At 45.8% G+C, this 71,821-nt stretch overlaps 3 protein-coding genes and 1 pseudogene across 3 annotated transcripts; 2 read left to right on the plus strand and 2 right to left on the minus strand.

The window, feature by feature from the left end:
- The first annotated feature begins 2,436 nt into the window (after window positions 1–2,436).
- Window positions 2,437–3,911, plus strand: LOC109753422 (disease resistance protein RGA2-like; annotated as a pseudogene).
- Window positions 3,912–28,624: 24,713 nt separating this feature from the next.
- On the minus strand, window positions 28,625–50,150 carry LOC109753430 (ABC transporter G family member 43). Its single transcript, XM_020312329.4, has 20 exons — window positions 49,898–50,150; window positions 49,628–49,748; window positions 43,863–43,945; window positions 43,507–43,591; window positions 43,137–43,427; window positions 42,768–42,858; window positions 41,170–42,070; window positions 40,901–41,061; window positions 40,657–40,760; window positions 40,262–40,427; window positions 40,083–40,181; window positions 39,653–39,759; window positions 34,114–34,446; window positions 33,111–33,401; window positions 32,931–33,014; window positions 30,951–31,084; window positions 30,572–30,799; window positions 30,263–30,434; window positions 29,237–29,491; window positions 28,625–29,131 (listed from the first exon to the last, which is right to left on the minus strand). The coding sequence occupies exons 1-20, from the start codon at window positions 50,119–50,121 to the stop codon at window positions 28,859–28,861; spliced, it is 4,203 nt and encodes a 1,400-aa protein (XP_020167918.3). The 5' UTR covers window positions 50,122–50,150; the 3' UTR covers window positions 28,625–28,858.
- A 12,159-nt stretch (window positions 50,151–62,309) lies between these two features.
- LOC109753428 (costunolide synthase-like) lies at window positions 62,310–67,281 on the plus strand. The gene is made up of 3 exons (XM_073506768.1): window positions 62,310–62,459; window positions 65,438–65,637; window positions 67,053–67,281. The coding sequence occupies exons 1-3, from the start codon at window positions 62,310–62,312 to the stop codon at window positions 67,279–67,281; spliced, it is 579 nt and encodes a 192-aa protein (XP_073362869.1).
- Window positions 67,282–67,986: 705 nt separating this feature from the next.
- Window positions 67,987–71,417, minus strand: LOC109753429 (probable ubiquitin-conjugating enzyme E2 23). The gene is made up of 5 exons (XM_073509501.1): window positions 70,971–71,417; window positions 69,918–70,652; window positions 69,656–69,796; window positions 68,944–69,423; window positions 67,987–68,811 (listed from the first exon to the last, which is right to left on the minus strand). Exons 1-5 carry the CDS (start codon window positions 71,415–71,417, stop codon window positions 67,987–67,989), a joined length of 2,628 nt encoding a protein of 875 aa, XP_073365602.1.
- Between the last annotated feature and the right edge of the window lie 404 nt (window positions 71,418–71,821).

Below are 71,821 nucleotides of genomic sequence, written 5' to 3' on the forward strand. Positions count from 1 at the left end.
AGATATAGTTTCAGCTCAAGAAAACTGTTAACTATCTTGCAGGCAGAGTGCTGCAGGGACTTGCAAAACTCATATTTATACGCTGTTATAAGTTTCAGAGGTGTGGGGCTAAAAATGTAGCCCCTTTATCAGGTCTGTTTTTGTCCCAGCAACAGGAATTCCAGGCCATAATAAAGCAATGAGCTCGTATAGCATAACTTGCTGAAGAGAAACATTGTGAAACCAGTTGACTGGAATATTCCTGGAAAAATGGAACTGTTTATCATCAACATTTTTGGTTGTGTAGTGGCTACCAGGTTATGGAATCAATTGTCTGATACACTTTGTTAATGTCACACGTGTGCTAGATATGGGACACTACAGTAGCAGGCTTTTTGTTGAGTTAGGAAAGCCTTTCAGCCATGCTGAACGGTAACAAAACCTAATAAAAAGTTACAAATACAAATTTTTTGATACTAGTGAACGTAACCCCTTAGAAAAAATATAATCCTTGTATCAAAGTGAAAATGTACATAATTGCACACTGTGTTCTTGTTCTTGGTAAAGGTAAATGTTTAGAAAACATGCAGCTGTAGAAAGAAAAGATGTTCAATTCAAAAATCCTTTTGTGTGCCCGGGCTCATCTGCACCCATGTTGAATAAAAAATCAGAACAATTACTAAACAAATTCAATAAATTCCTATTTTTTTCCAATGGTAGACAATTTGATGTGTGAGGTCCGCCCAAATTTTCAAATCATTTGGACAAGTGAGAAACTCTCGGCAAAAAAGACAAATTTGGGGTCTGTAAAACATTTTACTGTTCATATACTATTTTGACCCGATTTGTCTTTTTTGCTGAGAGCTACTCAGATGTCCAAATGAGCTAATATTTGGAGCGAACCTCACCCAATACATTGTCTACCATGGGGAAAAAATGGATTTTTTTGAATTTTGCTAGTATTTGTTTTGGATTTTTTCTGACCGGGTGCAGATGAGCCTGGGCACCGAATCGCTGCACTCTGTTCAATTGTGTTTTTAGTTAAAAAAAAGTGCAATCCGTGGTGGCCTAAATTACATTTTTTTTTTACAAAGATAAGAAGGAATATTCTCATTCTGCTGCCCCCATAACAAACTAGATCGATGCTAAGCACAAATCTCTATGAAATTTCACATGCTTGCAGAGTTGCACATGCACTAGCTAGCCATTGGATGCTACACAGCTAGTTGAACATTTTAGAATTAACAAATCGTTGTCATGGAACAGCTCCCTTGTTAAAGGTAGCTACTAATAGCGTCATTACTTCTTCCATATACTCGTGCTGATCCCTCAAGCATGCAGATGCATCATGCATGGAACATTCATTAGCTAGCTCGTTGTAGATGCATTTTGAGTATGCGACTAGTTAAATTGCATATGCGATATCTGATCATGTATATCATGTCAATTTCAGCACAGGAGTTCATTAATTGTGCGACCAGATATAGAAGAACCAGGATGGGCAAATTACTGGATGGCGCAGTTGCTGAACTAGGTAAACATTTTAAGCAGATAAATTGAAGGAACTCTAGAAGATTCCCTAAAAAGGGAGCCCTTTAGAACCATTATAAAAGTTTTGAGTATTAGATAAGGAGTACTAGTGCACCAAAAGGAGTGAGATATAAGGACTTCTGGATATTAGATAAACTGAATCATTTTCTGTCTACATCTATTGTATCAGTACAGAATCCTAGCCTCATCCTAGGCTCTGTTTTCTCAATCTAAGGACACCTATAGCTGCTTGGTTGTAAACTGTGTCTGCTCAATAAAAGGTGCATTCGACGCCACCCTTGTGTTTAAAATTAAAAGAAAAATATGAACTTGTGCACAAGGATTCAAAGTATGCAGTTGTAATTACCATCATCACAGACCAAGATAAAAAGGGCGCATACTCCCTGCCAAGGAGTATTGCCATGCTTTCTCTAATGAAGTTCATCTAGAAAAACTCAAACAAGACCCACCATAAAACTTTGCTAGAGTAGAGCACACATATAGTGGATGCCATGTAAAATGTGAAACCAGTTTAATGAAAAACAATTCCAAAGATAATTAAAATATGCATGTTGGTGTCAAACAATATTAATTGGGATCTACCTACTATGAACATAAAAAATATAAGTCAATGTTTTCATGACGCTTGGACAATTGGCATGTCGTTCTCACGTATTTTTGCAAGGAACAACTTGTGTATTCCATGGGGCACTAGGCCAATAATATACAATACAAGTACATGGAGTTTACAGCGATACATGTTAGCAGCCGTGTGTCATCCACCCTTGAACTCGTCGCAGTCAATAGTTTGGTGAATTTTCTATTTTGTGAATAACCTTTGTATGACTTGACAGAGGTTAGCCAATTTGTCTAGACTCCAGATAAACAGGCCAGCAGCTTCCCTCATTGATCTTCTTCTTGCTTGCCATGGAGGTTGCCATATCTGCAGTCACAGGTGAACTAGTGAGTCGTTTCATCTCCTTCCTGAAAAACAAGTATCACTCCTTGAGCCATGCACAATCAGAGAAGATGGTGGAGAGATTGCAGCACCTCCTGATGAGAGTCAGCATCGTCGTCGAGGAAGCGGACGGACGGTACATAACCAACTCCGGGATGCTGTTGCAGCTCAAGATGCTCTCAGGGGCCATGTATAATGGATACCGCGTGTTGGACACCTTGAGGTACCAAAACCTCCAGGACATTGCAGGCTATGAGAAGGTTAGCATCAATGACTCATCTAGCAGCAGCTCGTATTTAGCCATTCCTTTCAAGCGTTCTCGAACAAAAACTGAGAAGGATGACAAGGCCATGCGCCTTGATACGGATGGTTCTTTGGAAAGCTTAGAAATTGTTGTGGCTAACATGGTAGAATTTGTTGTGCTTCTGGGTGGATGCGAGCGCATGTCTCGTAGGCCATATGATGTTTATCTTTACACCAACAACTTCCTATTCAGCAGACATCATGAAAAACAAAGGCTCTTGAACTTCTTGTTGGGGCACAATGACTCTCCTGGTGATCATGCGCACTGGCAGTTCTCCCAATCATAGGTGGTGTTGGAGTTGGGAAGAAAACATTGGTTGCTCATGTGTGTAGCGATGATAGGGTCCGCTCACGCTTCTCCTCTATTTTGCACTTGAATGGAGATAGCCTATTGACAATACTTGACCATAGAAGGACCATGTTTTGGATGACATTGGTAGTTATTGAGTTTGCTTGTGATGTAAGTGACGATGACTGGAAAAAGTTTCACTCATTTCCAATAAGAATCAGCAGAGGAAGCAAGATCATCATTATAAGTAAACTTAAAACATTAGGCCGGTTTGGATCAGTGCAGCCTATTTTCCTAAGTGTTCTGTCTTATGACGAGTTGAGATACCTTTTCAAGACACTGGCATTCGGGAGCGTAGACTTTGTAGAGCATCCACGACTAGTACAAATAGCAGATGAGTTTGCCAAGGAGTTGCACAGTATGCAAGACACACTTGTTGCAACAAATATGTATGCAGATGTGTTGAGAAGGAACCTCGATGTCCAGTTCTGGCTTTGCATATTGGACAAGGGAAGAAGATTTATTAAAAGAAAGCTCTCCATATATGGTGTGCACCCAACCACACTTCTAGAACAAGGGCATCCAGTGGACATAACGGATGTTGCTTTACATCCACTTAGCATGAGACGTTATACAATTAATGTTGCAATCAAGGAGGAACTACCAAGTGTGACAATGGGAGAACTTCTAACAGATCCTAATGTTAGACCCAAAGAAGATTTCATTCTAATTTCATGGGAATCAAGGATACCCCCTTATAACTCATTTGCTCGTCTTGTTACAAATAATGCTCAGGGCACACGTGAAGATAATGCCTTGCAAGGGAGGAAGCGACGAGGAGTGCCAATGTAATTATGATCCAAAACCCATGTAATGTAACGCATGTATATCTTTTTTGTGTTCATATGTGGCCATGTACAAACGGCTTTAAGGATTATATATAGCATCCAGTTCATACTGAGCTTGCAGTTTTTTATGAAGAATACCTCAGAGCAGAAAGCACCCATTGACATGCTAGCTAGCCATGTTATGCACCAAATTCAAGTATAAAGATAGAGGCTAACTTCTGACGAGCGAGCGGTGCGAGGGCCGTCGCCAGTAGGCTTGGGCCGAAGCGGAGTGTAGTGAAGTCTGAAGTTAGCCCATGTAGGCTGCCCCCGTCAGAGACGCCTCCCCACGGTACGGATCAATATTGACCTAGGTCACTTGTGAAATATATACCTCGTGCACTACCAGAATAACTGGCGATGCCGACGGCCGAACCTATGCCGACGGCCCCCGTCGGCATAGATTGGCCTATCCCGACGGCCCAGCCCAAGCCGTCGGCATAGAAAAGCCGTCGGCGTATATCCATCTATGCCGACGGCCCCCGTCGGCAAAGCTCAGCCGTCGGCGTTGCGAGAAATATGCCTACGGCGGCCGGCGGCATAGATAAGCCCGTCGGCATAGAACGTGGGCCCGGCTACCCGGGCGGAAACGGCCTTTTGACGGCGTCAGTCTACGCCGACGGGCTAACAGCGGCCGTCGGCATAGCCCCCACGTCATCGATCCGCGTCGCCCGCCACGTCATCGATCCGCGTCGCTCGCCGGTCCGTGGTGTGGCAAATCTATGCCGACGGCCTGGCCGTCGGCATAGGCCTGGCCCATGGATGTTGCCACGTCATCGATCCCCGCCCTTTGCCATGTCATCGATCCGTGGCCGTGTGCGCAGGTATGCCGATGGCCTTGCCGTCGGCATACCTCTATTTTTTATTTTTTATTTATATTATTTACTTTTTCATGTTTTTTTCACAACATAAATGTGCCTTATCTAACAAAAAAATACCCCGATGGTATATTGATTGCCCCCCTCACGGACGTTGCTGCCGCCGTGCCCCACAGTGACGCCGGTGAGGGGGGGCACACCCCGGAGCTGCGTGTCGGGTGCCTGCGCCAGCCACCACGCTTCCACAACCGTAGGAGGGCCCAAAGCAACACCTAGCGGCATTGCTACCCCCCCAGGTACACCGTCCCGTCTAACCGGGCCCTCATAGATGCGGGGCGGTGTGGTGCCATGTCTGAAGAGGCGGGACGGGGGCGCTGGGGGGATAGCAATACCACCGGAGCGTCGCATCGGGCCCTCATACATGCGGGGTGGTGTGGTGCCATGTCCAAAGAGGCGGCGCGCATCTCCGGGGTGTGCCCCCCCTCACGGACGGCGGCGCCGCCGGCACCTGGAGGGGGGAAACGGACGCGTCGGGTCTACACGGAGGGGATCTTGCTGTGGGTCTGGCCCGGATGTTGCTCCAAAGTGTTCCTATGGGCTGACCTAACACAACCGGCTGGAGAGTTCCACTGGTCAAAGCCCGTCCGTGTAAAGTCAAAGGGCTAGATCCGTGGTCTAACGCTACATGGTTAGGCGGGATGGGGGCCCTGGGGGGATAGCAATGCCACCGGAGCGTCGCACCGGGCCCTCATATATACATGCAGGGTGGTGTCGTGGCATGTCCGAAGAGGCGGCACGCGTCTCCGGGGTGTGGCCCCCCTCACGGACGACGCCGCCGCCGGCACCTGGAGGGGTGAAACCGACGCGTAGGGTCTCCACGGAGGGGATCTTGCTGTGGGTATGGCCCGGATGTTGCTCCAAAGTGTTCCTATGGGCTGACCTAACACAACCGGGGGGAGAGTTCCACTGGTCAAAGCCCATCCGTGTAAAGTCAAAGGGCTAGATCTCATGGTCTAACGCTACAGGGTTAGGCGGGACGGGGGCCCTGGGGGGTAGCAATGCTACCGGAGCGTCGCACCGGGCCCTCATACATGCGGGGTGGTGTGGTGGCATGTCCGAAGAGGCGGCACGCGTCTTCGGGGTGTGCCCCCCTTACGGACGGCGCCGCCGCCGGCACCTGGAGGGGTGAAACAGACTCGTCGGGTCTACACGGAGGGGATCTTGCTGTGGGTTTGGCCCGGATGTTGCTCCAAAGTGTTCCTATGGGCTGACCTAACACAACCGGGGGGGCGAGTTCCAAGCCCGTCTGTGTAAAGTCAAAGGGCTAGATCTCGTGGTCTAACGCTACAGGGTTAGGCGGGACGGGTGCCCTGGGGATAGCAATGCCACCGGAGCGTCGCACCGGGCCCTCATACATGTGGGGTGGTGTGGTGGCATGTCCGGAGAGGCGGCACGCGTCTCCGGGCTGTGGCCCCCCTCACGGACGGCGCCACCGCCGGCACCTGGAGGGGTGAAATAGATGCGTCGGGTCTACATGAAGGGGATCTTGCTGTGGGTTTGGCCCAAATGTTGCTCCAAAGTGTTCCTATGGGCTGACCTAGCACAACCGGGGGGAGAGTTCCACTGGTCAAAGCCTGTCTGTGTAAAGTCAAAGGGCTAGATCTCGTGGTCTAATGCTACAGGGTTAGGCGGGACGGGGCCCTGGGGGGTAGCAATGCCACCGGAGCGTCGCACCGGGCCCTCATACATGCGGGGTGGTGTGGTGGCATGTACGAAGAGGCGGCACGCGTCTCCGGGGTGTGGCCCCCTCACGGACGGCATTGCTACCCCCCCCCCCCCCGCCCACACGTACCCCGTCCTGTCTAACCCTGACACAGACGACCACCGGGGCTAGCCCTTTGACTTTCGCCGGACGTGGCATGTCCATCTATGCCGACGGCTAAGCTCCAGTGGCATTGCTACCCCCCACGGCCCCCGTACCGCCTAACCCGCAGGGTCCCGGTGTCACAGGCGTTGCACCGGGTACCGGGTCCCATACAGACGGTAAACTAAGAATCTAAAAATGTAATAATTGAATTGATTAAAAACTCCGGTATTCATCATTGAAAATGTACTATCACTGTGAAACCTTTAGTGCTCGGGCACCGGGCCGGCTGCCCGGGCACTGAAAATTTCACAGTAATTGTCCATTTTCTTCATATAAGTCTAATGAATACCGGAGCTTATAACGTATGGATTAGTGAACTATTTAAACAGGTCAAATTGCTTTTCCCTCGGCAAGGTGGGACTATTTTTTCAAAAAAAAGTAGTTGCCATCTATGCCTACGGCATAGCCGTCGGCATAGGCCTCCTATCTATGTCGACGGCCTGGCCGTCGGCATAGAGCCACCCTTATCCACTCGATGGCCCTCTCCCTGTCAGGTGGGACCACTCCTATGCCGACGGCCAGATCCACCCTTATCCACTCGGGCCACGCCGTGGCCACTCGTTCAACTGCCCCTCCGACCCACGCCGCGCCGCCGCCCGACCCCGACCCCCACCCGCGCCGCCGCGGCCACCGGATCCCGACCCGCCGCGCCGCCGTCCACCCCCTCCACCCGCTGCCGCCGTCCGCCCCCTTCCAAGCACCCCAGTCCCCCTCCACCCGCCGCCCCGGCCGCCCCCTCCACCCGCCCCCACTCCACCCGCCGCCCCATCCGCCGCTTCTACCCGCCGCCGCGCTCCATCGTTGCCGCCGTCCGCCCACCTCCACCCAAGGCCAGGCCGCCCCCTCCACCCGCCGCCCCCTCAACCTCCTGCTGCTGCTGGTGAGCTGGCCGCGGCCATGGCTCCGGCGAACTCCGGCGCCCTCCCGGCCCTCCTCTGCTGCTGGTGAGCACCGGGGAGGCCTCGGCCGCCCACGCTCCGCCGCCCGTCGCCGGCCCCTCAAACACCACCTCCGCCACCACGTCCCCCGCCGCTCCCCTACCGCCCCCTCGGTGAGCTCCCCCGCCACCGTGCCGCTCCCCCCGCTGCTGCCTTGCTCCCCTACCGCTGCTGCCTTGCTCCCCTGCCGCTATTGTGTTGCTAGATGAATGGATGGATAGATAGTTAGATAAATAAAAAAATTGTATGTTTTTTGTTCTTCTTGCTACTGTTTTTAGGTGGATGGATGTATGGATTATTTTTTGTTAGATGGATGCATGGATGTTGTTAGAATCATAGATGGTGGATGGGATGGAATGTCGGTGAATTTTTTTAGAAACTTTGTTTATCATAAATTTAATGTTAGGTCATGTTGATAAATGGATGTTGGTCAAGTTAATGATATATGAATGGATGGATGGATGTTGGACAAAATTTTGACACTTGACTGAGATGCGATGATCTTGCAATTTTTTTTATACTCATAATGATCTTGATAAAATAATTGAAGACAAAATATTGAAACTTACTAAGATGTGATGATCTTGCTAAAAAATGATAGTCATGATGATCTTGCTAAAAGAATAGAAGACAAAAGTTTGACACTTGACTGAGATGTGATGATCTAAATTGTTTTTTCGGTGGAATTTGCAGGCTTTGTGGTGTCACATTTCACCGGAGTGGCCGTTGTCCGACGCGTTGGTCCCTGAGCATCCCTCTGCTGTTCGACTACTTCCTCTACAGCGGAGGGTGAGCTACAAATCCATCACCTCCTTTTTCATGTGACTAGATTTCATTCTCAAGTCAACTGGCGTAACCTAGGCGTTTCCTGTCCGAAAGGGTTGCATCGATAAATATGCATTCAATTGCATATTTTTCACCGCAGCTCTTTCGGATTGTCCAACGTTTTCCACGGACAGCCCGAGGATGTGTAGATTGGGTATGTTCTCCATGTTCTACCCCGTACCGAGACAGGATTTCGGCGGCGCCTCCCCATTGTTCTCCGGAGCACATTCTCTCGGCTATTTGCTGAGACGTGTATCTGGAGAACTGCGGGGAGGTGCTGCCGAAATTTTTTCTCGGAACGGGGTAGAATGGAGAACGTACTCAATCTACACATCCTCGGGTGGGATTAGGACCCATCTTTACCTATTAGAAATGTAGGTGGAGTAAACGCGGTAGAAACTGAAAATTTGATGTGATTAATTTAAATGAAACCTTAATTATGTTGTGTGGCTTGCAAAAAAGCAGAGGATGGCAGATAATCAGTGGATGTACAGTGGTTTTATCCGTCGGAATCGAGTAACATCAGAGTGGATCGCGAAAACCTATGTGTATTTGAAGGAGATATTCCGTCGTCCAATGAGAATTATCCCACCATGCCCCTGTGCGAGATGTGCCAGACGTCATCGAAGAAATCAGACGGACATGAGTGAGCACCTTCGCACGCACGGATATATGCCAAACTTTGACATGCCGCCAATAAACATAGCCGAGCAGGACCGTGGTAGAGAGGAGGTGATGCGACAACGCATCGATGGATATGAGGACGACAGGGTCAGGGACATGCTAGATGATGTCATTGTTGCAGAAACGGGAAATGCGACACCTTCAGAGAATGAACCAGAGGAGCCGGAGGCAACCGCAAAGGCCTTCTTGGAGGTCTTGGCCTTGTCGAAGAAACCTCTTTATGCGGGTGCGAAAATATCTCAGCTGGATGCCATCTCGCAACTGATTGCAGTCAAGGCTGAGTACAGTTGTAGCCAGAAATGCTTCGAAGCATTCTTGGGAGTATGGGCTAACAGCTTCCCTGAGGGTCATGAATTGCCGAAAAGCATGTACGATACAAAGAAAATCATGAAGGCACTCTCTATGGATTATGAGAAAATAGATGTTTGCCCAAAGAATTGCCTTTTATTTAGGCACGAGTATGCGGATGACAAGTACTGTAGGCAGTGCGGTTCGTCTCGGTACATTGAGGTGGTCGGTGAGGATGGTGAGAAAAAGCAGTTAACCATCCCCATTAAGGTTCTTCGGTATCTTGATTTTGTAAAAAGACTACAGCGCCTTTTCATCACGAAGGAGTCTGCCAAAATGGTGAAGTGGCACAAGGAAGGTATAAGGTACAATCCAAAAAAAATCGTACATCCATCGGAAGGGAAGCATGGAAGTCGTTCGATGAAGAATACCCCGAGGAAGCAGCCGAGGCTGGGAATGTCAGAATAGCCATATCAGGTGATGGGTTGAATCCATATGGTATGTCGTCCAATCCATACAGCTGCTGGCCCGTGTTTGTAATTCCACTCAATCTTCCTCCCGGTGCCCTAATGCAACGCAAGACCATGTTCTTGTCGCTCATCATTCCGGGGCCTGATTATCCGGGGAAGCAATTGGGTGTGTTTATGCAGCCGCTGGTGGATGCTTTGCACCATTCTTGGTACTTTCCGACGTTGACATACGACTGGGATCTGCAGAGAAATTTCTTGATGAAAGTTTGGTTGCACTATTGCATGCATGACTTTCCCGGCTATGCTCTATTCTGCGGACGGTGTACAAGTGGGAAGATGCCATGCCCAGTGTGCATGTAGGCTCTGCGAATGATTTGGCTGAGTAAGGGTGGCAAGTATGTAGCCTTTGACCTGCATCGACAGTTCCTCCCTCCAGACCATCCAGACAGGGAAGACAAGAAGAACTTCACGAAAGGCCGGGTTGTTCATGAAGTAACCGAGATTCCAACATTTTTGGGGGCAGATGTTCTTGCTCAGCTAAAAGCTCTCCAGCCTAAAGTCAAAGGCAAAGGCAAAGCCAAAGCCAAAGGCTTCGAGGGATATGGTGAGACGCACAACTGGACTCACATTACCCCCTTCTCGCAGCTTCCCTATTTCAAGGACCTCAAACTTCCTTACAATATCGATGTGATGCACACCGAAAAGAATGTGGCAGAGTCCCTTTTCCACACGATCCTCAGTATTCCTGATAACACGAAGGATAACTTTAAAGATAGAGCCGATCAACAGAGAATTTGTGATAGACCACGTCTGAACATGAAGCCTCCCACAGGCGGTCGAAAAAACTGGTTCAAGCCAGATGCTGACTTTGTCCTTAAACCGCCAGAAAAAAAGGAAGTACTTATCTGGCTGAAACACATTTTGAAGTTCACCGATGGTTATGCATCGAATATAAGTAAGGGAGTCAATCTTTCAACGGGCAAAGTGACCGGCCTGAAGAGTCATGACTACCATGTATGGATTGAGCGGATAATGCCGGTGATGGTTCGAGGCTATGTCCCCGAGCATGTCTGGCGAGTGCTTGCCGAGCTAAGCCATTTCTTCCGCACGCTCTGTGCTAAAGAAGTAAGTAAAGACGTGATTGAAAAATTGCATAAGAAGGCACCGGAGTTGACAGTCAAGCTAGAGAAGATCTTTCCGCCAGGCTTGTTTACACCGATGACACATCTCATTCTGCACCTCGCGAACGAGGTATTGTTGGGGGGGCCTGTGCAGAATCACTGGCAGTACGACCCTGAGAGACAGAACAAGCATCTCCGACAGAAATGTGGAAACAAAGCTAAGATTGAAGCTTCCATAGCTGAGGCAGTTATCCTAGAGGAGGTGTCAGACCTCAGGACATCATACTATCCAGACCACGTTCCCCATCTGCATAACAAGGTGCCTCGATACAATATAGGAGAGCCGAAGGATCAACCCAGGCTCCATCTATTCAACGCGCAGGGTGGGAGGGCTAGGGCCTCGAAACCTTATAACATGCCACGACAAGAGTGGGAGGACCTCATGTTCTATATCTTGCACAACATCAGGGAAGTTGAGGAAGTGTGGATGAGGTAATACCACTACACCATTCCTTTATGTCTTCCACATCATCATGTTTTATGTTCACTTAGTCCCGGTCTAACACCGCTTTTCTTTTTTTTAGTGATTTCGTTCAAGAGGAATGGACGGGAATGAATCCTCCTACTGAGGCGGAGGCACTTACTCTTCTCTGGCATGGAAACCCTGGACGTAAAAATTTTGTTGCTTGGTTCATGGAGAAAGTAATTTTCCACACTCCCTTATTAAATACCTAGTTCAACATTTATTAGTTAACTAATGCACGCAACAATTTCAATTATACTTGTAGGGAAAAGATCCGGACATATCTAAGGATGATGAATTGAGATGGGTTTCCATGGGTTTTGACCCTGCCGTCATGACATGTAAAAAGTATGATGTGAATGGGTATCGCTTCCATACAGAGGAGCACCAGAACAGCCGGCCTGATCCCAAAACTATAAATACCGGAGTGTACACCCCGGTCAAAATTCAGTAGACTACTACGGAAGGGTACAAAATATATACGAGATTAAATTCCACCAGGGGCGCGAGACCATGAGTCTGCCTGTGTTCAAATGTCGATGGTTCGATCCGCAGGAGGGGGTAAAACATACGCCTTCCATTGGTTTGGTCGAAGTTAAACCATCAACCGTCTATGCCGGAGCCGATCTCTTCATTGCGGCTACCCAAGCTACACAAGTATATTATCTGCCTTACCCATGCCAGAAAGAGTACCTAAAGGGTTGGGAAGTTGTGTTCCAGGTGTCGCCACATGGTAAGCTACCGAACCCGAATGAAGACGATTACTACAACATTAACCCCATCACATACGAGGGAGTGTTCTATCAAGACCAACCTGATGATGATGATGTGGTTAGAAACGATGACGCTAGACCATTGGGTGATGATGATGTGGATCCAAACGACGACGATGCACGGAATGATGGTGAGACCATTGTCAATGAAAATGACATACTTATGCTAGAAAAGTTAAACGAAGACACTGACGACGAGGAAGAGCCTCCACCTCCGTCAGACAACGAAGATGATATGATTGATAGTGATGATGAGACGGACCGAGAAAGAGGTTACAACAGTGATGATTCATATGGTTTCTAGCAGATGTATGTGTCAAGTATTTTTTTTCTATAGTTTAGGAATATGCCTTTTATGCATTTTATTAATGTGTTTATTATCATGCCTTTTCCTTCATTTCATTAATTTACTAATTGATTATTCTCTTTTCAATGCAGGTTCGTGGAACATGGGCAAGGGGAAGGCCGACGGCGTGGGTTTCCTACGCAAGGTCGTTGGCCTGCCTAGTCGGAGTGGTCGAGCACGTAATCCTCCCCCCCCCCCCCCGGCTACTTGACGATGACTCCTCACAGGGAGGTCGAGGGAGAGGTGCCCTAGAGGAGGAGGGGGTGGGGGGAGAGCCCCTAGAGGGCGAGGTGGTGGGGGGAGAGCTACTACAGGGGGTCGCGGCCAGAAAGAGCGCACCCTCACCGACTTAGGGGTGTTGTCTTCAAGGCCATCCTCTAGTGAGGTACCCTCCTCTGGTGAGGAGGAGGAGGACGACGAGGCAGGCGGGGAGGAGGACGACAAAGCAGGCGAGGAGGAGGAGGTTCGGGATGGGGCCGAGGAGGAGGTGGAGGAGGAGGACGAGGAGGAGAAGGATGAGGAGGAGGTTGGGGAGGGGGAGGCGGGTGAGGAGGAGGGTGGTGGCGGGGATGATGGTGGTGGCGGGGAGGGGGTTGACAACAAGGGCTGGCTGCATGGTAACGCAAAGCTACCAAAGCAGGTTCCTGCTACTGAGGAGCAGAAGTGGCTCATTGAGCCCACGGGGAAAGAGTAAGTGCCACTTTATAATAATTTCATTATTTTGCTTGTCACATGCTCATTCCGGTTGTTATTTATTTTTATTGTCACATGCTAATAGTTCATTCTTTTGCAGCAACTGGATATATTCTAAAGGGGTCCGTATTCCCAACGGCCTCATCACCGTCTTGCTGAAGTTACACTGGCCGGGGTTGTACTGTCGGGATCCAGTCAGGCACCCGAACCATCGGGTCTTGGCCACGAGCTGGGAGCACTGGGAAGCGGCCCTCCACGCGGACCATGGGACCCATGCCAAGGTCGTGATCACCACTTTCTGGGTGAGTTCTCTTCAGAAGCACAAGTCCATTCTAGTTTCATGAATGATTTAACTCATGGCTTCTTCCATTCTTGTTACGTGCATGATTATAGAAATTCTATCGAGTTCTCCCGGAGCACAGGGCCAGAGCGGACCAGATCGTGCTGCGCCAATCCAAGAAGAAGGCCCGCCAGATGCAGTACGAGGTGCGCTATGTGGCCATCTCGACATACCATCACGACTATCTTGGTGTGAAGATGACCAAGGAAGACGCGCGGAGGATGGGCATTACCTTGGAGAGGGACGAGTTCTTGAAGGTAAGTATAAAAGATTTTTCATTATGCTTTCATTACCTTGTGGTACATTTCACCGTTTCGTGTTGACATGCCATTATGCTTTCATTATGTAGGTGTTACCAAATTGGTGTTATGGAAAAGACGAGTCCTGGGCGGCATTGGTGGATCTTTGGTGTGATGAGGCTGGAGCCTGGGCGGCTATGAGAGTCAAAAACAAGGCTAACCGAGGGAAGGAGGGAGTACATGCTCAAGGAAACCGAAACCACTATCTCCACAAGGCAGTTAATGTATGACTAACCCCATTAAACATTCTTCTTCTTCTATTTACCATTACTTTCTTATGTATGACTAACCTCTGTTTGGTGGTGCAGGAGGAGAAACTGAAGCGGCCGCTCTCACACATGCAGGCGTGGGAGATCGCCCATACGTGGAAGGACCCCAAGCCTGGCGAGCCCAAGTACTACAGCAAGAAGACCGCGCATAGAAGAAGGCCTACTCCGATGGGTATCTGGCGTTACATCCTGACACACCTGACCCCATTGCGGCGGATCTGGACGAAAGGGTGGTGGGGGGAATGGGGCCGAAGGAGCACGGCGGCAGGCGGTTCTCGATGCTGTTATCACTCCTACTATCTCCTACACACAACTCCATCGGATCGACCCGACCCTGAGCCAGCGCACGAGCATGCCCATGAGTAGTGCACTGTCACTGTCCCTCTTTCAGGAGCAGCAAACTGTAAGTATTTTCCCTTTTATCTTCATTGCTCACTTTATTTTCCGCATTTAGTAGTTTTATGAGTTTTATCATGTCATATTGTAGGCCTACATGGAGTACACACGCCAGGAGACCATGGCGTGGCACGACCGCCTTCATGCATACCATCAGCAGAGGGATCGCCAGATGCAGCACGCTTTTCAGGAAATGGCGGCCGGCAGGTGCCCTCAATGGCCATCAGCAGAGGGTCCTCCAGCACAACCAACGTTGCTGACCTTTGAGGAGTTTGTGGCACAGAACGCTGGCCCATCGCCGGTTAGTTCATCCCCAATCTATTCACTCAAAGCATATCATGCCTTTCAACACAGTCATATATCCCGTTAATATGTCTTTTCAACATCGAGGGAACCGGTGGATCAACCATTGGCGGTGGTCTTCGCAGCACTCCCGAGTAACGGAGCCCGACCACTCCGATCCATGGAGGCGGAGGCAGAGGTGGAGGCGGTCTTGGCGGTACCGCTGCCGCTAGCAGTGACGACCTGGGCTTCAGCGGTCTTGGCGGTGACGACCTCCGCGGTGCTCGACGTCCTGGCGCTTAAGCCTTTTGGTTACTTGTGTGCTTATGCTTATGTATCTTTAGATGACTTGTGTGTGGTGATGATGATAAACTTGTGGTCTTTGATGGTCCTTTAGATGACTTGTGTGCTTCTTTATATGCTTATGCTTATCTTTATGTTGATTATGATGATGCTTATGCATATATTGTCGTGATGGTGACGGATGATACTTAGATGTGTTCTATATGTCTATTTCCATCATATATATCTGCTGATATGTGCTGTATATATGAATTGAATTGATTTGAAAACAAACAGAAAAAAGAAAAAAATCAAATACAAACTATGCCGACGGCTAGGCCGTCGGCATAGGGCTGGCCTGAGCGCCCAGTTGCTGACGCGTGGCATCTATGCCGACGGCCTAGCCGTCGGCATAGATATAAACTAAGCCGACGGCCAGGCCGTCGGCATAGATGCCACGTGTCAGCAACTGGGCGCTCCTTGGGTAAGCCTATGCCGACGGCCTCGCCGTCGGCATAGATTTAAACTAAGCCGACGGCTAGGCCGTCGGCATAGGCTTGCCCCAGGAGCGCCCAGTTGCTGACACGTGGCATCTATGCCGACGGCCTAGCCGTCGGCATAGATGAGCCACGTGGCGAGTAGCGGGTGGTCGTCACTTGACGGCGGCCGCCATTAGACGGGAACGTTGCCGACGGCCAGGGCCGTCGGCATAGATGTACGGACACCGTCGGGATAGATCCTATGTCGACGGCCTCCCGGGCTGCGCCGACGGATATGTTGCCGACGGCCCTATGCCGACGGGGGCCGTCGGCATAGGCATGTCCCGACGGCATATCAGGGCTATGCCGTCGGCATAGGGTGCGATTCCGGTAGTGGTGTAAGCCACCGCACGGGATAAGTTGATCAGTTGTAAATCCCTGGCATTTGTAACCTCCCCTAATATAGTGAAGATTTACTAGCTGGCACCTGTGGTTTTTTCTCCTTCATGTTGGAGGGGTTTTCCATGTTAAAACCACATGTCTACTGTGTTGATTTTGTTGTTCGTTAATTTGCCTATCATATCTCTAACAAAAGTGACTCATGCCCAGTTGGTGTTGTGTGAAGTAGGTTCTGGCGGAGTTCCTCTACTTACTGCGATGGGGAGGATCTTCAGTTCCAGACAATGCATAGGAGTTCAGCGATGACATCGGCTATATACACTACTAGGAAAAAGCCTAGCAGTAGCGCTGGTTGGAGGCGTAGTAGTGGCGCGGGGGAGCGCGCTACTGATACGGTGCTACAGGTAATGTTCAGCAGTAGCGCGGGTGGGGCGCACTACTACTATCCTGCATAGCAGTAGCATGCTTTGGACGCCCGACTCTACTACTACACCTTCCTAGAAGTAGCGTGTTTGTTCCACCCAGTGCTACTACTACACCATCCTAGCAGTGTAGGCTACCCGCGCTACTGGTAAAGTTTGCTATTTTTTTCTACTGCATATTGCCACTGTATTTGTATTGGTTTTATATAGTGGTCTCATCATATGATTTTATGACCATGATGAATTATTATTTCAGTGGGCGAAAGAGACATGGATTAGATTCAAGTGGAGGCAACATGGTGCATATCCAAAGTACTACTAATCCAAACTTGATCACTTTAGTTTGGATTAGTATGATCAAATTTGGATTAGTAGTATTTTCGATCTGCACCATGTGTTGCCTCCACTTGAATCTAATCCATGTTTATTTCACCCAATGATATATATAATAATTGATCATGTTCATCATGATATAACAACTAAGCATCATCATCATTAATAATAACTCATCATCATTGTCATAATAAAAAGTCATACTCATCATAATCATAGTCATCTAACAACTTCCACTCGTTATCATAATAACAAGTCATACTCATCATCATCATAGTCATCTAACAACTTCTACTCGTTATCATAATAACAAGCCACACTCATCATCATCATAGTCATCTAACCAACCCTACTTAATTGTTCTTAGCACATGATCATGAGTATTAGCTAGGACCTACTACCCTCTCTAAGGTAAAATAATATAAAACAAGATAGGCCTGACTCTCCATTATGGAGAATGGAGATTATCCTATGTCCAATTCTTGCGCTTCGCACAATGTTGTTTCCAAGTAGCTCCCTATGATTCTTCATACATTTATTCCATTCTTTCATTGTCATGTCTTCATCGTTTTGAGAAATCTTGTATGAACAATAGTGAAGCCTAGGCAGACTTGGCCGTAAGCTAATAACATCAAGGCAACCTTTCGGAAACATCAGATCAGGCACACAATCCTTCGGGATTTTCTATTGAAAAACATACTGATAATGTCGTAGTTAGCAATGTCATTTAGCTTTAGAAGAATGTATGCAAAAGATGCATGGATGTCGTAATAGTAAAAAAATATTACCATGCCATCTCCATGGATATTACCGTAGTTCAACACCTGCACTAGTGGCACGTATTGACCATAATGTGCAGGAGTTTCATAATTGATATTGTAATTTTCAACATCAATAATAAATGAGATAAGATGATCTTTCTCCTCATAGTCCATATATGGTTGGTTTGTGCAATGATGAGCTGGTCTGCAAGATGCTCCTGATGCCATGTCAGTGCAATGAGCACCAGGCAATCTCTCACCATCTAATCCATAATTAATTGTTGAAAGTAGTTAGTTTGTTATTTAGCTTGCCAAGAATGACATGCTGACCCTACACTCTACTTAGGGCATCACAAACCACGACTCTCAAACCGTCCGCATATGTTCGGACTGCGCAAGCCATCCAACGCGTGCCTGTATCGGTTCGCAGCACGGTCAGGACGTACTTTCTCCTGCAAACCAGAGACAAATATGGGGGGCTTTGCGGGCGTCCGGACAACACCCACATCCGCTTCTAACCGGTCTGGCCCACCCAAACCCGCTCTCTCGCCCGTGCTTCCCGCCCGAAATAATCAGCACTGCTCTAGAGCGTCAGTGCCCGCATTCATGCACGGCCTGAGCGGACACGACCGCTCACTGGCGCAGATATTGAAGCGGTGTGCCGGCCGAGAGAGCGCCGCCCACGCCGCTTCCCGGTGCAGACAACTGTTGCGCGTTCAAACAATACAACGGACGCCTGTCTGTCTGTCTGGTGCGCACATTAATGACACGCGCTTGCCGACACGACTACTTCGGTGTCACCCGTCTGTCCCTCTGCCACCCACCATTGCTATATAAACTACTGTCGTGGCCATAGCCACAGTCATCCGCCTCTAAAGCCTCTTCGCACCACTCCCACCATGGATTCCTCCCCTGCCAAAGCTCTCTAGGATGGGCTGACTCCAGACCAGAAGAAGGAGATGTCCGCCATTGCTGCCCGCCGGCTGGCCGACAGGCAGCCGGAGGACGACGACGTCCCAATGGAGGACACGGCCGACAATGAGCCGCCACCACCCTCCTCCTCATCCACGCTACCCTCGCTAGTGCATTGCACCATGATCATCAGTGAGGCCCGTGCCCACTACATGGACATGTTGCGGGAGGAGCAGTTCCGAGAGGCGTAGGCCAACGCCGCCTACAAGTGCCAACTCCTCCAGAAGCACCTGCAGTTGGAGGAGTGGCTCGCCGCCGGTAGGGCGATCACGCCGGATGCGGACCTGGCGAAGCAGGAGGCGCTACTCGAGTCGTACAGCTCCACCCTCGAGATCCGTCTCGTCTGCTGGATGTACCGCTAGCGGGCGGTGGAGGTGGCGGCTGCCTACAAGGAGTGCGACAAGGCGCCGGATCCGGTGTTCGGCTAGACCGACGACGACGATGACATCGCCGGCTCCACCGAGGTCGTGCCCCGCCACAACGACCACGAAGCCGGCACGTCCGCAGGCACCGCCAGCAGCGAGGTACAATAGTGCACGGTAGGTTGCTGCTGCTCAGTTCCCAGGAAGGCCACTGCTCCTCCCCTCCTATCGATGCCAAGCTTGGTGGGCTGAGCATCGGCGGCCGATTAGTCACTTGGCGGCGACGTAGAGGCAGATAACTTCAGTTCCCGGGGCTCCGGAGGTGGATGTTACGGAGGTGGATGTTACGGAGGCGGAGCTAGAGAGCGCTGAGGTGGAACTGGAGAAGGCGAAGCTTCAGTTCTCGGGGCTCATGGTCAGACAAGGGGAACGGGCGCCAGTGATCATAGATTATTTTTTTGCACCGGTGATCATAGTTTAGGTTAATTAATTATACCTATAGAGCCGGACGAGCACCGCTTGTAGTTGAAGTAGCCCGAAATGTAATGAAATCCGGCCGTGTTTGAATGAATTCCATGTTGGAACCGCAGTCCTCTCTCACTCTCGGCTAAAGGTAGAAGAAGACACAAGACACAAGAAATTCCGGGCCGGCGCACGAACGCCGCCACGGGCGCACGAACGCCCCAATTCTTTTTCTCTTTGCAATGTCTACATGGCTACAACACCGGCTCACCTCGATCAATACATCAGGGGCCTTTTATACCCGGCTGCACACACAGCATCCGGCCACCAAACCAGCCACTAACTCCACGCACGCACGCATTAGTCTAGCTAACAAACTCACGCACCAGCCCTCCACTCTCGCCAACGGCCGCTGCCTTACGAGCCAGACCTGAAGCGCATACCCGCGCGCGCACGCCAGTCATCGCCTGGAGGCGTGGTTTACTCCCAACACACTCCTCCTAAACCACGACCTCGCCATCGCTGGAGTTGTTGTAGCTCCCGTCATTGTCGATCATGCTCGTGACCCAGCCTGCAGACTTGACCTGGCGCACCGACGCCGGTCACACCGTGCTCTGTCACGACCCGGCGACATACGTCGAGCTCCTTCTCCGCCGGCGACACACGTCTGGCGTTCCTCTGCGCCCCGCACGTCCCACGCGCACCCAACGCGCCGGACGAGCCCGACCGCACCAGTGCGTCCCGCACGTCCCGCGCGCATCCGACGCGCCCGACGAGCCCGACTGCACCAAACGCTCACCGCGCGCCTCCTCCGCGTCCGCCATGGCTTCCGCCAGCGACAAACGCCGGAAGGATGTAGCCGAACTCGAACATGATCTCGAGCACAACGGCGACATACGCCTCCTCCCAACGTCAACCGCACGCTCGTACGCGCGCCCACGGTCCCGATGCGCCCGACACGTCCGGTGCGCACCCATAACACGCACCAGTCGCGCCCGGCTCGCCGCCCCGCGACGTGGGTGTGATCGTGCCAGGCAGATTGCGTGCATGACGCGAGCTGGCCACCAACGGATCCTGCATGCACGCACGATACACACAACTAATTGACCTACTAATCTCTTCACTCGAAGCTGCATGCACACACACGCACTGCCTAACCAACTGGAGACTAACTCTAAGTCATGATTATTCTAACAAACTCTCCCTAATCATGAGCTTGGTGTCTTGGCATGGTTCGCCGTGCCGGAGGCGTGCCGGCGATGGCGGTAGTGTTCGTCGGCGGCTACGCGACGGAGCTCCAGGCCGTGTGTCGGCCTACGGAGGTGCGCGGCGCTGCGACTGTCATGGCGGACGTGGAGGCGGCACGCGGTGAGTCCGCGGCGGCGCGTGGCGAGCGCGGCGAAGGCGACGCACGGCGAGTCCGGCGGTGGCGGCGTTCACCGTGGCTGTGCGGAGCTCCAGGCCGTGTGTCGGCCCATAGACGTGCGCAAGCTGTGGCGACGTGGCGTGGAGGCTGCGGCGGCATGGCGAGGAGGCCATGGAAGTGTGGCGCGGGCGCGGCGAGCACACGGCACGTCGCAGCAGGCGCGGGGCTGCGCGGCGGCATCAGGCGGACGATGGTCGACTATGAGCCATGTCTCCTGTGATGGCGAGGCGAGAAGGCAAGTCAAGATTAGGAAGAGTTTGTTAGAATAATCATGACTTAGAGTTAGTCTCCAATTGGTTAGGCAGTGCGTGTGTGTGCATGCAGCTTGGAGTGAAGAGATTAGTGGGTCAATTAGTTGTGTGTATCGTGCGTGCATGCAGGATCCGTTGGTGGCCAGCTCGTGTCATGCACGAATGGACGCGACGTGGGTGTGATCGTGCCAGGCAGATTGGGTGCATGCGCAGGAGGAGTGGGGGCGAGCGCGAGGCGTAGCCTGAGCCAGCCTATATAAACCCCCCCCCCCCCTTTGTATTAATGTAGCGCGCCGGTCTGTTGCCGTGCCACAGTGACAGTATGTGCCGAGCCGAAGGAGAGGGGCCTAAGGAAGATGTAGTCTCCGTCGGAACCGTGGTATGCGCCCGGTCGATGTGAGAGTTCTTCCGGGGTTGTGCTGCGTGTGTGTACCTCCATGTATGTGTGTTTGAGTAGGTGAGTTGAATAGAAGCCAACATACAGGCCGTTCGGCGGCCGGGGCGTTCGTCGCTCGAAAATTCTGTTCATCTTCTTCTACCTTCGTCCGGCGTTTGTCGCCGGAGGGCGGTTCGGCGTATGTCGCCGGTGGGTTTGTTCCAACATTGTACTGAGTTCGGGCTCAGAGAAAGAAAAGGACGCCGTTCGTGCGGCGGGCGGAGTTCGTGCTCCGGCAAAACTACTTGTGTCCTTGCGTCCTTCTTCTTCCTCCTTCTTCTTCTTTGTTGTGTTAGAGAGTGAGCGAGAGGGAGGTGCTGCTGAGCGAGAGGAAGAGGAAGGCCGCGGCAACAACAATTGGAACCAATTGTTGGAACCGCAGTCCTCTCTCACTCTCAGCTAGAGGTAGAAGAAGACACAAGACACAAGAAATTCCGGGCCGGCGCACGAACGCCGCCATGGGCGCACGAACGCCCCAATCCTTTTTCTCTTTGCAATGTCTACATGGCTACAACACCGGCTCACCTCGATCAATACATCAGGGGGCCTTTTATACCCGGCTGCACACACAACATCCGGCCACCACACCAGCCACTAACTCCACGCACGCACGCACTAGTCTAGTTAACAAACTCACGCACCAGCCCTCCACTCTCGCCAACGGCCGCTGCCTAACGAGCCAGACCTGGAGCGCATACCCGCGCGCGCACGCCAGTCATCGCCTGGAGGCGTGGTTTACTCCCAACATTCCATCCGGTTAGTTCTAATTGTTGTCAAAATGTATGCGGCTACGGTTGGATGACGGCCACCCTCATCCGTGTCTGTGAACTGGTCCACATTGTCCGCGGACAGATGCGGGAGGAAATTTACGGTTCCCTATTGAAGATGCCCTTACTCTCTAGCTAGCAAGCAGTGACCTCTGGACTGTTCATGCCCGATGCAGCTAAACTGGGTTATAAATGGATTGTGTGCGAAGCAAAACTTTGGAGGATCTGTGGTCTGGGAATGCTTCTCTTGCTATTCAAATTTGGGGCTTTATGTGTTCTGCAGTGAAACGAGTATGTGGTAACTAACCGTCATGGAGGTCTGGGATGGCTCCGATCTGAAAATTACTTTCAGAAGAACTGAAGAACTCTGATGTCTTTATGAGTAGATGGTTTGAGCTCAAGGCAATTTATTAGCTTTGCTTTTGTCTGAAGGAAATTTCTAGCTCTGTGCATACAGGCTGTAATGGTGATGCTTTTATCTGGTACGTACTATAGTATTGAAGAGACTTACACATCGCAATCGCCACATGTTGTTACCAGTTTCAGAGGTGCGGTTCTTGTTTTTCTGTCCTCGTATTGGGAAAATTGTTATCCCACCGATAGGACCATCTTGGGCTCAGTGGTGGCTACCAGGTTATCTGATACGTACCTGTTTAATGTAGCGTGTGTACTACTCCCTCTGTAAAGAAATATAAGAGAAATGTGTGCGACTGGTAGAAACGTCTTACCCTAGCTTGGGCGACGTGTTGCGTGTTATATAGCAGGGGCGCAATAACCCTGACAGCGCATACATCATTCGGTTACAAGGAGATAAGATACATCTTGAAGAGAAAGAAAAGGGGGGAGATAGGTTTAGTTACAACAAGAAGATCTAGCCTAAACTACCTCCTAAACTTATCTCATACACAAGATATATCCTCTACGTGACAGAGTAATGCGCCTGGTTTAACACCCTTCCTTAATCACAACTTGGTTAAGTTGAGATTAGATCTGAAGTTTTCAAAACTCCGTACAGGCAACGCCTTGGTGAATCCATCGGCCAGTTGGTCCTGAGAGTGTATGAACCGAATATCAAGTTCCTTCTGAGCAACTCTTTCTCTGACAAAATGAAAATAAATTTCAATATGGTTTGTTCTGGCATGGAAGATTGGGTTTGTAGATAAGTAGGTTGCGCCTAGATTGTCACATTATAAACAAGGAGCTTGTTTGACCTTTACACCTAACTCCTTTGGCATAGATTGGACCCATATGATTTCAGATGTGGCATTTGCTAATGCCTTGTATTCTGCCTCTTGCTTGACCTAGAAACAGTAGCCTGCTTTCGTGCACACCATGATATCAAATTAGGTCCAAAGAAAACTGCAAATCCACCAGTTGATCATCTGTCATCCAGACATCCTGCCCAATCAGAGTCAGAGAAAGCACTGACAAGAGTAGAGGGTGATCTGTTGAAGTTTAACCCAACACTCAAAGTGTTCTGGACATATCTTACTATACGTTTAGCAGCAATCAAATGGACAGTAGTGGGTGCATGAAGGAATTGACACACTTTGTTGACAGCAAAAGAAATATCAGGCCTAGTAAGAGTGAGATACTGCAAAGCTTCTACCAGACTCCTGTATTTTGTGTTGTCTTCTTGACTTAGTAGTGTTCCTTCTGTAAGAGGCAATTTTTCTGAGCTAGATAAAGGAGTGGGTGAGGGTTTACAACCTTGCAAGCCAGCCTTTTTTACTAGATCAGTTGCATACTTTTCCTGAGAGAGATGCAGTCCATCCTTGTGTCTCTTTACCTCAATTCCAAGAAAGAAATGCAAGTCTCCAAGATCCTTCAAAGCAAACTCTGCACTCAAGTCTTTCAACAGTCCTTGATTGCTTCATTAGATGAGCTTGTCACAATAATATCATCAACATAAATGAGAACAAACATGCATGTGTTGGACTTGTTGTAAATGAACAATGAGGTGTCAGATTTGGAAGGAACAAAACCGAGTGCTTGCATTTTATGGCAGAGACGAGAATACCATGCTCTTGGGGCTTGCTTCAACCCATACAATGCTTTGTCAAGTTTGCATACATGAGTGGGAGCACTTTTATTTTCAAACCCAGGAGGTTGTTTCATATATACCTCCTCTTCCAGAACACCATGGAGGAACGCGTTCTGTATGTCAAGCTGTCTAAGACTCCAACCTCTAGAAACAACAATGGACAAGACAAGACGAATAGTAGCAGCTTTTACTACTGGACTAAAGGTGTCTTCATAGTTTATACCATATCGCTGTTTGAAGCCTTTTGCAACCAGCCTAGCCTTGTATCGATCAATGGTTCCATCGGATTTTCTTTTAATCCTAAATACCCATTTGCAATCAATTGAATTTTTACCTTGCTGTGGAGGAACCAAGTGCCATGTGTTATTTTTCTTAAGTGCTATGTACTCTTCAGTCATGGCTTTCTTCCACTTTTCATCACCAAGAGCCTCTTGAACTGTCGTGGGTTCACCTGGTTCACCTGTAGAGCAAATCATTCCATAGTTGGTTATGTGCTTATAATCAACAGGTTTCGTTACCCCTTTCTGTAGACGTGTACGTCGAGGCGACGAAGCAAGCGAATCTGTGGCCATAGAGGATCCTGTGGGCAGTACAGGAGTATTAGCCGCAGCAGATCCCGAGGAGAGATTCTCTGCGTCCGCTGCATGAGGATTTTCTGTGGCCAGCCGCCATGCCTCAGTACTGGCCTGATCCACAGAAGATCCCGGCCTATGGATCGGCTCATCATTCTCCAATGATGGCGAATCTGATCTGGAGCCCGCGCCTGTCAGACGTGCAGGCGGATACACACCGGCGTCCGCGCCTGTCGGGCGCACGGGCGGATCGACGTGGGATTCCGCGCCTGCACCGTGGCCCGCATTGGTGGAGCCACCTGGGCCCCGCCTCCTGTAGCAGACAGGCTGTCCGCCGAATCGGGAGTCGCCTGCACCCGCGGCGCGCTGCCACACGGCAGATGATGGTTGGTGCGCGGCTGGGGCCGCATCAGGACGAGTGGGAGGACACCGCGTGTCGGCCGCGGAATTGGAGGTAGCGGCGCGTGCGCCTGGTCCGCCTGGTCCGTCTGCGGCAACGGATCCCGAGGGGGATCTGATTCTCTGCCCTGGAACTGATCTTGAGGAGGATCTGCCTCCTGATTCGGGACACATAAAATGAGGCCCAAACCTTGCACCATTTTCATCATTTTGAGCTGCATTTTCGTGATTTTCTTCGCTGTTTGCTCCTGTATCATCACAATGCTCATGCACACTATCAGTAGGATTAGTCAATACTTGATCATCAATATTGTTTCCCCCTTGATCAAGACCGGTGAGGTGTGAAGGTAAAAGGAGAATTTCTTGGCGAAGGAGTGCACCGGCGTTCGGATGGAGATCCGCAAAGGGGAACTTAGTTTCGTCAAAGACAACGTCACGAGATATGTAGACACGGCCCGTAGAGACATCTAGGCATTTGACTCCTTTGTGTTGGGCACTATATCCAATAAACACGCATTGTGTGGAGCGAAACATAAGTTTGCGATTATTGTATGCACGGAGATTAGGCCAACAGGCACATCCAAACACACGGAGAGACTTGTAGTCAGGTTTGGTGTGGAGAAGGCATTCTAGTGGTGTTTCATTGTGAATAACACGACTAGGAAGCATATTGATGATATGCACGGCAGTGAGGAACGCTTCGTCCCAAAACTTGAGTGGCATGGAAGCTCCTGCTAAGAGGGCACAAGTCCAACCTCGACAATGTGGCGATGCTTGCGCTCGGCCGAGCCGTTTTGTTGGTGAGCATGAGGGCATGAAACATGGTGTGATATGCCAAGAGTTTGGAAGGCGGAATTGAGTTTCTCGTACTCCCCCCCCCCCCCCCAGTTGGATTGAACAGCAATAATTTTGCTATTAAACTTGCGTTCGACAAGAGCTTGAAAGTTTTTAAAGACTTGGAAAACATCTGATCTCTTTTTAAGAAGATAGATCCAAGAGAATTTGCTGTAATCATCGATGAAACTCACATAATAGGTGTGTCTACCCACAGAACTAGGGGCAGGACCCCAAACATCAGAAAAAATTAATTGCAAGGGTTGTGTGGAGACACTAGTAGATATAGGGTACGGTAACTGATGACTCTTAGCACGTTGACATGAATCACAAATAGTTTCAATATGACGCTCACCAACAAACGGGACTTATTTTTCCTACGCAATCTTTCAACTGGAGAAAAAGAAGCATGTCCTAGACGATCATGCCACCGTGTTGACGAAAGCTTGATAACACCATAGGCTTGTTTATTGAATCTTCTACGCTCCGGAATCAACGGGTAAAGCCCTCGAACACATCTACCTCGATAGAGGATTTTCTTCTTGGCCTGATCCTTTATCAAAAAGAAATAAGGATGAAACTCGAGGAAGACATGATTATCAATAGCATTCTATGAACGGAGAGAAGATTTTTGTCGGCACTAGGAACATGGAGAATTCTCCTAAGATGAATTTTGCGTTTAGGGGTACTAAAAATTGAATGACCAACATGACATATCCGCATACCTTCGCCACTGGCAATATGGATCTGGTCCTTGCCGCGGTATTTTTCCTTCATTGTCACCTTCTCAAGCTCGCTGGTGATGTGGTTTGTGGCGCCGCTATCGACGTACAGTTGGTGTCGATCCCATAGGAGCCATCAGCTGCGTTGGCGACCTTGTCCTCGTCCTGGGAATCGTCTTTGTCTTCGTCGTAGCGGTACCAGCAATCTTTTGCTGTATGCCCCGGCTTGCCACAGATCTGGCAGCGAGGATTGTCCGCCCGAGCGCGACCAGAGCCACCGCCACGGCGGCCCCTGTTGCCCGAGCGCCCTCCGCCGCCGCCACCACCATGCCCTCCACCTGAGGATCGTCCTTTGCCACGAGAGGAGCCACAGTAGCGGGAACCACCACCATGATCCCTAGAGGCAGCGTTTGCAGACGACTTGAAGTTACCGCCGCCGGAGCCGTGGAACTGAGCCATGCGTTGATCGAAGTTGCTGAGCATGGAGAAGATCTCGTCGAGGGAGGCAGGAGTGACACGGTCATCGAGGGCCGAGACCAGGGGCTGGTAGTCCTGATCCAGTCCATGAAGGATATAGGAGATGAGTTCATCGTCCTGGATCGGCTTGCCGGCCGCGGCGAGTTCGTCCGCAAGACCACGCATCGAGGCGAAGTAGGAGGCGACGGACTGGTTGCCCTTCTGGGCATTGATGAGGCTGGTGCGGATGTTGTTGACGTGGCTCAGCGACTGCGACTAGTACATGGCCGCCAGAGTCGTCCAGAGCGCAGTCGTTGTGGTGACCGTGGTCACCGTGATGAGGACTTCCTTGGAGAGGTTACTCAGCAGGTAGCCGAGCACCTGTTGGTCCTCCCTGACCCAGATCGGGTGGAGAGGGTTGGGCTCAAACGTCTCCTTGCCATCCTTGTCCTTGGTGGCGAGGAGCTTGGCCGGTTCCGGCAGGGTGCCATCGACATAGCCGAAGACCCCGGCATCACGTAGTTGCGGGATGATCTGCGTACGCCATAGCACATAGTTTGTGCGGGAAAGCTTCTCGGTGACCTGACCGCTGAGGGTAGGCTGGGAGATAGCGCCGGATGAGGAAGATGAGGAAGACATGGCTAGGCACAGATTGGAATCGTGGAAAGCTTGGATGGGAAGAGGTTAGGCTCTGATTACCATGAGCAACTGGCAGAAACGTCTTACCCTAGCTTGGGCGACGTGTTGCGTGTTATATAGCAGGGGCGCAATAACCCTGACAGCGCATACATCATTCGGTTACAAGGAGATAAGATACATCTTGAAGAGAAAGAAAAGGGAGGAGATAGGTTTAGTTACAACAAGAAGATCTAGCCTGAACTACCTCCTGAACTTATCTCATGCACAAGATATATCCTCTACGTGACAGAGAATGCGCCTGGTTTAACAAAATGTTCTTATATTTCTTTACAGATGAAGTAGTTATGAAGTACACATACTCACTTTGTAAAAAAATATAAAAGCATTTAGATCACTGAAGTGCTAGCTATAGCAGCTGGAGATACATTCCGTATGCGATATGACCATATGATTGATGCTGATCTCGGTCCCGAAGTATATATGCACTCTCCCCTCGTCATTTCAGGTCCGGGGATATGAGGTTCCATTCGTCATATCCTCGCCAACGCCCCTTCATCCACGCCTCCACGGCAGGAAGTAGGAGGATGGATATGCCAAATAAATTCTTCTAAATTGTAAAGTCAATGTAATTTTTTAGCGGGACATAAAGAAGTGCGTAAACAGAAAAGAATAAAAACAAGGAAAATATGTTATTAAGAAAGAAGATATCATGATATCGTACACGAAGAAATTACATTTTATATGTGCAATATAATACTACAAGCTGCTCCCAGCGAGTTCAGTACATCTCCGCAGCAGCGCAGAGCATGGTATACACTGCATTTATTACTTCACACCAGAAGGAAAATGGCGGCCGGGACAAGAGGTGACTTTGGATTCACACACCGGCTGTGGTCACCGTCCTACCGTTTCTGGAAGTTGAGCTTCTTGATGCCGTAGGCGAAGAGGAAGAAGAAGAGAAGGATGAAGGCGAAATGCCCCAGCACAACGTACCCAAGGAAGTCGTGCCTGTAGCCCAGCTTATCATTCAAGAAATCCTTCACCACCACGCCACCAGTTTGGCCAGGGGCGGTCAAAATGCGGTCGTCATCGCCAAACTGCGACGCGATGACACCGTAGATGGTCCAGGAAACCGGGTCAGCCCAGTAGAACCATCTCCACCAAACAGGTATCATCTGCAGAGAGAAAAGGTTTTAGGTGCTGCATCACAAGCTCAGAACCTGGAATAGTTAGTTTCCAGAGGCAAGTGCTGTAAGAACGGAGCTCGCTGAAGCACCTACCGGTCGGGATATGAGGAACCCAGCAAAAATGTTCCACTGCATTATAGTGAACGAAACAAGAACGGTCGCGAGAAGGTAGGAGGGAGTGCATGCAATAAGCATCATGCCATACAATGTGATGTAGACGAAGCATGCGGCAAGAAAGAATGTGAAGTAGAGCAACTTGTCTGCCTTCCACTCGAAGCCAACCATGCCGTAGAAGAGAACGGTATATAGAACACCCTGAGCTGCACTGTACACGAACTCGACAAGTGCCTGCAAACACCACTCAGTTTCAGGAGACAAGTTTTGAGTACTTACTTTTGTGTGCACGTAAGAATTTGTAAATTGCATTCCTTACCCTTTTTCTGATTCAAATGTATATAGAAGCATTTTAGTGTGTTTGTTCACTTATTTCAGTCCGTATGTTATACAAAACATCTTATATTTGTGAACGTAGGAAGTAACATATATTTGACTGCGGATATTCCAAAATATAACACCATCTCAGAAGCTAAATAGATGGGTGAAATCCATATTATACCCCCTGCCACCTGATCTGTCAGTAAAGTCCATTTTTTTTACCCTGCTTGTCCCTGAACTTCTAAGCCAGACTAATTAAAAATTGAGGTAGTTTTAATGATTTTACTTAGACATACTTTTGTGGCTGATGCATTTGGACATACTTATGATGACATCCAATAAAATTATGTGAATAGTACTTAGATACAGCTTATGATGACATCCAATTAAATTATGAGTTGGCTTACACATTTCAGTTACTTGCCTTCAGCAGAACAGTATTCATTTCAATCGTTTGTTTTTCTTCCTTCATCACTGAACTGTAAAGGAAAATGAAGATGATCTGCTGTTTAGTTTGTTGGCCTTATCTTAGCTTGGATGTTAAGTGCTTCTCCTTAGAACAAGATTAAAGTATATCCACATGATACTACTTCCTCCATACATCTATCTTCTATTTTTGCATAGACATGGTATGAAGGGAGTGTTTCAGTTAATATGTGACTACTGAAGCTATAAGAAAATTACCTGTGCAAATGCGTAAGACAGGGGAGAGTACATCCCTGCTGCCTTTTCACGGTAGAAAACTGTCCTCTCGGTAGACACAACTGGCAGAACTGAGAACACAGTAGAAGCTCCAAGGAAGAAAACAGCAGCATAGATTGCTCCAAGTAGACTGTAAATATCCTGCACGGACTCTCTGCAGATGGTAAATCAGAAGATAAAAAAAGATGCATTAGCATAGCAGGTCGAACATCATGACACAAATTTGGTGCAGTTATAACATATAAATGAATGTAATTTGAGGATAAATTGGAGTACAAAGTAGAACCATACACATTCTTTCCCTTGCCCCAAAAGACTGTACCAAACAAAACAGCATAGAGAACCGTCATCAGATATCGCATAGCGTTATAGGGTGGAAACTTCCAGTAGGATCTAAATTGCTTCCAAGCATTTGCCATGCACTGATTCGGGAAATTCTGCGAATATTTTATAGGAAATGACATATCCTGGCTGCCTGGCTGTTGAACGCTCATCTCCTTTATAAGGACTTGATTGTTCCTGCACATATTTATGAAAATAAATTTAAGAGCATAAAAAGGGGAATATGTTTTGTTTGTCTGAGCATTCACAATTCACAGTTTAAATGCCATCGATGTAAGATAATTGCAGTAAGAAACTGTTAATAGAATTGCATATCTAATATATTTACCGGTAAAATGCAGAATTCGCATAAATTTCAGCAAAGTCTACATTCAGGCGGGCCTCGGCTAGAGGAGAGGTAACTTCGAGCATCCATGTAGCTGGGTTGTATCCTTCTTCTATTTTTGGAACACCTGGAATCGCCTGAATTAAGATACTACACATTAGAATTAACCACCATTGTCTTAAATAAGTTCCTCTTATTTGCATATTAAACATGGTATATCTTCACAAATGAAAAATAATTATATCTCAGATCTAGGTAACTGCTGAAGTGGTATATGAAACTTCCATTGAAAGAGCTCTCCTAAAGTTGTAAAGGGATGATCAAGAATCCACCCGAGGGCCAAAATTGTATCAACTTTGAATTACAATGTACCCCATGTAGTTGGCGCGCATATAGTATATACAGCCATGGAAAGCAAATTTATCTACATCTTCTATTATTGCATCGCTGTGAACTATGAGAAATGGCTTAAAATAGCTTCGAACGATTGGCATATTTTCATACTAATCTCATGATTTTTTTTCCCAGAATAACCACATCGACCCACACTAGTTCTGGAATGCTAACTAAATTCAGCTGTGCTCATATTAGAACTTGGTTACCATGACCGATTAGGCTCCCTAGCGCTCCCAGGGCTCCCTCGTAACGCTCCCTCCAGGGCGATTAAGGGCCCAACCCCAGAGCCCCGGCCGCCTCCCCCTCCCTCCTCTTCTCCACCTCGTTATCCCCAGAGACGTGCGCCGGCTAAGCCCGGGCGCCGCCGGTGATGGGGATGGCAGGGATCTAGGCTGCAGCCCCGCGGTCTGGAGGGACCGGCAGCGCGAGATCGCCCTTCGGTCTTCGTCTTTCCCGGCGGATTGGCGCTGCACCGGCGGCTTCGTGGGGAGGGCGGATCAGGAGAGGATGTGGCCATGGTTGACTGGTCATCGGCGCCTCCGGTCAGATCTGATCTGGCCGGTGCCGCTGGCGGTGGTGGCCATCTCCTTCGTCGGAGGTGGTCGGCCTGAGGCTGAATGGTCAGATCTCGAGATACGCCATCTAGTTCCGGGTGCGAGTCGGGAAGACATATAGTTGCCGGTGAAAACCGAGCTGATGGCAGGCGATGGCGGCATTCTGCGCCGTTACCTTGATGAAGGCATCGTCGTGTAACTACTGTCGACCCACTCGTGCTGCTCCGGGGGAAACCCTAGGATCTGGTATTCCAGATCGGACAATGGCGGTACTGCGGTGTCGTTTTCTCTCTTGGGTGCATTGTTTGTGGAGCAGAGCTGGAAGACAGAGGCAGGAGGTGGAGCGGTTTCGTCTTGCACGGAGCTTTCGGTGGAGATGTCAAGTCATGTCTGGCCTACAGGTGCTACGCTGTGTCATACCTTGTCGGCAGGTGCTACACACGACATACCTTCCAGAATCTTTGCATCTGGACGGACGAGCGTGGGGCGGTGGCGTCGTTGGGTGTCGTGGTGGCGTCGACGGATGGACGGACTGGCAAGGATGATGCAGATCTCTCTCCTGAAGATGGGTCAGCGGTTCAATGATGATGGCGGTGTCTAAAACGTGTGCATGTGGTGTACGCTTTAGGTCTGCTGCACCGGCTGTGGGTTCCGATACGTTATGTGGATGGATCGGCGACGACGCCGATTTTAGATATGGGGAGTGAGAGCACTCCATCTAATCGAGTTTTGTAGGTGTGAGTGGTGGCTTCGGGTTGCTTGATGTATGTTCTTGTTAGACCTATGTTAAATAATAAATAAAGATGGCCGTATGCATCAATTGATGCAGAGGCCGAGGTCTTAACCTCCTTTTGCAAAAATAAAAAATGAATTAGGCTTATTTGGCAAAGAAAAATAGAGTGTGTTATAGTAAATTAATTGGTCAATTGAATATTCCAGAGCAGTAATTTAACCATTTAAATTGTTTTCTTATTTCCTTATTTCTTTTAGTGGTATCTTGTAGTAGTCTTAAATTTTGCGCTTTACTATTTACCTCAAAGTATTTAACTAGTATGTTAGAATGCCGACCAAGCTTGCCAGCATATGTTACCCGTCCTCCCCTCTTCATCAATAGAAGCTGAAAAATAGAACCTCTTCAGTTAGATACAAGAGTTAAACACGTGAGACAAAAATCAGACCAGATAAGAGATAACATTAACATTGTTGCAAGAACCTCATCAAAAGACTCGAAGATATCAATACTGGGTTGATGGATAGTGCACACCACAGTTCGTCCTGTGTTAACTGTGTTTTGCACAGTGCGCATAACAATAGCTGCAGCTCTAGCATCCAGGCCAGATGTTGGTTCGTCCATGAAGATAATTGAAGGATTTGAAACAAGTTCAACGGCAATTGTCAGCCTTTTCCTTTGTTCAGTTGATAACCCGCTGACACCATGTAGACCAACCATAGCATCCCGCATTACGTCAAGCTCAACAAGAGCCATCACTTGCTCCACAAATGCCTACAACAAAATCAAGTTTGTCAGAAATAGTTAATTCTTTCAACTCCCAAGATATGAAATATACATTCTCAGCATCATGAATGCTAAGCAGGGCCCAAGCGTAGTAACTCAAATAAAACTAACAATGTTGTGATAACAACGTGATAAAAAATAATGATTTTAAATAGCGCGCTATAGCTCCGCGATAGTCCTGTGCTAAGCGACTTGTGTCCAAACACATGAGCAAACATTTTAAATAGCGCGTTGTAGCACCACTACAGCGTGCTATAGCGTTTAGAAGAGTTCCGCCGCTAAGAGGGATAGGCCCGCTATATAAAACTATGGGTGTCACTTGTAATTCTGACCGTATTGTATATCAAACATGTCGAAATACCAAATAAACAATCCATTTTATCCCAGGATCATCTGGCGTTAGACAACCTTTACAGAATGTATCAGTAAATTCTAAATTGAGGCTCTGTGTTCAATATGTAGTTTCTAAGTCAGGGACCTAATTCTTCTTTAACAAAAAAATAAATATGTTATTCTGTCCATTCAATAAGCACATTAACAAAATAATTATGCATCAACAAGCATGGTGTCACTTAGTGCTTAACGGACAACACACGCATACACACAATTCTACAGTTGATAACACTGCGATTTGCTCGAGTAGCATCAAGCAAGAGTTCATGCATGTGGAAGCAACCAAACTAAGAAATAGAGCACAAACCTTTCTGGTATTCTCATTCACTTCTGGGGAGAGGCGCAGCCAAGCAGAATAAATGAGAGACTCATACACGGTAACATTTGGTGAATGGATATCAGTTTGCTCACAATAACCACTGATACGGGCAAAAGTTTCTTGTATTTTAGGGTAGCCAGAAAGCCTGATATCCCCCTCAATGGTTCCACTTGTCTTTCTACCTGCCAGTACATCCATTAGAGTGGTCTTTCCAGCTCCACTAACCCCAACTAAGGCAGTCAGAACACCAGGTCTGAATGCACCACAAATATCAGATAGTAGTTGGAGTCGGCTTTCCATGAATCCCCGTGACTTCATTTCCTACATAGCAATATACAAATTTTATTCATGTCTCAACTACATTATCTGAAAAAGCATTATAATTACTAATTTAGAGCATCTCCAATAATATTGCTAAAAGCCCTCACCTATCCCAATTTTTTTTTAAAAAAATGGGCTGAAAACGTGCTCCAACAACATACCCATCATGTGAACTTTCCCTAATTTTTGGGGGCTAAAGCCTATGTTCTCTCTCCTCGTACGCATCTATGGGTATCCACAGAGCTGTAGCCTAAAAGCAAATCGGGCCACATGAAACTCTCCCTGCCTCGCCCTAGCACCTCGGCCACGCGACCTTGCTGCCACCACCTGGGCCGCCGGCGGCCCTTGCCTACAGGAGAACAGCGCTGCCCTCCATGACCACCCGCCATCCCTCCACGTCGGGCAGTGATTGAAGCGTTTTGTGAAACTCACATTGGGAGGGCTCAAAGAGGTGCCAGGAAAGATGTGGAGCACATATTCAGTGTGTTGCAATCTAGATTTGCTATTGTGCGTGGCCCAACTAGATTCTATAAGGAGATGATCTTGTGGAGGAGTTGTGGCCAAACCATGGCCATCCTGAGTGATCTTTGCTTCATGCTTCCTTTTTTTGCGAGAATGCTTTCACCTCTAGCCTACCCCAACTTGTTTGGGACTAAAGGCTTTGTTGTTGTTGTTGTTGTTGTTGTTGTTGTTGTTGTTGTTGTTGTTGTTGTTGTTGTTGTTGTTGTTGTTGTTGTTGTTGTTGTTGTTGTTGTTGTTGTTGTTGTTGCTGTTGTTGTTTGCGAGAATGCTTCATGCTTGTTTGATGTTTCCTTCTTGTTTGCTTGACGAGACCATGTATGATTTATATTGACAATGCACTATGATTTATGTTTGAATTTGGATTTGAATAAAACTTTAAAATTCATAAATTATGTTCGAAAATGTGTGGTGCCTGGTGCGTGATGGAAAATGTTTGAATCATTGATTTTTTGCGAACTTTTAGAATCATTGGTGGTTGATGTGTTGTAGAGTTTTTTTGGAGTGTATTTGCACAATTGGTAGAGGTAGAAGCAATGGGATGAAATATAGGTAACCAGTTTAGATATGCTTTTGGACAAAAGAAAAAAATCCTTGATTCTTCTCTCTCCTATACCTAAACGGTTGTGCTAAATCTTAGTCGACTGAGATTTAGCGAAGTCTCAGTCACGTGTTTAGGCCATTGGATAAATATGTGTTCAGATTCATGCTAATTGAGGTAGAGTCTCGTTTTCGTTATGTGCGGAGCGCGTACAGGAGCTGGTGCGAACCAGTCGAGTTCATCGAGCTTTTCTTTCTTATACCAAGCTCTCTGGCCGTCATGTCATTGTATTTTTTTTCTTTTGTTTTTTCAGCTATGGCCTTTTTTTTCCTTTCCGGTTGTCCTTGTCGAAGACATTTGGACTGTACGGCAATATGAAGAAATTAGGAGGAGACCGCCTTGTTTTTTTCTATAATGTGTGTATTTTTGTTCACTGTTTTAGTTTTCAATTTTTCTTTTTCTATATTTTTATTTTCTATTTATATTTTAAAATTTAGTCTATATTTTTGGGTTTTATTCTTTTTCTTTTTTCTAATGAAGGGTGTTTTTTCAAACTCATCATTCAATTGTATGTCTGTCCCCAGACGCAATTGCATGCACACTTTGCAAGATACACAATGCACATGCAACTTAGGTTTGGAGGCGCTAGATGCATGGGCGGGCTGGTAGGTATGTTTTTTATTATCTTGTTTTAGATTTAATTCATTTTGCCCATCTGTTGGTCACATGTAATTGCATGTTCATTGTATGTGTGCAACTGAATGATCTGCTTGCACTCAGCCGGATGCATGTAGTTGCATGTCTCTGTATGTGTGCAACCAAATTCATTATTATTTTTATTTTCTTATTAAATAAAAAAATTAATTCATAGTTTCATTTTTGTTTTTGTTTTCCCCTTTCCCTTTTCTAATTTTCTTTTCTTTTTTCTACCTTTTTGCTTTGGGATTGGGCTCTTTCTTGTAATCTTTTTTTGGCAATTTTTTCACCTAGTTGCATGTGCAATAGCACATGTTTCACCCCGCATGCAACTGTAAGGGGAAGAATGTGCCTACAAGAAGAGGGGGGAGGGGAGTGAGTGTCGTAATTGATGGAGCTGCCAATGGCCGGGAGAAGGGGGAGGTGCCGATGATGGTGTTTTTTCTTTTTTCTTCAATTTGACCACAACTTAGTGATGGTTTGTCGGGTGGAGGGGGGGACTGCAACCACATGTCTTCAAAACGTGAATGCGACTCAGTAGTGTTTTGTTGGAGAGGGGGCAGTTCCATGTCTATCAATATGCATGCAAATGCAAGTGTTGCATCTGAGTTTAACTGCTTGTCTTCAACGCGACTGCAACTCAGTGGTATGTTTTTAGGCATGCAACTACAAGTGTTGCACCCGGCTGCAACTGCAACTCAGTGGTGTTTTGTCTGAAGGAGTCCCAGTTGCATGCTTGCCACTAGGCATGCAACTTCAAGTGTTGTCCCCGACTGCAAGTACATGTCTTTCAACGCGAATACAACTCTGTGTTATTTTGTTGGGAGGGGGCAGTTGCATGCCTACCACTATGCACGCAACTGCAAGTGTCACCCCAACTGCAACTACATGTATTTAACACGACTCCAACTTAGTGATGTTTCTTTGGGGGCAGGGGGTGCATGTCTGCACTAGGCACGCAAATGCAAGTGTCTCCCCCGATTGCAACTGTGTGTCCTCAACGCGACTGTAATTTATTCGTGTTTGTTAGGGTTGGGTGCGATGAAGGAAGTTGCATACCTGTGCCTAGGCTCGCAGCTGCAACGATCATGCCCGACTGCAACTACTGCAACTTAGTTGTGTTTGTGGGGAGTGGGGAGTGAGTTACATGCCTACTACTAGGCATGCAAATGCAAGTGTCGCCCCCGATTGCAACTGCATGTCTTCCACATGACAGTAATTTAGTGGTGTTTGTCTAGGTTAGGTGCGGTGAGGGCAGTTGCATGTCTGTGCCTAGGCTCGCAACTGCAAGGGCCGCACCCGGTTTCAATTGCATGTCTTTAACACGACTGCAACATAGTTATTTGCGTGTGGGGGGGAGTTGCATGTCTCCACTATGCATGCAATTGCACGTGTGAGCCCTAACTATAGTTGCATGTCTTCAACACAACCGCAAGTGATGTTTTGTGGCATGTTTGCCACTAGGCACCCAACTGCAAGTGCATTTCTTCCATCACGATGCAACTAAACTTTGTTTTGTCAAAGGGGCGGCCGAAGAGGCGACATGGAGGAGTTCCATGTGTATACACTAGCATGCAACTACAAGTGTTGCCCTCGATTGGCAACTGCATGTCTTCCAACACATACGCGACTAAATTTTTTCGTATTAGGGGAGAGCTTGGGGTAGTTTCATGTGTGTACTAGGCATGCGACTGCAAGCATCGCCCCCGACTGCAACTGCATGTCACGATGCAACCGGACTTTGTTTTGTTTGTGGGGGTGATGGGAGAGCCAGGGGTAGTTGCATGTGTTAGACTTGCAGCTACAAGCGTTGCCCCTGAATGCAACTGCATGTCTTCCGATACGGATGCAAGTGTCGCCCGTGACTGCAATTGCATGTCTTACAACATGATTGCAATTGGACTTTGTTTTGTCGAAGGGGGCAGTTGCATGTGTATAGTAGGCATGCAACTGCAAGTATCGCTCTCGACAGTGACTGCATGTCTTCCAACACGGATGCAACTGGACTTTGCTTTGTCGGAGGGGGCAACAGGGAGAGGTGGGCAATTGACATGCAATTGTGAGCATCGAACTGGGATATAACTGCTTGTTTTTTCAACAGGGATGCAACTAAACTTTGTTTTGTCGGAGGTCGGCGGGAGATGGGCGCAAGGTAGTTGCATGTGTACACTAGGAATGCAACTATAAGTGTTGCCCTCATTGCAACTGGACTTTGTTTTTTTCAAAGGAGCAGCGGGAGAGGCGGGGCAGTTGCTACTTTATACACTAGGCATTCAACTGCAAGAGTGTCTCCCCTCGACTGCAACTACATGTCTTCCAACATGGGTGTAACTACACTTTGTTTTGTCGGGGGACAACAAAATAACAATTTTAATAGTTTTTTTCTCATGGAGGCCTTCAATTCTTGTTTCAGAAAAATGGATTTCCTTATTATTTAAATTAAATTAAGAGTTCAAGTTTCCTCCCATACACATCAAGTTAGCCATGAATGAATTAAGGAGTCATACCTGAGTGCAATATAGAGTTTTTTTCATTTTTATTTTTTTTAAATAAAATAGTGACCTAAAATGTGTTATATTTGTTTATAGAGGTATTATCTTTGTTTCTCATATTTAAGCCTGTTTTTTGCATCTTCTTTTCATTTTTTTCTCTTATCTTTATTCTCAGGTCACTAGAAATGTGGTCAGTAATTTTTTTTGAAGTAGCCATTGTCAGGTTTCGAGCACCTCTGTATTTGTTATAATTGAATAACTGATTTTGTAAGAAGAGCTTATGGAGCACATTCTCCTCAATTGTACTGAAAGTATTTTTGGAGTACATTGACAGCACACACCAGTGAGAGTGTGAACTAGACATGTCCGTGGGGTTTCACCAACTGAACCCAACTTCAGTCAAAATGCGCACACACAGAGACCAAGCTACTTGTGCATGCAACAATTTTAATGTGGCTCTTTTTGACAAAAAGAAGAAGAAACGAACAAGTAGCAGGAAACGAAAGGATTTCTTGTCGTTGGTTGTGTCTGTTCTACGGTGTGGCTTTTCTTCCTTGACAAAAAAACGAATAGCCCAAACAAAACAAAAACAAACAAAGAAAAGCCCAAAACTCATCCCATAACAAGGGAAAATTAGAACCCACTAACCACAGAGGAAAAATGGGCCAAATCAACAATATGTGACGTAAGTCAACTGAGACTTCGTGAAGTCTTAGTTGACTAAGTCCTAGACACACCCATACCTGAAACTACATTTAGGTAATGATATGATATTGCAGGTGTTCTTAGTTAACACTGATCAAGAGGTAATGTACATGCTAGACAAAGATGCATATATCTTTCTATACAAGATGAAGACAGGCAGGCTAATTTCTAGTCCAACTATGATGTGTCTTATCAACTTTGCGCTAGTTGGTTACTAAAAAAATTGGAACATCTTTTTACAATATAAACTTACAGCGGGCATGTCGACATAGTAGTTCATGTGGTTGAAAGAAAGTGAAAGAGGTTGGAATGGCAATACCATGCCTGTCTCAGTTTTTCTGTCCGTTGCTTCTTCTATTCCTAACATGATGATGAGGTCAGAGGATAAATAATGAGATGGTAGATAGATGAAAAGTACTGTGAAGAAAATTTTATGCTTCATGATACATAGTATGACAGTGTGAGCTGTATATATGGATGATGAATCTATCTATATTATTTGTGGCCCATTTGGAATGTAGGATAAGAAATGATGTTCCCTTTCCACAAAGCATACCATAGAACTACCATTCAAATGGAACCTTGTTGAAAAAAATGACATCAACAGTTTGAGAAAAGCGAAGATTTGATAACCAATTTGGATTAAAGATAATTTATGAGAAGCATATATGCTACTACCATACCATAGTTAACCTGGTCCATCTGTTTTTGATTTGTTGATCCTTTTTTCAACATATTTTCAGTGTCACCATCAGAAACCACACCCTTTGAACTGTTAGGGGCTGTATGGAAAATATTATATAAGTGGGTATCAAACAAGTGTAAATACCAGGAAAATATGAAGGAAAGGGGAAGTGCTTACATTTCAGAAATGTAAGAGCACAAATGTAGAGAATGTTAAAGAGAATCATAAATCCTATCATAGCTCCAATGGAAAGCCAATACCCCCATTCACCCGTAAAGTAGCCTTTGGATTTGAGATAAGCCTTTCCTACTGTCAGTGCACCAATGTTTCTCTCAACATTTGGCTGCAATTAAACAAGTGCTATAAGTTCCAGATATGTTATTTTTATTTTTTAGGTGTATAAACATCCTATAAAGTAGAGGTGAAAAACTCATGAGATGTTCTAGATTCTTTTATGTTAACAAACAATATCTATCAAAAATATTTATAATATGAACAATGGTTTGTCCTCTTGCCTGTAGTTGATATAAGTAAAACAAGAAAAAGAACAGTGTGGTGACAAAAAAACTTACAATAGCCCACCTACTGTCAAGGAATTCATTGACTGATATAGCATTGTTGCTATACATCATGGGAGATATCCAGTACGCCCAGATCCACCAGGGTTTGATATCATCTGTGCATATAAATACATATCAAGAAACCCAGTAAATCACACCGGAACCTTCATAGGAAATAAAACAAAAACCTCAACAGTAGTTGTTCTGCGCTTAACACAATAACTAGCTAGATAACTCGTTGGGCAAAAGAACATACGCCTGGGGATGACAAATCCTCCGAACAAGCAAACCAGTAGCATCACAAGCATTCCAAATGTATTGGCTACAACCATCGTTTGTAAAACTGCACCTAGTAGCCGGAACAGAGCCACAACCATCTGGTGCGTGCAAAAGTATACTAGCAATGCACTAAAGAACCTAAAAAAATTAGACCAAAGAAAACATCAAATGAAAGTTAATATGGTAAATTATACTAATAATAAATTATTAAAATGAAAACTTTTGGAAAGAAACAAAAGCAGATACCTTGCTGGAGCAGGTGCGTAACCTATCACATAATATGTAGCAATTGTCCAAACTGATGTTTCCATGAGCGAAAAAGGAAGCTTTAAGATTATGTTTGCAACTCCAAAGGTCCATGCTGGAAAGAACAAGCAGTCTCTTTGTTTATAGAATACTGGGAGTTTTTTAATTGTCATCTGTACCTCAGAAAACCCGTTGAACATGATGGTGATCAAAGAGGATGTCAAAACACCACTAAATTTGACGGTATCTGAAAAATTCTCGTGAGGCATCTGTGTTCTGAGAAACACAGTCATGGTTACGATTGCCAGGACAAGCAATTGAAATGACTTGAATGTGTATAGGAAGGAGTTGCGCTTCATCAACAACCACTCTCTTGACAACACTGTCATCAGGGACTCCCAATTAGATAATCCATACTTCTGTATTGCCAATGCAGCAGGATGTATTCTAGATTTGTCATAAGGAATTTGAAGCTCTATCTGGAGCTTCTTTCCAGCATGGAAACTCTTGAAAAGCTCAGAGAACTCCAGGGCAGAGACATAACGATAATTCTCATAATCATAGCACCAGTATTGCTGTTGATCTTTCCTGGAAGTCACCTCTTGAAGGAAGTCGGCCACTCCTTTCCGTTCAGGACATCGGAAACCAGCACTCTCAAAGAATTCGAGGATGTTCTCTCGTGGTCCATTGTAAACTAAGTACCCTTCTGAGAGCAGAATGATGTCATCGAATAGATTGTATGTCTCAGGTGGAGGCTGGAGGAGAGAGATCATTACTGTATAATTCATCACATGGACCATCTGTCTGATGTATTTGACAATCTGAAATGTGCTAGAACTATCAAGCCCTGTAGATATTTCATCCATGAACAAAGCTCTTGCAGGTCCGATTAGCATCTCTCCTGGAGTAACAAGGAATAATAAAGCCCAAGCTTAGGACTATTGATGTGTCAATAATGAATATATTATTCCTTATGTAGGTGATAAATTATTTCATGCACAATATCTGTGAGAAAATTACATTTATCAATAATTTAACAAGGGAAATTACTGACGCGGACACCTTGTAGATAGAGGTACTGAGAGAAATGCAAGAGGTAGACTAAGATCCACTGTTTTATCATGTGCAATTATATCTCACATGGCAAACTACTAACTCTTATATAGGAGACAAGAAAATAAGCTATTTGAAAGGAATAACAACTATTTAGGCCGCAAATTCATGTGAATTATGTATCATCTTTATATGTTACTCCCTCCTTCCACTTATATAGGGCCTAATACATTTTTCGAGGTTACCTTTGACCACGGGTTAGCACAATGATATATGACATGCATGTTACACAAAGCATACCATCGAATTCGTATGTGAAACAAGTTTCTAATGATATAATTTTTATTCCATACATCTCATATACTAATAATTTTATCATTGGTCAAATGCTACCTCGAAAGGTGTATTAGGCCCTATATATATGGAAGGAGGGAGTATACTTATTAGGATTCAAGATGTAGTGAGAAAACAAAATTTCATGAAGAAAATGACCAATCCTTTCATGTATATTTTAATGTACATGATATGCATCATTGCACGCATACCAGTTGTTACACGTTTTCTTTGTCCGCCAGAAATTCCTCTTCTCATCTCATCTCCAACAATAGTATCAGCACAAATGTCAAGGCCAAGCACCTGCAGAGTTTTATATGCTCAATTATCAGAGTGAATCACGAATGCCTGTTGAGAAACTTGAGGTTCAGTTTGCATGAGGAATAGAAGTGTTAACTTTTTAAACGGACGTCAAAATGATACATCCATGTGCACTCATAATTATGAGAAGTAATAGAAAACCAAATTCTTGCACAACCTCATTGTCATACGTTAAAAGAAATAAATGGGCAAACTAGTTATCTAAACCATGTTCTCTTGACTCTTAACTTCTAAAAGGATAATAAACAATAGACCCTCACCTTGAGAGTAAGATCCGTGATAACATTAGTGTCCTTTCCTTGTTCTGCAATTGCCTTCATGAAAGCATCAATCTCAGGGTCAGGCTTAATGCCTGCATTCCTCTCCCTCCTTGCTAATTCTAAGAGTGTATCATGTCTAACACCTGTGCCTAGACATAGTCTAGAGAAGTCCAATGTCTCTCTAACTGTCAACTCTCCATTGTGTAGATCATACTGGCTGACATATGTACTAGTTCTCTCGGGATAGAACTCTGAGAAGTCATGACCACAATATGTGATATTGCCAGATACCTGTGGTCATTAGGTGATTTAGCATCCAACAAGCACACATAATCAAACGATGGTTTTTTAATTCTTGAAAAAATGCAACCTTGAGATTTTTATCAGGCTTCCCAGTTAGTGCTTGCATAAGTGTGCTTTTCCCTGATGTCGGGGGTCCAAGAAGAAGTGTCAACCTATCATAAGTAGTTTAATTCAATACATAGCTCAGAAGAACAATGGCAATGGTGTAGTTTTTTGAAATATAAGAGTTAAAGTAACTACATTGACAGCAATAAGAAGATATAGCTCTTCAGGAAAGTGTATCTTGACTGATGTTAGATTATTTTAGTATGTGATTCACAAACGAGACTTGTCTTGTTTGAAAAAAGATAAAACATTTTCCATGTATAAGTGTAAATTAGTACTAATATCCTCAATCGATTTTTGGCAAGAACAGTTAATTACCTTGATGGCTTGAGAATGCCACTGACATCTTTGAGTATCTCAATCCTCCTTTTGTTTGACAAACCAAATATGCTTATGAGCCCCTGTAATAAAGCATCAAGGGTAGTGAATTTGAGACATATATGACAAGCAGCAAGTTACACCAAGTAGGTGGTCTTTTTGAAGTAGTAGCGAGCCTATTTAGATAGAGTTAGGGTTTCAGGGTGCGGTGGGCACAACCGCCGCGGTCGGAGATACTTCCGGTCCCCTTGCTTCTAGTTGCCATCTTGGCACTAAGAGGTAGGTGGCTGGTGGTGGTAAGAGTTTTGTGTTTGTCGACATCTTGTGTGTCATGGTGTTTTTTTAATGAACAAAGTTACTCTAAGTCTTTCTTTGGCGGTGCCATTGAGGTAGAGACGTTTTTGTCCTCATTTTCTGATATGATGAGTTTATGTTATGGAGGTAGAGCGGTTCTGCTGGTCTCCGCCGCGGTTCTGGATTGTTTGTCAAGGGCACTATGTGTGCCGTCGCGGGTGAGTCCAAGACGATGACTTTCTTGAGGTTGTCTGAGTCCCGCCACCCACCTGCCAAATCTTTTCGGCAAACAAGGGTGGTTGGTGCGTCGACAAGGAGAGTTCGCTTGGAGTTGTTGCTCTTTGGAGGTGACTGACGTTGGTCGAGACGTGGCTTTGTTGATCACCTTAGGACATGCCCTTTCATGTTGAAGTTGTCTTGTTTCCGTTTGAGTTGGAGTGGTGTTCGCTACTCACCGCTATGTGGTGGGAGCTTGCCTCTATTCTTGTAATTTACCCTCTACCTTCTATAAATCTAAGGCACAATATATTGCATGCTCTCGAAAAAAATAAGTTTATGTTATTGTGCCTTGCTGTTTTTGTTGGTTTGATTCTTTGTAAAATTGAAATCTTACCTTGACACTATGTGAATATTTTGTGACCCAACGACCTATACTTCTATGGGATTATCTCCGGCCCAAGTCCGTTTATCTCTTACGTCTTCCCGTCTTTTTGGATATGCAAATCAAGGCCGTTTTAGAAACCTTATTGCTTGTTTGTAATCAAGTTCATGTGGGAGAAAAATGGGATCATCGCTGCTCCGAACTGATTGATGTCTTTTTACGGAAATCTTGAGAGTTTTTCGCTTTGAAAACGTTGATACTCCGGAGAAGATGTCCACAAGAGACACCACCGTAATTCTTAGTTGTGCGATTTACTTTGTATTTCTTTGGATCTAAAATTCAAAACAGTTTACCTATAATTTGTGTGAGTATAAATATATTATAGGTGTTTCCAAAAAGATGTCGCTAGTCTTGCGAATTTACACACTACATTCAGCTTTTTTATGAATTCGTGTGAAGACATAAATTTTAGCATGTTGCATGACTAGCGACGTGTACGGTGAATGGAGCAATGGCGCGGGGACATATAACAGAAAATGGTGAGTCCAAGAAGCTACAGCACGATACAACGATGTAGGGACATTGTGGGCTAATGCATGGGACCCAAGAGTATGGCGGTCCAAGCCCGCTGCACCACCACCGCTGCCGAAGACGGCAAAGGAGGCGGCCAACGGATCCGCGTGGATGATATATCTTGCCTACTACAAGATAAAACAACACATCGCACAACCACAAGCTTTTCTAGCTACTATGTCCTACTATGCCGGCCCAACAACGTTTCCAGCCATGTTATAAAAGGTGGCCTCGGGAACCTTCCAAACGGTTTTAGGAAGGTTCGGTCCGGGTTTTTTGTCTTTCTTTTTTCCTTTGCTTTTTTCCTTTTTTATACATTTCATGTATTTTGTTCTTTATCATTTTTTTTTGGCTTTTCACATACATGTCAACTAGTTTAAATACACACTAAATATTTTTCGTATACATGTTAAACATTTTTCAGATACTTTTCAAAATCATGTTGAATATTTATCGGAATACATGTTGAATGTTTGTAGAATGTACACTGAACATTTGTCGAATACATATTGAACATTCTTAAACACAGGTTGAACATTTTAAAAAATGGCATCAACAATTTTTTGGACAACGTGCAAAAACATTTCTTCAGTGTTTTATGAACAATTTTTAAGTGGCACCAATATTTTTCTATATGTTATGAACTTTTTGACAAATTACGTGAACAATATTTTACATTTCATAACTATTTTTCTAAAATGTCCTGAACTTACATTTAGTTATGTGAATTTTTTTAATTGGTACAAACATTTTTTCGACAAAGTATGCAATTGTTTTTACATTTTATAAAATTATAAAATTTATGAACTTTTTTTCGACTATGTGAACTTTTTTTAAATGAGAGAAACATTTTCTTGGATGGTTCAAAAAATTTCGTCAAATTTCACAATTTCTTTTATATATTCATGAACATTATTTAAAATCTTCTGGAAGTCTTTGAATGCCACAATATTTTTTTTCAATATTACAATTATTTTCTTAAAATTTTACAGTCCACAAACATTTTTAAAAACTAAGTAATAAAATTTATGTATAATGAAATATTTTCATAATATAGAAGTAAGAAAAGGGAAAACAGAAAAGCAAAACCAACATCTGGCACTGAACAAATAGGGAAAAACAATGCGGCTTGTGCGTTGGAAGGATTGAGCTCTTTTTCTTTTGCTTAGGTTTAGCCGAGGTGGTGGATGTTACCTCAGGCCAAGTACCCGTACGCTATATGTGATATGTCCTTGGCACTGCAGACGAGGTATATACTCGTCTCCAGCGGGCGGCTTCATGACTTTTCTCTCTGGTTCGGCCCTCTCGAGTGGTTTCGGAAAGTTGGGCTTTTCTGGACCAAAAAGAACAAAATAGAGAGAAAACCGTGCATGTTTGAGTTGAACGGGCTAACAAAGCTTGTATCATGGTTTGCACTATAGAGAGACGTCCTTTTCGAGGGATCTCCTATAGGGCGCCTTCGGCGCCCGAGAAGAAGGCCAACATTCGACTGGTTTCCCTGATCGCTCGATCGCGTTGACCGGTCATGGTTGACCAGCTAACCAATCAACCGTAGACTTTTGGGGAAATGAAAAAATTCAAAAAGAGAGAAAAGGCAAAAAATAAAAAAAATGTAGACGGCAAAATATGTTCACAAACTTCGAAAAGGTTCATCAAAGATTTTGGAAAAATGCATTGCAATTAAAAAAATAATTGAATTTGAAAATTTTCATCTTTTTTTTGAAAGGTCACCAAATTGAAAAAAGTACAATTCATTTTGGAAGAAAGTTCGTTGAATTTGAAAAAAAATGTCAGTTAAGCCTATAACGGGCGCCACATGCGCCGTACAGGAAATGCCCCTGTTCGACGCCCGCAAGCGTCAAACAGCAGAGGCAACACACACAATCGAGCATGTTGGGCTGGGCAAACTAGCATTACGTTACTGGACTGTAGAAGACGGTTACAGTAGACACATGTACATGCCTGTAGCAGTTGGATTACTGTAGCACCCTCTTTGGTCATTTTTTTCTTCCTTGGTATTTAATTTGGGCACCTTTTATTTTTCAAAAAAATTCTGTACTCTAATTTGTTTTTATATAGGTGAACATTCTTTGAAAATACACACTTAACATTTTTTAACGTAGTATGAACATTTTAATAATGCATGCTGAATTCTTTTGTATTATACGATGAACATTTTTGTAACAATATAAATATATACATTGAATAATTTTTTAATATGCATTGATTATTTTGGAATACAGGTTGAACATCTTATGAATACACAGTGAACATTTGTGAAATATACGCTGAACTAATCAAAAACACAGTGAACATTTGTATTATTGTTATTCATTTAACACTTCCTAATATACGATGAACATTTTTATAATTCATGGTTAACTTTTTGTAATGTACCGTAAACATTGGATGAACATTTTGTAACACGCAATGAACTTTGTATAATACAGACAAAATAAAAAGGAAAAAAGTGGAAAATAAAATAAAAGAGAAGAAACAGCGAAGCGACCGTGGGCCAGCCCAAACTGGGGCGTCGGGAGGCCGAGCTTCATCGAAACCATGACTTTCTGGCGCTCACGAGCGTCAAATAGGATCTCGCCACTAAAGAGATAGCAAAATACAGTACCTGTCTAATGCTAAGTTTGTACATATATTTTAAATCTGAAAATACAAGAGAAAAATGGTCGAGTACTCCAGCCATTGGCTCCGTAATTAACAGTTACGTGCACTCAACAAGCAACTTGAGTATTTGACATGCGTAATGAGGCATAGGGTGTTGCGCTAGAGCCTCCTTGGAAACAGTTTGTTTCCCGTCCAGGGAAGCCCAAACCAGCCTGACATCTTGCTTATCCTGGCCCGTAACCCATGCACATTGGGGCTAGCCTTGCACAAACGTGAGAAATTACTCGCCTGGGCCGGCCCATATGCGGTAGCGTGCGGTGAAAAATAAAAAGAATGAGCACGCTAGCTAGGAATCAAACCCACGACCAACGGCAGATTCGCTCGCGGTACTAGCCATTGCGACTACTAACTCTAGTTCAATAAGAGAGAGAGAGAGAGAGAGAGAGAGAGAGAGAGGTGTCTAATTAAACGTCTATACCCTATAAATAAGCATCGGTTTCTAAAGAAAATCTAATTTATTTTTTAAGCACGTTGCTTTGTACAAGGCCTTAGGCGTACAGGGAGAGATGATCAACATTGGCACATGACTGGAAACACCAGGATTATTCTACCTCGTATATGATTTTGTGTTTGAACTTTGAAATTTCACACGCTGATAGAACACCGCCCCTTTCAATGTACCCTAGTATATTTTTTATATAATTTTTAGGAATTTTCAATTGTGGTTTCCACAAAGTTTTCATTGTAAGTGCAAGTCTAATAAGATCTAGTCAGCGGGCTATAAGACTTGCCATGTCATTAAAATTCTACTTGGAGGAGTGAGAAGAGAAGAGAAGAGCGAGAGTGAAGCGGGCTCTGTTTGCACCCCCTGATTGCTCATGGAGTGAGCTTATGCATGTAGTATGAGTGTTTTTTATGAAGCCTTCAAGTGAGGTCACATCTCCTTATAGCCAACAGTCGATGTTATTAACTACTCCCGCAAAAAAAAAGATGTTATTAACTATGCTCTAAGTTGGTTTCATTGGATTCTCGTGGGAGTCACGTCCTTTCCGGTTTGACTGGGAGTTCATTTACTTGAGTGGCGGAGCACACTAATATGTGGCCGGCCGGTACCAAAAGGAATAAACGAGGTTGGCTATCGTGTCACCTTTTTGCCACCTACACTCGCACACACCTATCGCTATTTACGATTATTTGTATTTGTATTTGTGTCCACGAAATTGGCTCTCTCCTTTTTTGAGTAAACTTTTTTTTATGAGAGCCTGAAAGAAAGGAAAAAGAAAATGGATGTCTTGTTCAATGAGAAATGTCATCTGTTTTCTACGAAATTTTCTGTAAAAATCAATGACAGCCTGAATATTCCACATCGGATTGAAGAAAAATGGGCACAGGGATTGCTTAACTATCCTATGCTTTACTCCTCGCGATGAAAAATACTCCCTTCGTCTCAAAATAAATGTCTCAATTTTAGTATAACTTTGGACTAAATTAGAACAAAGTTAAGACACTTATTTTGAAACGTAGAGAGTAGAAAGAAAGAATAGGATGGAGATGCCAATCGGCTTATTTCAAGTTCTTCTCTTCTACTTCCTCAGTAAACTAGTATAAGATGGTTTAGATCACTACTTATCGAGAGAGTAACTTCATATGCCAATCTTTGAACTGATATACATACCTCGAGTGTGTTGATGGCAGCGTTGATGAGCGTCGGCAGCGCGCGCTTGCCGACGTGGACGTCCGCCTCCACGGAGAGGTGCTCATACCGCACCTCGATCTGCGGAAGCTCCATGCCCACCCTGCATCCAAACCACTGTGTCAGATGATCTCAAGCTACGTACGGCTCAAACAGGAAGGAAACAGGTCGGCTTTCTCCTGCTGCTTCTTGTGCATGCATGGTTAAACGCTAAGATTGATCGATTTACGAGTGTAGCGGTGCTGGGCTTACCGATCGAGGCGGTCCCTGAGCCGGCGGAGGAACCTCTCGCCGTCGTCGTCCACGGCCTTGAACACCCGCTCCATGAGCTCGCGGCCACCGCGTGCGTCCACCTCCTCGGCCGCCGCGTGGCGATTGCCGCCCCCGGCGTCGTACGTCGGCAGCTTCTCCTCCTCGCCATCTTTGCCGTAGATGCTGCCGCGGCGCGCCATCAACGTGGCAGTCTCCCCTTCCATCGGAGCAAACGTCGGCTTGCTGGTTGGGCGCCTCTAGGAGCTCTCTGTGCGTTCGACGTGTTTATATAGGCACGCAGTAGCGCACGGTGCGTTGACCGTTGACACGGCCGTGATACAGGGAAAAATCTTATGTGCGGCCCACTGCGAAATATAGTTAGGGCTTCACACAGGGAGCCCCCGACTGGACTGGCCAAATGTTTCAAGTTTTTTATGTTTCTTTTCTTTCCTCATAATTTTTTATTTCTAAAAAAATTCAAGAAATTTTTTGAATTTTTCAAAATTTCGAAAAATGTTCCTTTTTCAATTTTTCTTCTGTTCAAATCTCGGAAAATTGTTCAGAATTTCAAAAGAATTTCTTATTCTTCAAAAATGTTCAGAAAGTAAAATTTTTGTTTCCAAACTGTTTCTAAATTCGAAGATGTTCACTTTTTTTTCCAAAAAATGCTCGTACCTTCATTTTTTTTGTAAATTACTAACATGTTTGCAATTCCGAAATTTTGTTCGGGCTTAAAATATGTTCATGTTTTCAAAATTTGTTCAATTTTTTAGAAGTATTTGAAAGTTTAAAACATCATGTTCAGAAATTTTGTTCTTGTTGATTGAAAAATATCCGCAACTTCTCAAAAGACTATTTTGGAATTCCAAGTTTTGTTTACATTGCTTCATAAAATTGTTCTTGTTTTCCAAAATGTGTTACACGGTCCTGAAAATAGCATGATACAATGAATATCCCGCTACATTGACTTCTTTAAAATATGTGTGCTGCCATATACCACCGGGAGCCATCAGCTCTAGTGGCTACCCGCCCGCGTTGAGGAGAGGGACGCGCGGGTTTGATCCCTTGCAACTACATTGCCTTTTGTGATTTATATTCCTATAATCACAACCCGCGGTGCATCCTAGTCGGCGGCGCAATCACGCCCCCCCCCCCCACCCCACCCCCCGGGGGATCCCACTGTCAGTAACCCTGAGTGCTTCAAGGTATCGAGGATAGCGACTCCTCGTATGTGGAAGGTTCCCGTGGATAAACTAACTGCGATTGTCACTGGCAACCTGAAGAGAGGCCTTCATTGAATCACACAAGCTACTTGAAAAGTTTATTAAGAGGCAGTTTGTACAATATACTTAGCGTTACCCAGTGTGTTCGGTGGGGAACTTGGCTTGCGGCTTGTCAGGGAGCGTATCATAAATTCCAAGTGATTTCGAGGAACGCCTGGACTTATCCTAGTGGGTCATTGTCAACTATGGAGCAGAAGCGGTCCGTTCCTTCGATCCTCATCTTCAGAACTAAGTCATCAGACTTAGGCATTTGGTTATGAAATAAACTTATGTCGTTGAGAATGTTGAGTCCGTTCTTTGACTAGCATTGTCCAGTGACCGGGGACTTGTGGGGGTCGATCTTCAATGCCTTTTCTCAACGGCGACGATCGCCCGAGTAAATTGATTTGGCAGGAAGCCGGATGATGTTGCCAAACTGCCTGGAGGATAGAGTGAACCCCTTGCCTGGTTCATGGACTGCACGTCTTCTAGCCTGATTTAGTCAAGCTTTTAGTCCATGTGACATCCATGCTGCATGACGAGTTGTAGTCATCAGACAATATTGACCATGATGTCCCATCGGCTGCACACATTTAGTTTGAGCCATCAAGTGGATTGTACCCAATGGCACTACCCCGAGGCAGACGCCCTTTGGGTTCGGTGCAAGGTGCGAGTGAGGTAGACTGTTGTCACTATACCATTGGTGGGCCGAGGCATATATGGAAGCTGCGATGCAATGGCGAGCGGGTTTCCAACGATGAGGATGCAAATCATATGGAACAAGCATCGCCAGGTTTCCAGAAGATCATATGGAAGGCCTAGGCCCCGTCCAAGGTCAGGATTTTCAACTGGTTGTTAAAACTCAACCGGCTGTGGTGCAATGATTGTCTTCAGTGATGAGGATGGCCAAACTGATATTTCTGCCCGCTCAGTTTTCGGAGCTTGGAAACCTCTGTTCACCTTTTCTGGAAGTGTCCTTTCTCCGTGAACATCTGGGACGAGGCAGCTGGGTGGCGAGGTTGTGAAGCAACACAAGCCATGGGTGTGGTCTTCCAAAGCACTACAAATGCCACCACCACAATCATCGGAAGGACTCCACAAATGCAAAGAAGAGCAATCAAAACAATGATAATGATGATCACCTGGGAGATTTGGAGGGCAAGAAACGCAGTGTTTTCCATTGTAAGATAACAACGCAAGCAGAGGTGGTCAAGGCAATCAGAAACAACATTGAGCAATGGAGGCTAGCAGGAGCCAAACATTTAGTGAGCCCCTTTGGGGATGTAACCTTAGAGATAGCAGTTTTAATTTTTTTGTCAGCTTATCATCACTTCGGTGGTCAGCTGTGGAGTCCCGTATTCTATTTTGTCACCCCCGATCACTTGATCAACCCATGTTTTACCATAGGCTCTCTACTAAATTAATGAATGCCAGCGATCCGGTGGATCTTTCAAAAAAATGACGAGCGATTAACACACGAGATACACATAGTTATGCTATTGAAGACACGATTCTTTGCCATGTGGTAGGTGATTCCTTGCCGGTTTTGATATTATGGGTTTTAAATTTCCATGATTAGCGCGGTTGCCAGGCCAAGCGGTTCACCTCCACTTGCCTATTTGAAAGTGCTCCGTGGGAGCGAGGTAGCTTTGCCCACCTACATTGCTTCCTCTTCTCGGCTCCTATGTTCTTGGAACCAAGTCGAGCAGGTGGTATGCTAGATCTGCCCTGCACCACCCTTTCCCTCAATCATGTATCACATTACGATGAAGGTCACGGCCGACGCTACCCCTAGTGGATCAACTACTGTCATTTTTTCTCCGAGTTGTTGGAAATAGGGGGATTGGCTGACATTGCTAGTAGATGAAGGTGTGTAGAATATGTATGAAGGCACCAGATTGATTCCTTTATGTGTCTTTGTTCAATGGAGACTGTTGGTGGGCGAGATGAAGCCTACTCTTCGCATAGGGGAGCGGGTGCTTGTGTTGGCTCATATTGCACGTGGATTGACCTACCATCTTCACAATTTCGTGTGAGGGCTTCTATTTTTTATAATCCGCAACTCCATCGCCTCTATGCAAATAGTGCCTTCCATATCTCATGATTTTTCACAATGCTTCTTGGGGGTTTATCCTCATTGGGGTTTTGGAAATGCTTCTCCTCCGTGAGGCCTCGACTGGTGAATGAGGACGTGTGGTGGTGCTAGCATCCAACCCTTATCGCCCTCTGGATATTTTGGTCTGAAGCTCTCGGAGACCGTCACCTAATGAGAAGAGGGATGGTGTTATCTCCAACATGAGCGTGCGATGAGTGGCCATGAAGGTCTCCCGGGCCTGCTTAAAAAATCAGTTGGAATGAGAAGCCTTCAGCTGAAGAGAAACCTGAGGTTCACCGAGTGTTAAATCGAGTCTAGGAGCTACAAGCGGAAAATCTGTTCGGGTTGATCTCATCAAGACTTGGTGGCCTGGTGTATCCTATCACTCTAGTCGAGGGTTCATCATTGTGGCCGTAATCATCTGTTTAGAGTGGACCAGGATTCCACAGTAAGAACTTAGCATTGAACAGTTCACACTTAAGTTGAAGAGCCTGACAATGAGACAGTGATCTGGATAAAGAGGCACACATCACACTATCTAGTACAGATCATCCTCCACAGAGTGTAAGTGTCCACATTTTTCCTTTTTGCATCTTCTCCCGACTCATTCGGTCTTTGATTCTTCTGGTGGTAGAAGCATTTTGTTTCAATGCCCCCCCATCCTGAATGTAGGCCGGTGGCGAAGATGTTTCCAGAGGACAAATCTTTTAGCAAATAATCACTAAGCATAAAGTACAAATAAGTAATCAACACCAAGAAGTGATTTTAGCAGCTAGTCTGAGGTAATAGTCCATAGATTTAAATGGAGATGAAGATGGTGGGGGTGATGATGATGCTGGTGATGATGGATCTAGTGATGATAGAGTTGGTGATGATGGTCCCCACAATGATCAGAGTGTTGGTGATGTCAATGGCTTCAATTTCCCTACACAGAGGGGAAGGATTTCGGTAGATCAGCCACCCTCCAGGAGAGAAAAGCTCTCCTCTCTATTCCCCCCTCAAAGATAGTGGTGCAAAAATCCTCAATAATTATTTCTGGAGGCTTCACGGTAATATAGGACCAACAACGCTAAGCGGAGTTAGGGGTGAAGGTAGTGTTAGGCTTTCTCTCACCATAGCCCCCCTCCTTTTTATATAGAGATGAGGCGGAGAAGGATGGCCCTGGGACATTGGGATGGGTGTCATGACTTGATAGGACCGCTAAATGAGTCGTAGTCTATGGTTGTTCATGGACAACATGCACTCTTTAGCATTTTGCATATTTATTTGACTACTATTTTGCTCGTTTCATATGCAAATTGTCTAGGTTGCGTCCAGGTTATGTCCTCATCCTTGAGGTTCTAATGTATTTCATAATTAGTTGAGTGGTTTTTTAAGGCATCAAGGGCTCTTCTATGAGTCACATCCTAGGCTTTCGATCACTAAGTTTGAGTCTGTTCTCTGAGAGTTGACATGGCTTCTATGTTGCATCTAGGTTTTGTCCTCGCACTAATTTATATTGCAATAAGTTAATCATGCATGTAGCTGACAGAGAGGTGAACTCTTGTAATTGTATCACAACTTGGTACCTCACTGAGAATCACTTGATTTTTACGGAAATACTATTTTTGTTAGATTGTCACGCATGGCAAATCGAACATTTTTCATGGCAATTTATGTTGAGATGAGCATGACAAGTTTAGTTGGCGAGCAAAGGAAGTTTTCTAGCAAAAAATACACTAAGATGGATTGCCATGCTAGCCAACTAAACTTTCCATCCTCGGCAAACACAAATTGCCATGAAAAACGTTCAATCCGCAATGCTCAAAAATCCGACATCAGATTTGTAGTGTAGTCCTTTTTTAATTAAATAAAGAAGTAAATAAAAGGTACCATTTGATTTAACAGGAGAGAAGGAGTTTCTCAACATGAATTTTATTTTTATATAATATATAATACTTCATTTTAGAAAAGGAATAATATTATTGTGATAGTTAATGTTTTTTCTTTTGCAAAATGGAACCATGGCGCTAACATGCAATGTAAAATGGTTGCCGGAAGCAGATTATTGAATGTACACACAATCTACAAAACTTGGTAAAACAATACTCCCTCCGACCCATAATAAAACTGATTTGGGCGCCTTGTTAGTCAAAGTGGTGGGCTATATATGCAGCCAAAAGTTGGAGGTATCTGATTCAATCAACATCCTGACAAATCGGAATTCCACAACACAAACATGACTCCCAAGATGATGTGCAAACCAGGTTTGCTGGATGCACCACCAAGTATTGTAGGGCAACTCTAGCAGATCCGGCAAAAACTCATCCTGGAAAAATCGTTTACGAACTCCTCTAATTTTTTTTGTGGTACTGTGATCCCTCCTGCGGAACAGACCCCATAAACCCATCCTGTAAATGTTTTGCGGGTCGTGTTTACGGGATCTATTCCGCACCGGAGGGCTTGTGGTAGCAAAAGACTTCATAGGACAATATTTACAAGTGTTTGTATATGAATAGATGAAATTTATTATATATACATCACTAGTTCATCATCACACTAGTTCATCACATCCAAAGTCATGTGCAACATACGAGGTAGCAAGTTTAGCCTTACAAATGCGCGATCAAACAAAACAAAAGATTCTCAAATGACCAATGGTCATGGAGAAATCAAGCAACATCCTCATTGTTGCGAAGATCATCACCACCGCCTGTAGCACCACCATCTTCATGAACTTGGACCGGAGAATGAGCACCATCTTCAACTTGGTTCAGAGAACAAGCACCACCGCTCGTAGCACCACCACCACCACCACCGCCATCCACATGGTTTGCCGAAGCATCAATCCCATCTCCATCACCACGGCCGAAACGAACACCACCTCCAAACGCACCTCCACCATCATTGCCAAAGCCACCACCCCCTTCACCACCTCCAAACCCAACACCACTATCCATGGCACCAACACCCCCAGTGCCGAACCCTCCACCCCCTCCACCACCTTCAAACCCAACACCGCCGCCATTGCCGAACCCTCCACCCTCTCCACCACCTCCATCCGACTGCTGATTGTACCTGGCTGCTACGCGTACTCCATCCGATCGAATTTCGGCGCCACGAGGCCTGATGTCAAGGTCGGAGGCGGCGGTGGTGCGGGAGGCAGGAAATGAAGCAGCTGCAAGTTGGTTCGCACCAAGGGAAAGGGGTTCCGGAAAAAACAAGGGAAATTCCTGTAGATATGGAGGAAATGGGCCGACGTATCCTGGATCCCGCAAATTTTTTCTAGGACGGTCGAATATACATGATCTATTCGTCCCGGCAAAATGGCCTCCATCCCTTAAACTAGGAGTTATTTTGCTGGATAGCCCGGTTTATGGGATCTTCTAGAGACGCTCTTCGAGACTGGCTTATATCAGGATTGATATTGCCAAAGATGCATGGAAGTCTTCTTCAAAATCACATGGATAGCAAGACATGATGAGTTTAATCCACCCGATTACACAATTGTAAGATGTGTAATTTTCTAAATCTCTCCACACATTTGATCACATACCTCTGAAATCTTCCATATTTTCTTGGTCCTAGTCTCACATTTCACTTGCAATAGTTCCCGCAAGAAAAGGTCACTTGAAATAATAGTTGAAAAAACAAATTGAAGTGTGTGTGTGTGTGTGTGTGGTCGGCGCACCATAGATGTGAGGTAGTTGATTACACATCAACATCTTGTCTGAACATGTGTGTGTGTGTGTGTGTGTGTGTGGAATAAGAATGAAATTCTGTGGTTGGCACACCATAGATGTGACGGGATCTGGAGGTAGTTGATTCCATATCAACATCTTGTCTGAACAAAGACTTGGAATTCTAAACTAGGCTAGTCATGTGGTTCTTGCAGCACCAACTCATAGCAAGGTTCCTTGTGGAGCAACTTCCAAAAGGACCTCCACATATCAATCCTAGGTGTGAAGCTTATTTTGTCACTTTGTTAGTCAAAGTCGTGGCCTATATATGCAGCCTAAAGTTGAGGCATCTCTTTCAATCAGCGTCTTGACTAATCAAAGTTCCTCAACACGTAGATATCAACACAAACATGACTTCCAAGATGACGTGCCAACCAAGTTTCCTGGATGCACCACCAAGTATTATTAGAGACTTTGCCTATATCAAGATTGATATTGCCAAAGATGCATGGTGGTCTTGTTGAAAATCATGTGGATAGCAAGACATGACGACTTTATTCCACCCGACTCCACAATTGTAGCATGTGGAATTTTATAAATCTATCCACACATTCGATCACATACCTACGAAATCTTCCATATTTTCATGGTCTAGTCTGACAGGTCACTTGCAATAGTTCCTGCAAGAAGAGGTCACTTGTAATAATAGTTGAAAAATCACATATCAAGTGTATGCATGGATTATGAATAAAATTTACCCGCAAAAAAAAAGGAATAAGAATGAAATTCTGTGGTAGGCACGCCATAGATGTGATGGGATCTGGAGGTATTTGATTCCATATCAACATCGTCTGCCTGAACAGACTTGGAATTCTAAGCTAGCCCAGTCACGTGGTTCCTGGTGCATCAACAAGACTTCCGGCAAGACCAAATACCAATCATGTATTATCACAATATTTGCTAATTCAATATTTGTATGTTGTGGATTAATAAATTACATTACACCGTCAAACAAAACTGTATTGCTCTTCCTGCTACATTTCTGAAAACTATCACAATGGTCCGCACACATGTGTGGGCAACGTTGTTATTGTTCATAATAAGTTTATGAATAAAACAGTAAATTATATCTCATGCCAATGTTATTTTCTTTATTTTAGCATAAAGTGACCATATTGGTTGTGGTAAAACTCCTAATTTAAAATACGTTTTTTTGCGGATACACATGTTTAAAATACACGACTTTATGTAATTGTTGGAATAGTTAAAGGAGAGTCATTTCAACTATTATTGCTTTAAAGTTAAGATGTTATTATATGCTAAATACTATAATGAAAAATGAATCACATTAATGTTAAACAAAGAAATCTGTGAAACACAAAAGAGAATTTCAGTCAGATAATTTTGCAAAAAAGAGATTTTCAATGAGATATAAGTGAATTTATATTGTAAATGGGTAATTAATGAAAAAAGGACGTTCATCTTGTTCCTTGGAGCACTACTATACTACGATCGGAGTCCACCATACCCTACAAGCACGCAATGGAGAAAAAAGGAACATTGCTAGGTTAGCAGAGGCATCAGTGCATCAACCATACCCTGCCAGCACGGATCAGTATTGGAATAACAATAGAAGAAGCCGACTACCCAGTATACTAGGTTAAGGGCTGAAAAAAAAGAAGTACTCGGCTACCTATAAGCCAAGTGCTACGCTCGGCAGGGCTCAGCTTACATAGTCGACAACCAGGTGTAAGCCGCGAGTGTACTTTGTCACGTACTCGGAAAGCATATGCCGAGTGCTAAATTGTGGTGCTACGAAACATGAAGCCCTTTGTCGGTTGGTTTGTGCTAACAGTCGTGTCACTAGGCCGTCTATAAGCCGAGTGTGTGTCACATACGACATATAGCTCACCAAGTGTGTGCTGCTTGGCATCCAATCCTCCGAGCGGGCCTTTGGGGCTGCCATGTGTCAACGATAACTCGCGTCTATCCAAGGGCACTATCGGCATATAGCTCGCCGAGCCGCAACGTAAACCGAGTGTATTATGATTGGTTTACACAGAGAGAGACACATACGGACACACACACACGCACACACGAAGATGAGTGTGTTTTGAGATATACTCGGACAGGGTGATTCGGTGCCCAGGTCCAGATGAACCTGATATCCTAATCGTTCAATAGTCCCTAGAGATGTTGAAAAATGGGTCCGTCACGTCAGACTTGGGGCCCTGGAAAATTGGATACGGGCAGTATACCGCAGAGAACAGTGCAGACGGTGGGTCGTTCCTGTACAGCGGGAGGCCTATTTCGAATCGCACATGCGTCGTTCCATCATGTAGCAGTCCCGAGCTGTGGTACAGGTCGTGGGCGACGTTACGAGCCTGACCCAGCGTGATGTCAACGAAAAGCCAAGCCGTCGGACAGGTAGTTTGAGACACATAAATTTGCCTCGTGATGTCAATAGTGCTAGATCGGCATATTCATCTGTTTCGAAAAATCCCCTTCTAATTTTTCTGTGGAACTGCTTCTGGTGGACAGGTGAGTTCGTGGTATTGTTACGGTGTCATTTTTCTTTTTTTGCGAGAAAACTTCCAATCTATTTATCTTTAATCATGGCAATACAACGAACACCAAAAATAATAAAAATTACATTCAGGTCCGTAGACCACCTAGCGACGACTACGAGCACTGAAGCGAGTCGAAGGCGTGCCGCCGTCATCGCCCCTCCCTCATCGGAGCCGGGGAAACTTTGTTGTAGTAGACAGTCGGAAAGTCGTCGTGATAAGGCCCCATAGAACCAGTGCAACAGAACAGCAACCGTCGCCGATGAAGAGTAGCGTAGATCGAAAGGATCTAACCTGAAGAAACACAAACGTAGACGAACTACGACCAGATCCGAGCAAATCCACCAATGATAGATCTGCCGGAGACACACCTCCACACGCTCACCGATGATACTAGACACACCACCGGAACGGGGGCTAGGCGGGGAAGACCTTATTCCATCTTCAGGGAGCCGCCACCGTCTCGTCTTTCTGAGCAGGACACAAACCCTAACAAAACTTGAGGAGACATCTAAAAACGGAGCCCTCCCGCCGGCAAGAGCCGGGATCAACCGCGCCGCCATGGCCCTAAGGCCACTGGAGACGAGGCGGACCGGCGGCGGCGCCGACAGGAGGCAAAGGAATCCTAAGCTTTTCTTCCTCTGAAAATGCTGTGCATGAACTTTTCTATCGATTTTATTTTTCGTTTCCCGTCGGTGGTGGCGGCGCATCTTCTAGTGGCAGCTGACAACTTGGAGCTTTGCTTTGCTTCCGTCTAGTGGCGGCTCCAGCTGTGGGCAGGTGGTTGGATTTGAAACTGGGCTTCAGTCACGGAGTGGAGAAGAAGTGCATCCGAGGAAGAAAGGGCAGTCGGTGCTGTCCATGGGGAAGGTCAACCAGGAAGCTCCTGGGTGGGCCAAGAGGTAAATCGCGTCCCTGATTTGCCGGAATTTTACTTCAGCAGTGAAAATCAGTAGATTAGATGCTCAATGATGGTGATGCATGATTGTTTTGCATTTTGGTAACCTAAGAGAAGCAGGTTATCGCTCTAGTATTAGCAGTAGCCTTGGCATGATTTCAGATACTTTGTTCCTCAGTTTTCTTCAGTGTATTAACTGAAAAATTTCATGCTCGCCGGACGCGATTTGCTTAGGAGTCGTTCAGACAGGACTCCTTGCGCATCTTGAACAGTCCTGAGCGAGGGCGATTTGCTTGGAGTCGTTCGTTCAACGTAGACACCCTGAAACTCGAAGCGGGGGCATTCGCGGCTGCACCCAAAAGGTAGTTGTCGTCGCCGGGTGCCGGCTCAGTTCGGCACAGAAATTGGCCCGTGCCGTGAGTCAACCTGGTCCGGTGTTGCCGTTGGGCCACCGACCCATCATAATGACTGACATGGGCCCTCATTTTTATCAACAATACGGTGCCAGATACGAACTGCAATACACTGGCAGACACTTATCCCCATGTGGTTCAATGGCTGTGATATAAGGTGCATCTGAGCCTGGGATCAGAAACAGATTTTCCGATATACCCGCCATACCATGATTTAAGCCGAGGGCCTTGTCCGGTACTTGATCGGCTTGATCAGCTTACACTAAGGACTGGGCTAACCGGAATACCTAAGAAATAGCAATAGGCTTATACAAAAATACAAGGCCGGTTATTACTCATCATGCGTTCATGCTTTCTATTCGTTTGATGCTACATTTTGTGTTAATAAAAACACTATAAAAAAGCTTGGCAAAGTGGCTAATTCATTCTCGAATTTTTCTTCCGGTACAAACCTCGTGTAGGTGTAGCATTGCTCCTAGATTGGGGTCTCCATCTCAGCCGTCAACTGTACTAGTTATTTGTGAGGGAGCAGCTCCCGTACGGATGCAAAGTTTCTGAGCCCAACCTCAAATGAGCTCGGGTGAACAATAAAATTGATTTTTTTTGCAAAAAACATCTAATTTTTGTGTGGCAAACATTTAAAAAAGTTTCAAGTGCTTGCAAAAATTCATCATGGAATCACATTTCTAGAAGACGTGGAAACAAATTGGTACTCTGAAAATGCTACTTTCAAAAGCATTTTGGAGCACTGAATTTGTTGGCCGCCTTACAGGAATATGATTCCATAACGAATTTTTGCAAGCACTTGAAACTTTTGTCAATTTTTATCACAATTTTTTTTCTTTATTTTACTGTTCACCGTGAGCTCAAGGACACTTTCGCTCCCGTAGGTTGTGTGTCATTCCTGTTTTCTTGGATGACTTGTCTTCAATGTGGCAACACTATACTATAAACATCCAGCACGCAGTTGGACCGGAGAGACGAAGCTCTACTTGCCATGGACATTGACCAACTCTCTTACGGAACCTTATGTATAAGAGCAAGCACAATAGTGAGCTTATAGCCTGCTTACATGACATTTTTGCTTACATGGAGGAGAGAGATAAAAAATAGGAGGGGGATGGGCTCTCATGCAAAAGTCTACCTATATACGTATTCCTAGACAAATAATAAATATAAAAAAGAGAAAGAGAGAAGGTAGAAAAAGATAATACTAATGTTATAGCCAACCATATAGTCCACACTACTATATGAGTGACAATAGATGATGACTCTAGATGACATGTCAGTTTCTTATAGCCATCAGTTCGCTATACTATTAACCATGCTCTAATAGTTGTAGCCACGAATCTCCTATCATTGATTCCGAGGCAAGGTCCGGGTGGTAAGGACACCGGAGCCAAGCTTCCTCCGGGTCCATGCAACCTCCCTGTCATTGGCAGTCTCCACCACCTCGTCGGTATGAGACTGCAGCCGCATTGTGCATTCCTGCGCCTGGCGCGCCGGCATGGCCCGCTCATGTTGTTGAGGCTCAGCGAAGTGCCCAACATCATCGTGTCCACCCCGGAGGCGGCAATGGAGGTACTCAAGACCAACGACCTCGTCTTCGGCGGCAAGTGCCGACAGCAGGAGGCATATGGACCTCTTCCTGTCGTCGCGGCTGGTGCGGTGGCTGAACCGAGCTCCTTCAGGAATTAGCACATCGGCATTGACCAACTGGGCAACCAGACCTCATGTGCTAGGTTTTTTTATTCTTAAAATGGAACACTGGAAGAGCGCAATATTTTCTGTTTGGTTTTTCCTTTTTTTTGTTTCCTTTTTCTTTCTTAAATGCGTGAACTTTTTAAAATACGTGAATTTTCTTTTCGAAAATTATGACAAAATTTCAAATTCTTGAATTTTCTTCCAAATTGCCGAACTCCCCCCCTCCCCATTTGATCAGTTTCTTTTCACAAATTCGTGAACTATTTCGCACATTGGTGATTTGCTTTCGAAAATTGTTGAACTTCGTACAAAATTGATGAACTTTGTTTCTAAATCAATGAGCTTTTTTCAAATTTGTGATTCTTTTTCCAAATCAATGAACTTTTCTTCAAAATCGATGAACTTATTTTGAATTTTTGATGAATTTTTTCTAAATCAATAAAAGAAAAGAAATTTGTTTCCCGACATGCCTTATATGACAAATTCAAGTCACCATGCGAAGTTGTTTTAGTTTTCGACGAGTTTTGCATTTTTCGGAGTTTTCTCGGTCAACGACCGATAAATGGGTAGACGTGTCACAACTTGCATACGTTGTCAAAAATCATTCAAATCTGACATGGATGACTATGATGGTCATGCCCGCCTGCTTGAAAAAGTTAGGGTCATTTCAAGAATGTCCAAAACTAGACCATATTTAGTGATGGGTGTTCGAGTTGGCCAGAAGGCTCCACCTGAGGGTACATCATCTCTTGACATCCTTCAAGTGGCCTCAGAAATGTTCCACCTCATCCTATAATCAAATCAAGGCACCATGCCAAGTTGTTTGAGTTTTCGACAATTCTTACATTTCTGAAGTTTTCTCGGTGAAAATTGGCCGATAAATGGCCGGACGTGACGCAACTTGCATATGGTGTGGGAAATTCGTTCAAACCTAGCATGGATGTCTATCATGGGCATCCCACCTACTAAAAAAGGCTGGGGTCATTTTATGCATGTCCAAAAATAGATCATGTTCAACAGAGGGTGTTCGGGTAGGCCAGAAGTGTCCGCCTGAGAGCATGTTTTTTGGGGATCCATCAACTGACCCCAAAATTTTCCATGATCTTATATGACCAATTAAAGGCACCATGCCAAATTGTGTTGGTTTTCGACAAATTTGGCATTTTCCGGAATTTTCTCGGTTATAAAAGGCAGATAAATAGCCGAAGGTGTCGCAACTACCATACAGTGTTGAAAATCGTTCAAACCTAGCATGGATCCTTACCATGGGCGTGCCCACCTGCCTGCAAAAGTTGGGGTCTTTTTTTAAAATGTTCAAAACTAGGTCATGTTCAACGGAGGGTGCACCCAGATGCCAGGTTCGAACCATTTTCGACACCGTATGCAAGTTGCGACACATCTGGCCATTTTATCTATCTTCTTTTATTGAGAAAACTCTAGAAAAATGCAGATTTATCGAAAACCAAATCAACTTGGCACAGTGTCTTGAATTGGTCATAAAAAGCCATGGAAAAATTGGGGCCATTTCAAGAATGTTGAAAAAACAATTTGCTCTCAGACGAGCCTTCTCACCTTACCCGAACAACCTTTATTGAACATGGAGTTTTTGTGGACATCCTTGAAATGACGCAAACTTTTGCATTATTAGAAACCGTTACTTAAAACTTGTGTTTTGAAACCGTTACTTAAAACTTGTATTTTTGTACTAAAAAAAGGTAAAAATGAATTAACGAAAAAAATAAATCTTGGCGACAACATTGCTCCCATCGGGCGCGTATTGGGCCGGCCAAAGAGCTCGCGAATTTGAAAAAAAAACTTTATCAATTGTTTATGTACTATTCATGGATTTGAAAATTTTCACAATTTTTTTTAAATGTTTACTAAGAAAAGTTGCACAAAAAAACGTTCTCAGTTTTGGGAACCTTGGCTTCCCAACCATTGTTCCGGTTTTCGGAACCATCTCCGAGGCAGTAAACCGCATTTTTCTGTTTTCTTCTTTACCTCTTTCGTTTTCTTTGACTTCTTGTGTTTTCTGTTTATTGTTTCTATTTCTCATAAATGAAAATTTCCAGAATTCAAATATTTTTTGTATTTTCTGATTTTTTGGAATTCCAAATTTGTTACTGGTTTTCAAAAAATGTTCGTGTTCAAAATTTTGTTTACTCTTTTTAAAAAATGTTCGTGTTTTCACATTGTGAGCAAGTTAGAAAGACATGAACATTTTTCAAAATTTATGTACAATGTTTTAAAATAAGAATATTTGTATTTTATGAACAAAAGAGCAAAACTAAAAACCTGAGCGAAAACCGTGAAAAAAAAGAAACAAAGAAAACCCAAAGAGTGAAGCTGCTGTATATTTTTCTTCGCGTTAACTATCTCACACAAGAAGTAGAAAACAAGGTCGGTAGGAACATTAGATTCGCTATATCCCAGATGATTTGGGCACTTACACATCCTGCATAAGGACCGCAGTTCGAATCACAGGTAGGACATCCATTCTTTTTTAAGTGTATGTCTAGAAACACTATAGTCGCAAAAAAAAAAGAAGTCTAAAAAGACTATACGGGCTGAGCCCATGAGGGAGTGTTGTGCGACGGGAATTGTACGAACCCTGCAGCATATAAGTTCTACATAGGAAAATGTGTACAATTTTTGAAAAGTCCATTACGTGGGGCCGGGGGGGGGGGGGGGGGGGTGTAACGAAAGCTTTAACTACCATTAATCAATTCACGCATGTTAAAAATACATTGCTTGATCTTTTGCATCAGTTCAAACTTTTAGTTAGATGAACTGTTTGATGCATGCAATGTAATACTCCCTCTATAACTTAATATAAGATGTTTTTGACACTACCATAGACTCTGAAAATGTTTTATAAAAAGTTACAGAGGTAGTATATTAAGGTAAAGAATAATATCTAATAATTTGCGAAATGGTTCCAGGATATATTTGGAGCTGCTACATACACCACGGCTGCCACCCTAGAATGGGCCATGGCCGAACTCATGCACAGCCCAAAGACAATGGCAAGAGCGAAACTCGAACTCCAGCAGAAGTTGGGACACCACCGCAGGCCCACCATCACCAAAGCAGACCTCGGCGACCTGCACTATCTTCAAATGGTCATCAAGGAGACGTTAAGGTCTTTTTATTTTCTTAGAAAAGGAGGAAGACCCCCAGCATCTGACCCACAGGGCGAGCAAGGAGGATTGCCGTGTGATGGGCTATGACATACCCAAAGGCATGTCCGTCATCATCAACGCCTTCGCGGTGGGTACAAAGCCAAGGCACTGGGGTCAGGATGCCGCAGAGTTCAGGCTAGAGAGATTCGAGGAATGGGTGTGGAGTACTACAGTCAAGGGCCGCAGATGGAGTTTGTCCCGTTTGGAGCAGGCCCAATGCAGTGCCCTGGAGCCCTTTTCGCCACCACAACCATGGAGCTTGTGCTGGGCAACCTCCTGTACCACTTTGACTGGTCGATTCCGGGTGGGGCGGGCCCCAGAGACGCTGGACATGAGTGAGGCGTTTGGGATCGTCGTGCACCGTTGGTCCAGCATGTGCTTGCAGGCAGCAGCAGCTTGCCAGACAATTACTGTACCACAAGCAAAATAATGCCCCTTCTAAGACGGTGTAGTATCTTTTTTTTTTCAGGGAATAAGACGGTCTAGTAATAAGATGAATCCAAGGAGCAAAAAAAAAAAAGTCATCCATAAAGTAGCACTCGATGAATCCATGTCAATTTAAATTAATTTTTGTTACGGCTTTCATCACATTTTCTCTTAATTTCTGAAAATAACGTATGCAATGTATGTGCACATAAAATGGCCCAGATAAAGAGCTAGTGGGTCCAGTAATGTGCTTGATGGATCAAGTAGGCATGCTCTATTATTATCAAACTGGAACTACTTCACGTCTGACACTTGCTGGTTCAATTTCTATACGACGAGGTTGAGGCATACTGTTTTTATGAGCTAGGAATGAAATAACCAAAGGCACGATGACAAATCAATGTATCTGTACCGCCAAACAAAAATGTATCTGGAAGTACGTGCCCTTTGAACGACTCTAATCTTCATTGGAGAGGCTTGAAACAAAAGGGACCAGCTATACATAAGCCGCCTGCAAATTTACTTTGGGTAAGTCGATTTATGAGCCGTTGGATTAAGATCTTGCAGCAATTCTTCTTTCTTCTTCCTCCAGCCTTCTTCTTCTTTCTCCCACGTAATTGACTTACCCAAATTACAAATTCAGGCAACTTACATGTAGCTATTGTGCACAAATATATACAACGGTCACGATGACTTAGCCTTCTTTTCCTTGAGCATCAGCCAAGAAGTTCCTTGCTCAATCACTAAGTGGTAGTGTGGTACGTCTATAGGTGACCTCCCGGCCTTCACAAACTTTCTCAGAGCTTTTACAAACTTGGAAGCTTTCAAGCGACTTTAACCATCTAGGAGTCCCATAACACAAAGAGTAACAAGACTGATAAAGAACTCAGAGGGGGGGGGGGGGGGGGGATCATGACTCTAATTTGGCTCGTCAAAATCACGGATCTAGGTCTCCTCTTCCTTCTACAACACTTACATTTGAGCTTGGGATCCAAGACTATAATGATGATGGCAGGACTGACATTGGAAACCTCTTCTTTGCAGTGGACCCATACGCGTGCAACCAGGTCATAACCCACACCATGCCCACAAGATACGACCGCGACATCGACGTCACCTTCGTGCCCATGTACCGCGCCATACAGGCCAACATGTGTGTTTCAGCCTCGGTCTTCTAACACCCGGCACCACTGTTTACTACATCTACGGCGAGATCACCGCGCACCATGAGCTCTACGGAGACGGGAGTGTCATGCTATTTTTCCGTCGAGAGGGGGACGGAGCAGAGGTTGTCGGCGGCAAAATCCCGCTGCTGCGGCCTTGGGCGGTTGTTCCGATATACTTGAGACTTGAGGTTGCAACCGATCCTGGGCATGGTGCTGACGGTCGTACCATCTCCTTCAAGGTGATCTTACCTTCTACGGTGCCCAGTATGAGAAAGCGATTTGCGATGCCGTCTATGGTGTTACAATGGAGATTGCATACCGGCAATTTTTTTCCGTGCAGAGGGAGGGATAATCATGATGCGTTGTAGGTTAACGTTGTTGGTACATATTATCAAAAGGGCCTGTGCTTTGCAAACGGGTACTTTTGATTCTTATACTTGGGTGTAACTGAAATAATTTGGTATTTTCTCCTCTAATAATAAATAATAAATGAAAATAAAATATAAGTTTGGTTTCTAAAAAGGAAACATAAATTAAAAAATGGAGAGCCCGTACTTTAACTATTTACGAATGATATAAAATAAATATTAACAGTAAAGAGGCATTTATCACTAGTTGGATAAAGTCACAATGATAATGCAAAAATTATACATACACGGCAATACAAAAATGTATATACTAGACATGCGCAACCAAAGGACTACTGCACTTGATGATCTAGTAAGCACGTTGCACTCTATCGCCGCCCATAAGCAGGTCATGCAGCTCGTGGAACTTGTCACACTCACACCCCTCGGCGCCAATCTCTGCTAGTGCTGCCACAAGCTTTGGCAACACGTTGGAAAGCGCCAGTCTTAACCCGGTCGAGCATGATCTATCCTCCTTACTTCCTTTGGTGGCGCATGCATCACCATCGAGCATGCCAACTACACACCCTCTTAGGTATGCCTCACATGCTCGAAGAATGAACCTCCCCCGGCGGCAGAAGTGATCCTTGACGAATCCCTCAAATCCACTTGGCGGTCGTCGCAACAGGTGGAGCATGGTCCGAAGGGTGAGCAAGTAAGCATTTTCATTGTATGGCAATGCATTGCGGCATCCCTCTGGCTTGTCGACTAGGCTTTGATAACCGGCCTCATTGTAGTATGGTTGGTCGTTGAGTATTAGACCCTGGATAGAGACGGCGACCTGCAGGAGACTGGATGTAGCTGGTGACCAGACTTCAGATGCCTCTCCACCAAAGGTGTTGAGAAGGCTGAGGCACACTGTGCCAGAGTTGTAGAGGTTGGGGTTGAGGCGGAGACCGAATGAGTGGTAGTACACCATCGGAGGCACATCAGGATACGATGGCGGCAGGTGCAGGTCGAAGAAGAAGATCCCGTCCTGGTAGGGTGTCCCGCTCGCACCAACTATCACGGCCCTGAGCAGGTCCATGCGATCCTCGAACACTCGCACATATATGGTGTCTGGCAAGTTGTTGTTCTCCAGTATTTTCCATTCCTTTTGCACTGCTTTGACCCACCTCTTTCCACCACTAGGGCCCTGAAAAAGAACAGTAAAATTTCATGTCCTGATGTTGAATTAAGGTGAGTTTTACAAATTCAAGTAAAATCTGAAAACCAAGCCTTATAACTGGAAACAGAAAAGAAATGTAATTTTGGGTGGTGAACCCACCTGCCCCACGTTGTCGATGTAATGGTGATCAAGAGGGCTATGCGTAACATCAAAATATGGGAAGTGAAACTGATCTTCATCACCGGTGGGGTGTTCAATATTTTTGACCTTCTCGGCACAGCCATCATCATCAGCACATGTGTCGTTGCTGGTTAGTGCAGCCGGTATGGCGTGAATCGCATCATGATTGCTTGTACTGTGATGACCATCAGGTACAGCCACATGAGCTCCCTCATTGGCCGTCCCTCCAGCTAATTCCGAGCCAAGTGACGACGACAACAACCTATTGCCAAAATATCTCATGGTTTGAGCCAACACTTGGCGTGCCAGTTGGGACATATACTGGATGATAGCAACCTTCCGGCTTGCTTTTGTTGCTGTACTGTCATCTTCATCCACCAAATCGCCGTCCTCCTCATTCACTGGATCAATGTCACCCTGGACATTGCTACCTTCAGGTGGGTTTTGTGGTTCATTGTACTGCAATCAACATCATAAGTTTATTTAGGAAGCCGCGTCAATTGATTACTAAACAATACTAATATCTTAACAAAAGATTGCAGATAGTTCAGTTCAATCGTCTTTTTGTATTGGGAATGCAGTTCAATCATCATTGATAGTAGAAGTATTAGGTGACTAGGAGAATTGCCTGCAGCTTGCTACAAACCTATATAGATGCATAGTAATGCCAGATAGATGTTTAGGTAGATACCAGACTATTAGCCGAATCCTCATCTTCATGCTCATGGTCGACGCTGTTAACCTCCACCCAGTCGTCGCCGTCACCGACCATTTCAGCCTCTAGTTCCCAGTAGTACAGCTCAGTGACGATACTAATCTCATCGGGCAACACCTGAAACACAATTGACCAACAAATCCATGAGTGGTTATTGAAACGTGAGCTGAGAAGACCGCAGGTGCAGATACATGCATGTGGTAATAGAAGCTGGAAAAACCATACTGCGGGTGCATACCATTGACACGGTGCTGTCGGCCCACTTGACTTGGATACGCCCATCAACAAGGTCGACAACATGGCCGACCCAAGAAAGATCGGCTACTGCTCTAACCTCGCTGGCATCAGGATATCCCGACGGTGGCCGGCGTATGACGACATGTCCATAGAAAGCATGGGGACCTGGCTGCAATGCCAAGTCGTAGGCGCTCACGGTGTCGATCTCTGTGGCCTCGTCGGGGCTCGACGACTCTTTGAACCATGACACGCCTACTGTCTGGTCCTCGGAGTTCACGCATCGGACAGTGCCGACGCGCCTGGTCTCAGTAGTCTGTGCACCAGTAGCATTGTCTACGACGGGTACATCATCGGCTGCGGCGTTAGCGCCGGGCGCCACGCCGTCGACAACGTAGAACCCCGGGAAGAACTCGTGCTCGCTCGTCATCTGGTAGGGGAGAAGACAAGTGGACGGCACCCCACTCTGCCTCGTGCCGTCCTGCCAGAGCACGTCGACGGTGGTGCGGGTGCTGGCGACGCTCATGGGTTGCTCGACCTCCGCCGGCTGCCTCTGCCGCGTCCGCCTACGCCCATCCAGGTGGAGGAGCTTCCGGTGGTGCATCGTGTTCTCCTCCTTGGGTCCTTGTTCTTGTGTGTCTCGAAGGAAGCAGCGATCCCCGACGCCCCAGTAGCAATCGTAGGCGGAGCAGAAGAAGGTCAAATCGGCAGGATCCTGGTAGGCGGGAGGAGCGGACTCCTGGACTAGCCGCGGGTCGGCGCCGTGGTGCTTAGAGGCGATCCAGTGGACGAGAGATCCCATGATCTGAACCTTGGCGATGGTGCCCACTTTGCGGCTGGGCTTCCAGTATCCACGAAGCCACCGACAGTACTTGAAGCCGTCCGCCGGCGAGGTGACACGCAGGCCCGGGTAGAAGCTCGATTTCATCCGGTCGTGAAAAATGCGTTTGTTTGTGGCCACGACTGGGCATAGCTTCGTCAACGGCGTGCCGCCGATGACCCTGCAGAGGGCGCCGTCGTCAAACACCACGTCGAGCTCGAGGGGCACCTTGACAACCCGTCCGAGCCACGGCCCGGACACGACAAAGTCGCCGAGGCAGAGCTCCCGGACGCGCCGCAGGCATCCCGGTGCCACCCCGGTCATCGCCATGACCGGTGGCTCCCCGTGGCCGACGAGCTTCACGAGGTCGAGCGTGGTGTTGGATTCCGTGACGACGCCGACCCGACCATGAATATCTGACGCCGACACGACGAACTGGCCACTGCGGAAGTAGCCCCTGTCTATGATGGTGATGTCGCGTGCCTCTGCGGTCTCCATTGTGCCGTCGACACGGAAAATCCTGAACGTGGCAGCTGGGAGAAGAGGTTGGCCGGTGTAGTATAGCCCCGGGAGATGGGCCACCGTGCCATGGTCGCCTTTCGGCCCGACCCTCACGAGGTCACCCTCCTGAATCTGATGAATATTGGTACTAGATGCCACGGCATCCTCGGCGACGGCGTCCATTGCACCTTGCGGTGTTTACTTCTTCTCGCGCGGGCAGTCGGTTATTTGCTCAGAAAAGCTCCGGCTGCCTGCCGTTTAGGTTTGAGTAGATCGGAATTTCCGATGTTGATTTTGGCACGTACGCAGCTGTATATATTGGTATCTTGGCAGGCATGTTTTTCCGGGAGTTTGAGACTTTGAGTTGAGGTCGGACTGTACGTACAGACATCCGATCCGAGAGGAAGATAAGGTCGGAGCCCGGCCGGAAGTGGAAACGGACTCCCCTTGGGTTTATCTTGGCAGGCATGTTTTTCCTATGCGACCGGGTCGTACAAAGCTGATCGTGCGACCCTCTCCCCAAGGCGACACTTGGCGATACGAATCGTAAAGCAGCAGCCGTCTCATTCCCCACCTCCCCATCTCCA

The sequence above is a fragment of the Aegilops tauschii genome, chromosome 2, assembly GCF_002575655.3.
Source record: "Aegilops tauschii subsp. strangulata cultivar AL8/78 chromosome 2, Aet v6.0, whole genome shotgun sequence".
Lineage (NCBI taxonomy): Eukaryota > Viridiplantae > Streptophyta > Magnoliopsida > Poales > Poaceae > Aegilops > Aegilops tauschii.

Excerpts from the sequence above, each read along its gene's own strand:
- LOC109753430 (XM_020312329.4), bottom strand. The coding sequence starts at position 50,121 with ATGGAAGGGGAGACTGCCACGTTGATGGCGCGCCGCGGCAGCATCTAC. Across the intron at positions 42,859-43,136 it reads TCACGGATCTTACTCTCAAG|GTGCTTGGCCTTGACATTTG; the intron begins GTGAGGGTCTAT and ends AAAACTCTGCAG. Across the intron at positions 40,428-40,656 it reads TTGACAGTAGGTGGGCTATT|CCAAATGTTGAGAGAAACAT; the intron begins GTAAGTTTTTTT and ends GTTTAATTGCAG.
- LOC109753428 (XM_073506768.1), top strand. The coding sequence starts at position 62,310 with ATGTTGTTGAGGCTCAGCGAAGTGCCCAACATCATCGTGTCCACCCCG. Across the intron at positions 62,460-65,437 it reads CTGTCGTCGCGGCTGGTGCG|GATATATTTGGAGCTGCTAC; the intron begins GTGGCTGAACCG and ends AAATGGTTCCAG. Across the intron at positions 65,638-67,052 it reads GTCATCAAGGAGACGTTAAG|GTCTCCTCTTCCTTCTACAA; the intron begins GTCTTTTTATTT and ends TCACGGATCTAG.
- LOC109753429 (XM_073509501.1), bottom strand. The coding sequence starts at position 71,417 with ATGGACGCCGTCGCCGAGGATGCCGTGGCATCTAGTACCAATATTCAT. Across the intron at positions 70,653-70,970 it reads CCGGGCCGTGGCTCGGACGG|GAGTCCGCTCCTCCCGCCTA; the intron begins GTTGTCAAGGTG and ends CGGCTAGTCCAG. Across the intron at positions 68,812-68,943 it reads ACATCGACAACGTGGGGCAG|GGCCCTAGTGGTGGAAAGAG; the intron begins GTGGGTTCACCA and ends GTTCTTTTTCAG.